This window comes from Bufo gargarizans, chromosome 4, assembly GCF_014858855.1.
Source record: "Bufo gargarizans isolate SCDJY-AF-19 chromosome 4, ASM1485885v1, whole genome shotgun sequence".
Taxonomy (NCBI): domain Eukaryota; kingdom Metazoa; phylum Chordata; class Amphibia; order Anura; family Bufonidae; genus Bufo; species Bufo gargarizans.
This window is the reverse complement of record NC_058083.1, coordinates 3,013,282-3,085,370: the sequence shown is the minus strand read 5'-3', so window position 1 is coordinate 3,085,370 and position 72,089 is coordinate 3,013,282. Positions and strand designations below refer to the sequence as shown.

Sequence of the window (72,089 nt, the reverse complement as noted above, 5' to 3'; positions counted from 1 at the left end):
ACAGGGCAGTCACTGGGTGTTAATTATACAGTATGGTAAGGACTCTATATTCTTATGGGTTATCACCGACTTTTGAAATGTACCGTGTTTTTCGCCCTATAAGATTCACCGGCCCATAAGACACACTTAGGTTTTAGAGGGTGGAAATAGGAAAAAAATATTTTTAACAAAAGGTGTGTCAAAACTTTTAATAAAATAACAGACCAATATTTTTACACTGTAAACATTAACAGTAGTAACCAGCAGCATTAATAACCATCACTATTGACCTAAATGTCCAGGTACAGTACTCCTCTATTCATCAGGGAACCCAAAAAACTCCTCATCACTACTGTCCAGGTTAATTACACTCTGTGGCTCAGTATCACTAGAATCGCTGCCTTCATATTCGTCGTACAGCATATTGTCCTCAGTGCCATCCAAGGCATTGCTAATGCCACACTTTTCAAAGGATCTGACGACAATTTCATCGTTGACTGCCTGCCATGATGTTTTCACCCACTCACAGACTTGGGTGATGGTGGGCCTCTTCATCCGTCCAGTGGGAGTCAGGTCATGGTTCCCAGCTGCCATCCACTTGTTCCATTCCTCCCTCATGAACACTTTAAATGGCTTATTAATGGAAACGTCTAGAGGTTGTAGCTGACTGGTAATCCCCCCAGGAATTACCGCTAGATGGGTGTTCACTTCCTTAAATCTTGTTTTTGTGGTTTCGCTGATATGTGCCCTAAACTGGTCAAGCACTAGTAGGGCAGGATTCTTCAGAAGTCCTCCAGTGCCTTTGGACCACACCTTTTCGATCCATACTTTCATGCCATTTTCGTCTATCCACCCTTTGTTGTGAACATGGACAATCACTCCTCGTGGGATCACCTCTTTTGGCATGGTCTTCCTTTTAAAAATCAGCATTAGTGGCAGCTTGGTGCCATCTGCGCAGCAGGACAAGACAACCGTGTAATGCGTTTTTTCATGTCCTGAGGTCTTCACAGTTGCGGTTTTTGCGCCTCTCACATAGACGGTCCTATTCGATGGAACATTGAAGGTTAACAGGACTTCATCCATGTTCCCAATCTGGCCTATTTCATAGCCATGTTTCTTTCTTGAATCCAGCACAAATTTATGAAAAGAAAGAATCTTGGACTTTTTTGTGCAATTCTTGTTTTGGTGCGCATAGCAAGGCCACATCTTCTCATGAATCTGTAGCACCATGATGCCGATCCAGTGAAGTCGTCAATGCCTTTCTCTGCAGCAAGATGTTCCCGCGAAGAGTGTGTTTACTTTTCTCCACTTTCCCCAACCGATCCTCTTGTTTCCCCCATGCACGAATCATCTTTTCAGTTGGAGGCGGCCCAAAATGTCTCTCCGCTGCCCTGTTTCCATGCTCTTTGGCGTATTTTATCACCTCTAGTGTAAAGGGAATTTTATACGAAAGCCTTTTCTGCTTTGACATCATTCAGAAATGTACAGTATGCAGCAGGAGATTACGGTAATTTTCTGCAATAGAATACAGTAATGGAAGAACTGTTAGCACTACAACTATGGGGGTACTGTAGCTAAGAACATCAGTGGGTGACAATGTTATGGGGGGATCTGCTGCTGACACAAGTTTATGTGGGGGGGATATGCTGCTAACATATGGAACTTATTGGGAAAGGGGGGAATCCAGCGACACTTTAAGGCATCATGCGGACATCCATGGAGCATGGTCCGTGAAATCCCGTCCTGCTGAGTGCACAAAGGGCACGGCGTCATAGCAACCAATGTGCACTCAGGAATTCAGGCTGGGATATCGGCTCCTGTCTGGATGACGCCTTAATAAGGGGGTCACTTTATATGGGGGGGTCACTTTATTAGGAGTGGGGTCACTTTATTAGGAGGGGGGGCACTTTATTAGGAGGGGGGCTGTCAAGATCGGTGTTTAGCACATTTCCTTCCCCCCACTTCACATTTAAAATGCTACTGGCTGCATGCAGAGCTGTGCCCTGCCAGAAAGACATCCCTAAGGACCCCACTGCTATTGTGCTAAAATGAAACAAATAGTATACATATTAGGTATTACCATGGTTTTATAGAACCTGCTCTATAAAAATATCACATGACCTAACCCCTCAGGTGAACACCATAAAAAAAATCAATAAAACTGTGGCAAAAAAGCCATTTTTTTGTCACCTTACATCACAAAAAGTGTAATACCAAGCGATCAAAAAGTCATATGCATCCTAAAATAGTACCAATCAAACCTTCCTCTCATACCAAAAGAAATGAGCCCCTACATAAGACAGTCACCCAAAAAATCAAAATAAAACTATGGCTTTCAAAATAAGAAGAAACAAAAAAAAATGTTTTAATGCTTTATTATGTAAAACTGAAACAAACAACCAAAAAATGTCATATTTGGTATTGTCGCATCCGTAACAACCTGCCCTATAAAAATAGCACATGATCTAACCTGTCAGATGAACATTGTAAATAACAAAAAATAAAAACGGTGCCAAAACAGTTATTTTTTGTTACCTTGCCTCACAAAAAGTGTAATATAGAGCAACCAAAAATCATAAGTACCCTAAAATAGTACCAGCAAAACTGCCACCAGACTCCTGGTTCAGGCGCCGGCATGAGCGGACACACGGTGTAGAGCTCCACGATTCCTAGCTCTAATTACCAATCGCTCCCCGACATACCGGCCTTGTTACAGTGCAGGGTCTGGGCACACCGACGATCACTTCAAACCCCGTACTTTATAGACCGGTTTCTGGTCAGTATGGGCAGCAAAACGAAGCAGAAGGGGCAGCAAAAGACAACGAAGGCTACCGCTGAGACACGCAGCATGGCGGATCCCGCTCCCCTGTTCGCACCAGTCAAGTCTCCTCATTCACCACCAGAGGATGGATCGATGAATGGTGAGGATATGAATTCAGAGACCACAGTAGACTACAAAAGGTTGCCACTGGAAGTGGCAGACAGAATATTACCAGATCTACAAGAGTCACTGTCATCCACAGTATCTGAATCGCTGTCACAGCTTTAACGGGAGCTTACAGAACATGGCCGAAGAATAACCACATCACAAGGTAGGATAAGTTCCCTAGAAGATAGCTATCTACAACTCCAGACTACACATGCAAAGCTATTACAGGATAACAAGAGACTGGGGGAAAAGAATCGATGACTTGGAGAATCGTTCCAGGCGCAACAACCTGGTATCGGATGCTTTGATTTGAGGATTTCTCTGCAGAAGTGACCAGAAGAAGAAGATAATTTTCCTTTATCTGCTCAGAGCTATATCGCTCACAAACCAAATTCCCATTGCTATATCCTGCAACCCTGAAAGTTTTTGACAATGCCGGCTCATCTACTCTATTTCATGATCTGCAAAAGGCAAAGCAAGCTCTACAAGATGGCGTAATCTGCTGCTCAAGCGTTACGGATACAGATCATAAGAGACGTAGACTCCAACAAGAAAAGGAACAACAGACCGAATCGGCTGGTGATGGAGATCGACAGGATCAGATAGAACAGAAGAAAAAATCTGCATCTCAAGCAAATACTTAAACTTTCATTGCGCTAAACCTGGTCTAGTATAAGGGGGTACAGAATATTGCCTGGTGGGATAGGTACTAAAAGGGAGGTCAAAGAGAGAAAATTGGGGGGATTATAGGAAGAAAACAGCAAAATGGGGGAAAAGATAAAATAAAAAAAAAAGGGGTCGGAGAAGTCTAAATAACAATAAGCTCAAAAGTATAACTTTTGAAATGCCTTTTTGACAAGTACAAAAGAGAGCGGGTTAGTCAGGAGCACTGTAGATATGTGTGTTCTTGGGAAAGGATAGGAACTCATGTCGGAAAAAAGTGATGTCCGAATCATATATCCTTTACAAATGTTTAGGATGTTAATCAAATTTTTAGTTCAATGCATTTTGTTGAAATGTTATAAGGGGGAGTTATATATATCTCGGTTTAAACATATGCTTTAAATCGGTAGAAAAGCTTGTAGGTCAGCCACTATGCATCACAACATGGTACCATGACAAGGATCATTTCATGGAATGTCAAGGGACTAAAGTCCCCACATAAGAGATTAATGATGCTGAAACACCTCAAACGCCTGAAAGCAGACATAGCCTTGCCCCAAGAAACACACCTACCTGAGTCAGATTTTTTTTCGAATGCAGAAATTGTGGGTGGGTGGGTGAAATTCAGGGCTCATCTTCTGTGGGTTCCAAAGGAGGGGTGTTGATACTATTACATAAGAAATTAATACACAAGGTGAAATCAATCACACAGGACCAGCAGGGGAGGCTGATACATTTGAAAACATTTGAGTTTTCTGTCAATCTCTCATAACCGAGATACATAAATGCAGCAAATTCAAAATTCCAATGGATCCGGAGATCTTACTCTTTCATATGAATAGATCCACTGATACAGGCAAGATCCCGGAAGCATTTCATGTCATGATCTTGGCAGCAAAAAGATGCCTCCTAACTTATTGGCTTCAGACGGATCTGCCTACGATCATGAATGTTATACAGCAAACATCCAAATGTATGAAAATGGAATGTCTTGAAGCAGAAAAAGCAAAGTTTTGGGGGAAATGGAAAACATATATGTTGGCCTTTTTTAATGTAGTGGAAATATCGGAAACCATTAGACCATTCATATATACTAAATGGTACAATAAACTATATATATCAGACCCATGGTATAAAATACATACAAAATATTAACACGTTGTCACGGATGGTGTTGAAGAAAGCTGGAACTTATAAATAAACATCCAACTGGCTTGATCCCAAACTAAGGAGCATATGAGTGAGCCCTATAAAGACCCCTAGAGCTCTCCCTGACTGCTATGCCCATGCAAAGGTCTTTATGGTAGACGATTGCATGCCCACGTACCTAATACTGTGACACCTGAAAACCCTATAATAGTGAGGGGACACGACCATCGGCTCCCTGCACCTAATACGGACGGAGTCAGGGCCACCTAGAATAAAGCCAGAAAGGGAACACAAATAAAGGAAAAAGACTTATCTGAGGAATCGGCAGTAGCAGCCTCCAGCAGTGAACAACTCATCCAGGAAGAAGTATAAACCGCAAAGTGAGGCAGTATGGGGTCAAAAGTAAAAGTACTGGGCACTCTCACTCTATGTGAAACCATATGATTTATTGACATAAAAACAGTAACATATACTAATATATTTGTATTAAGACGTACTATAATCAAAAACTGGAGATATTTAAAATAATAAAAACACTAAAAAATCTATCTTAATACATAATTACTATATTCCCAATATCACATATAAAAACATAAATATTCTGAGGTATAGTAAAATAAGGTTCCGTGTAAAATAATGTACCATCCGTTTGAGTGCTACTTGTAACTAATTAGTGTCCTCTGTGGATCCTATACATCTCAGTGTTCGCGTCTCCTCTGAAATACAGTGGTAATACAGTCTTGTATAATGAGTCCCAGTAAATGTTTAAGCGGCGTCCCGCTATACTCACTGTTCAGCGGCGTCCCGCTATACTCACTGTTCAGCGGCGTCCCGCTATACTCACTGTTCAGCGGCGTCCCGCTATACTCACTGTTCAGCGACGTCCCGCTGAGTTCTTTCTATCGACAGCCTTCCTCTGTTGGTGTTGCGGTTCAATGTACTGCTGTAGCAAAAACTTTGGTAGATGCCTCTGCCGTCACCCTCGGTCGCTCTAGATGCCGCTCCGTTATCACTAGGAACTGGTGTTTACAGGAAAATGGGCCACAGCACTCTATTCGTAAAATGGCAAGGGTGGGTGCATGTCCAGGTTGTGTTCTAAAGCTCCACCTCCACAAATATTAGGACAGCACTCCTTAGGTAGTGAAAGATAATGATTTTATTTCATGTTATTTCAGCCGGAATAGGTGGCATGTCAGCCGGAACTGACATACCACCTATTCCGGCTGAAATAACATGAAATAAAATCATTATCTTTCACTACCTAAGGAGTGCTGTCCTAATATTTGTGAGATCACTAGGAACTGGTGTCTTACGAGCCTCTATTCACCTTCTCCCACGCCAGTGTAAGTTTGCACGTGTAAGATCTCTTGTATCCTCGTGCTGTGCTTTTGGTAATCAGCATGTCAGGTCTTCGATTTTTGGGGTTTAAATCGGCATCAAATACTTTCAGCAGATATTCATACCGTCCATCCAGGGGGTCTTCAGACAAACGTGTTTCGGCGCTTACTGTCGCCCCTTCCTCAGTGGTAATCAATCCCCCAAAGATCTCCCTTTATATAGCAGTTACAAATTTGAATTCTTACATCCGGTGTGGGTTCTCATCCTTTCCCACAAAAGCTGGTGCAGATTTCCTAAATATCTGGTACGGATTTTCAAACGGAGTAGTCCCTTATAGGGACTAAGGCCTGTCTCACAGTTAGGGATATACCTTACTGAAAAGACAGCTAACAGCAGGCACTCTGTTCATGGCTTACCAGTCTCTGCCATGGCTTTTTAATCTTTACCTTTAGTGTCCCGTTCAGTTCCTTTTTTTAAAAAATTTTAATTTCTCTACCGCTGCTTTGTGGATGGTACGAAGCATGTAAGGCCTGTTCTATACCTAAAATCTTCATTATCTTCTGCATCACTTCACCTGTGAAGTGAACACCTGTGTCACTTTCAATGGTCTCAGGTACCCCATTCCTGCATACAACTTCGGCCATAATCTACTTTGCTGTGGTCTTAGCTACTGGGTATGCTTCTGGCCTCCTGAAAACAAGTCATCACACACCAATACATACTCATACATGCCCACCTTGGGTAGTTGAGGGTAGTCTGCAAGTGTTGAAACAGATACAAAGGGCAAGACGTGTGTTTCTGGGGTACTTTAACCACCTTGTCTCACATTGTTCTGGCCAAAAACCATACATCCTTGGTATATCTGACTGCTACAGTGCTAAACCCTGGGGCGTACCATGCGCTATGTACTAAATCACACACAGCAGCTTCTGATTGGTGCGTAACCCCATCGGTTGCGTGTGCCATCGTGGATTAGAGGGACCTGGGGAGGCAGAGTTTCCCTTGGAACTGTATTAGGCCTTCCTCATTCTCAGTCCCCCCTTTTTACATCCACTGGTCCCTTTCCTTCTTCCCCACCTGGTTCTGTAAGGTCTTAAGAACTTCCAGCGAGATAGGAGGAGTTATTTCAGGGACCTCAGCTGTGGCCACTTAAGGCAGGGGTCTGCCTAGGGAATTTGGCAGCCGTTTTTGCCGCCTGATCTGCCTTGGCTTTTCCCTTTGCCTCCTCAGAGTCTGTTTTACAGTAACCTTTGTTTTTATCACCGCCACTCAAGTTGGCGACACGAGGGCTTCTATAAGAGACCTCACTGCTTCCCCATTTTGATGGGTTTAACTGAAGCGGTCAGGAAGTCTCTGGCTTTCCAAATGGGCCCATAGTCATGGGCTGTACCTGGAATCGGCATAAATATTGGCTGCTTTTCCATCTGCATATCTGTAAGCCATCTCCAGAGCCCTTAGCTCTGCTTCTTGGGCAGATGTGTGGTGGTAAGGACTCCGCTTTTTAGTGTCATATTTAATCCCCACTGCCCAACCTGTGTAGTACCTGCCATCCTGGCCATACCTCGATCCATCCACAAAGAGCACATGATCTGGATTATCTAATAGCTGATTTACCAAATCCCACTGTCCCTTGTGACATTTATCTGCAAACAGTCATGAGCCTCTTCTTCTGGATCTGGAAGTCTGGAAGAAAAGTTTAAGTGCCCTAACTCTTCCCTCCCCCCTTGCTCAAGAGGCATCAGGGTGGCTGGATCCAAAATATTACAACTTTGAACATTTCAGATGTCATATGAATACCCTTTGCCAACGAAAACACATTACATTAATCAAATAAAGTGGATGATCAGATGTCAACACAACAATATCCCTGATAAGCACAATATTTTGATGAATAGATTGATGGAAAAAGTTACAATAGCTGGAATTCTGTGATAGAGAAACAATTCTATAAAGATAATATTATCTAGAGTGGTCCCATATATTAGTAATTAGGACAAATAGTCAACACGATGAATCCATGATAGCACATAAAACACTTGCTCTATAAGCTTCAGGAAATAAGTCTGTGATACGTCATGATCATCTGTAACAGTGTCAATTGTGAGAAGCCAAGAAAAGTAATACAATCTAGAATGAAGGTCCATGACATGATCCTGTGTTAGTAGTAGGTTAAGAAATCGACACAATAAACATATGGTCGGGATCAGTTATTAACTGTTAATTTAGTAACTTTTTGGTGTACTAAAATAAATATACAGTTGCAAGAAAAAATATGTGAACCCTTTGGAATGATATGGATTTCTGCACAAATTGGTCATAAAATATGATCTGATCTTCATCTAAGTCACAGCAATAGACAATCACAGTCTGCTGAAAATAATAACACACAAAGAATTCATAGTGCAGGTGGAAAAAGTATGTGAACCCCTAGTCTAATGACATCTCCAAGAGCTAATTGGAGTGAGGTGTCAGCCAATTGGAGTCCAATCAATGAGATGAGATTGGAGGTGTTGGTTACAGCTGCCCTGCCCTATAAAAAACACACACCAGTTCTGGGTTTGCTTTCCACAAGAAGCATTGCCTGATGTGAATGATGCCTCGCACAAAAGAGCTCTCAGAAGACCTACGATTAAGAATTGTTGACTTGCATAAAGCTGGAAAGGGTTATAAAAGTATCTCCAAAAGCCTTGCTGTTCATCAGTCCACGGTAAGACAAATTGTCTATAAATGGAGAAAGTTCAGCAGTGCTGCTACTCTCCCTAGGAGTGGCCGTCCTGTAAAGATGACTGCAAGAGCACAGCGCAGACTGCTCAATGAGGTGAAGAAGAATCCTAGAGTGTCAGCTAAAGACTTACAAAACTCTCTGGCATATGCTACATCCCTGTTAGCGAATCTACGATACGTAAAACACTAAACAAGAATGGATTTCATGGGAGGATACCACAGAGGAAGCCACTGCTGTCCAAAAAAAACATTGCTGCACGTTTACAGTTTGCACAAGAGCACCTGGATGTTGCACAGCAGTACTGGCAAAATATTCTGTGGACAGATGAAACCAAAGTTGAGTTGTTTGGAAAAAACACACAACACCATGTGTGGAGAAAAAGAGGCACAGCACACCAACATCAAAACCTCATCCCAACTGTGAAGTATGGTGGTGGGGGCGTCATGGTTTGGGGCTGCTTTGCTGCGTCAGGGCCTGGACGGATTGCTATTATCAAGACATTTTGCAGGAGAACTTAAGGCCATCTGTCCACCAGCTGAAGCTCAACAGAAGATGGGTGTTGCAACAGGACAAAGACCTAAAGCATAGAAGTAAATCAACAACAGAATGGCTTAAACAGAAGAAAATCCGCCTTCTGGAGTGGCCCAGTCAGAGTCCTGACCTCAACCCGATTGAGATGCTGTGGCAGGACCTCAAGAAAGCGATTCACACCAGACATCCCAAGAATATTGCTGAACTGAAACGGTTCTGTAAAGAGGAATGGCCAAGAATTACTCCTGACCGTTGTGCACGTCTGATCTGCAACTACAGGAAACGTTTGGTTGAAGTTATTGCTGCCAAAGGAGGTTCAACTAGTTACTAAATCCAAGGGTTCACATACTTTTTTCCACCTGCACTGTGAATGTTTACATGGTGTGTTCAATAAAAACATGGTAACATTTAACTCTTTGTGTGTTATTAGTTAAGCAGACTGTGATTGTCTATTGTTGTGACTTAGATGAAGATCAGATCACATTTTATGACCAATTTGTGCAGAAATCCATATCATTCCAAAGGGTTCACATACTTTTTCTTGCCACTGTATATACCGGTGAGAAGCATACATTTGTGTACTAGTCGTTGTATTTTCCCTTTGCCTCACTGCGGCTTTATTGACAGCACATAGTTCACGTACCATCTGGTATCGGGTTGGTTTGCCCTTCTCACTTTTCTTTTCACAGGGTACAAAAGAGTGTTAGAAGGGGATACAATCTCCTTGATAACCCCTTTTTCAAAAAGTCTCAGACTGTTTGAGATTTGGCATCTGACTGTGCCATACTCAAGAGATACTGCATCTTTCTGGGAAGTGGGGCACCAGGTTTCATCACCACTTTCACAGGACGAACTGGGAGCTTGCCAACATATATGGGTCCAATAGCCCACAGATGGCCCCAAATTGCCACAAGCAGGGCTTCCTTCTTATCTTCCAGGAGAACTGACAAAAAGATGGATCAGGGAGTTTTATCAATAAAGGCTAATAAACAGAGTTCCTGGACATTAAGGACACCTGTGAGCTTCAAAGTGCCATCCTCATGGTATGAGATTTTGGCATGCACTTTTGCAAGCAAGTCTGTACCCAGGAGACAACAGGGGGCGTTATTACTGACCAGCAATCGGGCAAGCACTTCTTGGGTAAGGGCAAATCTAACACAGATGGGTTCTGTTAAAAAGGGGAGTGTACTACTTTCCCATCCACTTCTACCAAAGGACTGGTGTTCTTGGAGATTAAGTCAGGGGAGGCCATATTTGCTGTGCACAATTGTCTTGGCTGCTCCAGTATCAATCAAAAATGAGACTACTTCTTCATCACCCAGAGTGAGGGATATCATTGGGACCGGACTTGAATCTTCTAAATGTTCAAAAGAACAGCCGCTACTGGAGGTACTGCATTGTCTGTTTCCTAATCTTGGTCTAACTTTCCCCCCTCACCTGTGTCCTCCTAATGACAAAAACATGGGTGTCTGTGGGGATGGACAGTGATCCAGGCAACACAGAATACGATCCTCTCGTGTGGTGTGAACGAAGAGTGCCACACACTGCAAAACTCTCTCTCTCGTCTGGGTTCTGGGTCCCGCAGACTCTGCAGGTCCATTTCCCAAGATCATTCTAGGGTGGCAGACTTACTGTTTCCTTTCTCTGTTGAGGAGGTGGTTTATCATTATCCTGATAACATTCACAACTAGAGTTGAGCGAACACCTGGATGTTCGGGATCGAGAAGTTCGGCCGAACTTCCCGGAAATGTTCGGGTTCGGGATCCGAACTCAACCCGAACTTCGCCCCAAACCCGAACCCCATTGAAGTCAATGGGGACCCGAACAATTCGGCACTAAAAAGGCTGTAAAACAGCCCAGGAAAGGGCTAGAGGGCTGCAAAAGGCAACAAAATGTAGGTAAATCCCCTGCAAACAAATGTGGATATGGAAATGAATCGAAATAAAAATAAATAAAAATTAACCAATATCAATTGGAGAGAGGTCCCATAGCAGAGAATCAGGCTTCATGTCACCCACCACTGGAACAGGCCACTGTCAGATATTTAGGCCCCAGCACCCAGACAGAGGAGAGAGGTCCCATTGCAGAGAATCAGGCTTCATGTCATAGCAGAGAATCAGGCTTCACGTCACCCACCACTTGAACAGGCCATTGTCAGATATTTAGGCCCCGGCACCCAGACAGAGGAGAGAGGTCCCATTGCAGAGAATCAGGCTTCATGTCATAGCAGAGAATCAGGCTTCACGTCACCCACCACTGGAACAGGCCATTGTCAGATATTTAGGCCCCGGCACCCAGACAGAAGAGAGAGGTCCCATAGCAGAGACTCAGGCTTCATGTCATAGCAGAGAATCAGGCTTCACGTCACCCACCACTGGAACAGGCCATTATCAGATATTTAGGCCCCGGCACCCAGACAGAGGAGAGAGGTCCCATTGCAGAGAATCAGGCTTTATGTCATAGCAGAGAATCAGGCTTCACGTCACCCACTATTGGAACAGGCCATTGTCAGATATTTAGGCCCCGGCACCCAGACAGAAGAGAGAGGTCCCATAGCAGAGAATCAGGCTTCATGTCATAGCAGAGAATCAGGCTTCATGTCACCCACCACTGCAACAGGCCATTGTCAGATATTTTTAGGCCCCGACACCCAGACAGAGGAGAGAGGTCCCATAGCATAATGACCACGCCTCTGGTCTCAGGTGCAGCATAAGTGGTCATTACCATTTCCCTATTTAGTCTAGTTACTACTATCCCTCCCTGCGGTGGATAGATTCATTTGTGGTGGAAAAGCTGGTGTGTTGTCTTCTCCGGTGTTCCTGCTCGCCCATCTACTTCAAGAGTTAAGTGTCTTGTTACTTTTTATTTGTATTGTGTAATTTCCCCTTTTTTTTGTTTCAGGCCTAAGGTAGACTCCTGTTCCTTCAGCTGGGAAGGAACGGGTCGTCTTTGGCCCAGTCGCTATCCCCAGGGCCTTACAGGGTAAGTCCGGCTTTAGGTTCCAGTGAATGAACATTCCTACCACTGAGGTCTGTTCATTCGGTTAGCAGTCAAGGCTAGGGTTAGGATTTCATTAGGTGGTGACCTTTTCTTCTCCCTAGTTTCCAGACCTGATATCTTCCCCCTTCCTTGTGTTTGGTGTGCAGTTTCCTCCCATACCACGCCATGACAGCAGTGGAGGAGGCTTGTATGCTTCCTAATAGTGAGATCACAGACGTCCATGTGAGCACGTGCGACGCATATAACACAAGTCTGGAATAGGGACCCGAAAAATGGTGAAGCCTCAACTTCAATCTCATCATAAAAAGTGTTGGATCAAGTTTGGAAAAAAGTACAAACAGTGGACAGTAGAATATTGGAAACGGGTGATTTGGAGCAATGAGATGAAAGTCAATAGACTGGGCTCTGATGGGTGCAAATGGGTCTGGAAGAAACAAGGAAAACGGGGCTAACGGATCGTTAAATTGAAGGAACTGTCAGGTTGGGTGGAGGAAGCCTGATGCTACGGGGTTGTTTCACAGCCAAAGGCGTTGAGTACTTGACCAGGATTGATGGTGGTGTCAATGCTGTGCTATACCTGAGCATCCTACATGACGAGTTACTTCGTACACTCGAGTACTATGGGTATGAAAAGGACGACATAGTGTTCCAGTAGGACAACGATCCGAAGCATACGTTGAGATTGGAAAATAAATGGTTCACTGACAATGAAGTAGAGGTGCTGGATTAGCCCCCACAGTCCCCAGACCTTAACCCAATCAAAAAATTGTGGGTAAAGATGAAGATAAAGCTGTATTCGTATCCAAGTAAGTCGACCAGTATGCACCAACATTGGAAACATGTAAAAGAGACCTGGGAACAGATTTCGGTCAAGACCTGCGAGAATTTGATGGAGAGCATGCCCAGAAGGATTCAGGTGGGTTTACTAAATGTTAAAATAATAAAAATAAAAATTTGGAATTTTAGGAGCAGAACAGTAACAATGCAGTCACATGAGAAGAGTCTGCAGAACTAATCATGTGCTAAATAGCTGCAAGTCCAATGTTTGTATGAGATGCCAAGATAATTGTCTATAAAACGATGGGAGTCTCACATCTGAAGCGGTAGTGCAGTGATGGCGAACCTATGGCACGGGTGCCAGAGGCGGCACTCGGAGCCCTCTCTGTGGGCACCCACACCCTGGAAAAAGTCTGAGTGTACCAATATGCCTTAGACCTTTCCTGCCATTCATCAGCGCAGGACGCACCATGAACAGCACAGGCAGCGCACTGAATGTAGACAGGCTATTATAGCTACTACATGATAAAGTACATGAAAGATATACTATATTGGACTGTAGGATTCAGGTTAACTTGCCGCGTTGGCACTTTGCGATAAATAAGGGGGTTTTGGGGTTGCGGTTTGGGCACTCGGTCTCTAAAAGGTTCGCCATCACTGCTGTAGTGGATGGTGAGTTATGGAGCCTGAAAGTCAAAAGTTCAAAATATTGTTACCCTTTTACTCTTCAGTGTATAGTGACATTGAAAATGTAAAAAAAATAAACGTTCACCAAAAATTCTTTAATATGTGTTAGACATAAAACATAACTTAAAGGGAACCTGTCATGTGGATATTTCATTATAATCTAACTAATTATATACAATCATTAACTACTAAAAAGTGCCTTAGATGTATTCACTTACTGGTGTGACAGATAGTTACCTCATAATATACACACAAATATGCTGAATGCTAATGAGTCCAGTGTATATTTAATTCAGAGCTATAGCCACTCCCCTGCCCACCTGCTGCTGATTCATATGGAAAATAACTGTCACTCAGCAGCAGCTATGCGGGGAGAGTCAGGAGCTATATTATCAGCTGGATCTTTTCAATACAAGATGTTGGCAGATTGACTGGGCCAATTAAAGAAAGTGACCCGGCATTTTGCTAAGAGAATCAGTCACTTATTTATGTTGCCCTTAGTTAGGACACCATAAAACTGGAGACAGGTTCCCGTTAAATAATAGGTCATTTTCTGACCTAAACCCATGGACATGCACACTAGAATCTGAAATCTCATCACGTAGCCAAGTCTCTGATGATCACCTACGTTCTCTATACACTCCCTGGCCCCTCACAAGAGCTTGCAGTTCAGTTCATACCCTGGCTCATTTTGGTACGGCACAGGTTGCAAACTACTATTCTTTTGTCGGCCGCACTTTCCTAAAAAAAGCGTGATACTGCGGAACACCTACCCCTTGGCAAGGGAGATTTCCGCAAGGGGGTGCTCCATGGAAGAGTTGCACCAGTTTGGTGTGGCCTGACTTCTCCCTTTTGCCACCCCACTGCCTCTTCCAGCCTGTTGCGGACTGCAGATCCCTCCCCCTCTGTACTGCTGTCCTCGCTCAGCTTTCCACCATCCCAGGTTGGGTCAGTGACTTCATTGTGCACCACCTCCTCTTCCACTTCCTCACTCTGCTCATCATCCTGACTTGTTGACCTAACCACAACCTCAATGATTGACAACTGTGTCTCATCCTACCGACGTCAAGGATTGCGGGCCCATTGTCGATCAGGGTTTCCCCCAACACCTACGTTAGTGGCTCCAACTCCCACTTCTCCTCCTCCGCCTTCTCCTCTACTTCCACCTCCGAATTATCCTCTTGCAGCACCAGTCAGCCATCAGTCGGTAGCTGGAAGCAGTGCAGCACTGCAGTGGGGAAGAGTCAACAGGCCGCGCTGAAACTGATATGTTTAGGGGACAAACAGCACACCGCCGCAGAGCAGGTGGCAGGGGATAAGAGGCCAGACCGAGCTGTGGCCCTCGCCACTCAACCTACAACCAGGCATGGTTGTGTTGGATAATGGCCGTAACTTGGTGGCGGCTTTGGAGCTCGGCCGGAGAAGAGACCCAACGACTGCAGAGAGAGGAGCGGACCTCCACTAATGGCCGGGCTATGAGAGCGGAGAAGAGTACTGCCCCCAACAGAGAGATGGAGGAGGAGACCACCGACTGCAGAGAGAGGAGTGGACCTCCACTAATGGCCGAGCTATAAGAGCGGAGAAGAGCACTGTCCCCAACAGAGAGATGGAGAAGGAGACCACCGACTGCAGAGAGAGGAGTGGATCTCTACTAATGGCCGAGCTGTGAGAGCGGAGAAGAGCACTGCCCCCAACAAAGAGATGGAGGAGGAGACCCACCGACTGCAGAGAGAGGAGCGGACCTCCACTAATGGCCGAGCTGTGAGAGCGGAGAAGAGCACTGCCCCCAACAGAGAGATGGAGGAGGAGACCACCGACTGCAGAGAGAGGAGCGGCCCTCCAATAATGGCCGAACTATGAGAGCGGAGAAGAGCACTGCCACCAACAGAGAGATGGAGGAGGAGACCCACCGACTGCAGAGAGAGGAGCGGACCTCCACTAATGGCCGAGCTGTGAGAGCGGAGAAGAGCACTGCCCCCAACAGAGAGATGTAGGAGGAGACCACCGACTGCAGAGAGAGGAGCGGCCCTCCACTAATGGCCGAGCTAAGAGAGCGGAGAAGAGCACTGCCACCAACAGAGAGATGGAGGAGGAGACCCACCGACTGCAGAGAGGAGCGGACCTCCACTAATGGCCGAGCTGTGAGAGCGGAGAAGAGCACTGCCCCTAACAGAGAGATGGAGGAGGAGACCCACCAACTGCAGAGAGAGGAGCGGACCTCCACTAATGGCCGAGCTGTGAGAGCGGAGAAGAGCACTGCCCCCAACAGAGAGATGGAGGAGTGGACCTCCACTAATGGCCGAGCTGTGAGAGCGGAGAAGAGCACTGCCCCCAACAGAGAGATGGAGGAGGAGACCACCGACTGCAGAGAGGAGCAGACCTCCACTAATGTCTGAGCTGCGAGAGCGGAGAAGAGCACTGCCCCCAACAGAGAGATGAAGGAGGGGACCACCGACTGTAGAGAAAGGAGCGGACCTCCACTAATGGCCGAGCTGTGAGAGCGGAGAAGAGCACTGCCCCCAACAGAGAGATGGAGGAGGAGACCACCGACTGCAGAGAGAGGAGCGGACCTCCACTAATGGCCGAGCTGTGAGAGCGGAGAAGAGCACTGCCCCCAACAGAGAGATGGAGCAGGAGACCACCGACTGCAGAGAGGAGCGGACCTCCACTAATGGCCGAGCTGTGAGAGCGGAGAAGAGCACTGCCCCCAACAAAGAGATGGAGGAGGAGACCCACCGACTGCAGAGAGAGGAGCGGACCTCCACTAATGGCCGAGCTGTGAGAGCGGAGAAGAGCACTGCCCCAACAAAGAGATGGAGGAGGAGACCCACCGACTGCAGAGAGAGGAGTGGACCTCCACTAATGGCCGAGCTATGAGAGCGGAGAAGAGCACTGCCCCCAACAGAGAGATGGAGGAGGAGACCACCGACTGCAGAGAGAGGAGCGGACCTCCACTAATGGCCGAGCTGTGAGAGCGGAGAAGAGGACTGCCCCCAACAGAGAGATGGAGGAGGAGACCACCGACTGCAGAGAGAGGAGCGGACCCCCACTAATGGCCGAGCTATAAGAGCAGAGAAGAGCACTGCCCCCAACAGAGAGATGGAGGAGGAGACCCACCGACTGCGGAAAGAGGAGCGGACGTCCACTAATGGCCGAGCTGTGAGAGTGGAGAAGAGCACTGCCCCCAACAAAGAGATGGAGGAGGAGACCCACCGACTGCAGAGAGAGGAGCGGACCTCCACTAATGCCCGAGCTGTGAGAGCGGAGAAGAGCACTGCCCCCAACAAAGAGATGGAGGAGGAGACCCACCGACTGCAGAGAGAGGAGCGGACCTCCACTAATGGCCGAGCTATGAGAGCGGAGAAGAGCACTGCCCCCAACAGAGAGATGGAGGAGGAGACCCACCGACTGCAGAGAGAGGAGTGGACCTCCACTAATGGCCGAGCTGTGAGAGTGGAGAAGAGGACTGCCCCCAACAGAGAGATGGAGGAGGAGACCACCGACTGCAGAGAGAGGAGCGGACGTCCACTAATGGCCGAGCTGTGAGAGTGTGTCCAGCCTGTTATTATGTGACATCAGAGGACATTACAGGAGGAGGTAGAAGAGGAGAGGACTACAACTCCCAGCATGTCCAGCCTGTTATGTGATATTAGAGGACATTACAGGAGGAAATATAAAATAAAGAGACCTACAACTCCCAGTCTGCTATGTGATATTAGAGGATCTTAGCTCTCATTCCTAGCTCCGCCCCTTCAGGTCTCAACTGCTGGGATCACATGACAGTGACGTCACGGCAGGCCTTGTAGCTCCAAATGTCTGCACCGCTGAGCTCCTCCCCTTCCTGCTCTGGTCACATGACAGTGACGTCAACGCAGGTCCTGTTGCAAAGTGCTGTGTGGTCCAGGCTAAGGGATGTTAGTTGAGGAAATTTGTGGGCGGGGCCAGAGGAGAATCTGCCCCCGGTCGCCATGATGGCGTCTCCCCTCACGTGACTTGACGTTAGCACGTGTTATTGACTACATCCCCTGTGCAAACCTGAGCTCCGCCCCTCTGGCACTGATCACATGATGACGTCACCGCAGGTTCTTCCGCTCTCTGTCCCCATGGAGAAGCTGCCCCCGGCCGCCATGATGGAGGCTCCCCTCCCAGGTAACAGGAGCTGTGGACGGGTCTGGTCCGGGCTGACACTGCTGGATGTGCGGGGAGATTCCTGGCGGCTCCTCCCCCTCACGTGACTTGACGTTATCACAGGTCATTGACTACTTCCCCTGTGCAAAGCTGAACTCCGCCCTGCTCTGGTCACATGACAATGACGTCACCGCAGGTCCTGTACTACACCTGTCTGTGCTGCTGAGCTCCGTCCCCTTCTCTGGTCACATGACAGTGACACCACCTGTCTGCTCTGCTGAGCCACGCCTCTTCCAGCTCTGGTCACATGACAGTGACGTCACCGCAGGTCCTTCCGCTCTCTGTTCCCATAGAGAAACTGCCCCCGGCCGCCATGATGGAGGCTCCCCTCCCAGGTAACAGGACGGGTCCGGGCGGACATTCCCGGCGGCTCCCTCTCGGCCATGTTGGTTCCGGGCACATCTCGGGCAGACCCCCCGGGTTATGCCTGGCACATATCAGTCCTCCCAGACTGCGGCAGACATGGCTCCCTGGGAGATGTGAGGGGGAGGCCGGGCGGCCATCATGGAGACAGAGCGCGGGGCCGGCAGACCTTAGAGGCTCCTGTGCGGCCCCGGCCTCCGTCCATGTCTGGAGCAGGTCAGCTGCGGCCTCCATCCAGGGGAGTAATGCGGCCTCTGTGGCCTCCTGGTCTGTCAGGGCGGTCACCACAGCCGGAGGGGCTGCTCTCCAATATGGCCGCCGTCCAGCCCCCCGGCATTGTATATAGGCTTCCCTACAGAGCTCAGGAGGGCGACATCAGGGTCTACACCAAACACAGCCCTGGAGTCGTATAGATGTCCACCTCCTTGTCCTCCCCCAGATTACACCCTGCAGGGATGGAGATGTCCTCACCCAGATTACACCCTGCAGGGATGGAGATGTCCTCCCCCAGATTACACCCTGCAGGGATGGAGATGTCCTCCCCCAGATTACACCCTGCAGGGATGGAGATGTCCTCCCCCAGATTACACCCTGCAGGGATGGAGATGTCCTCCCCCAGATTACACCCTGCAGGGATGGAGATGTCCTCACCCAGATTACACCCTGCAGGGATGGAGATGTCCTCACCCAGATTACACCCTGCAGGGATGGAGATGTCCTCCCCCAGATTACACCCTGCAGGGATGGAGATGTCCTCCCCCAGATTACACCCTGCAGGGATGGAGATGTCCTCACCCAGATTACACCCTGCAGGGATGGAGATGTCCTCACCCAGATTACACCCTGCAGGGATGGAGATGTCCTCCCCCAGATTACACCCTGCAGGGATGGAGATATCCTCACCCAGATTAAACCCTGCAGGGATGGAGATGTCCTCACCCAGATTACACCCTGCAGGGATGGAGATGTCCTCCCCCAGATTACACCCTGCAGGGATGTAGATGTCCTCACCCAGATTACACCCTGCACTGATGTAGATGTCCTCACCCAGATTACATCCTGCAGGGATGTAGATGTCCTCACCCAGATTACACCCTGCAGGGATGTAGATGTCCTCCCCCAGATTACACCCTGCAGGGATGTAGATGTCCTCCCCCAGATTACACCCTGCAGGGATGTAGATGTCCTCCCCCAGATTACACCCTGCAGCGATGTAGATGTCCTCACCCAGATTACACCCTGCAGCGATGTAGATGTCCTCACCCAGATTACACACTGCAGCGATGTAGATGTCCTCACCCAGATTACACCCTGCAGCGATGTAGATGTCCTCCCCCAGATTACACCCTGCACGGATGTAGATGTCCTCACCCAGATTACACCCTGCAGGGATGGAGATGTCCTCACCCAGATTACACCCTGCAGGGATGGAGATACACCTGATACAAGTTCAGGGAAAGATTCTTCAAGGTGCAGGGAAAGGACAGGGAGGGATCATTCCGCAGCGTTTCTGTAGAACAGGGTTCAGTCGGGGAGGTTACAGCCTGGGGAACAGGAACAATCCTATTACACCTCGCTGCACGGACTGCGGAGCCAGATTGCAGTTATTCTGCTGCTTTCCGGTTTGCGCTGTATGATACAGCAGTGATTTGCCTGTGATCGGGGTGCAGGCGCTGTGATACCGCCACTTACCGGGTGCATTAATATGGACTATACCTACCTCCTATTGGCCGTCCTGCGGGGATTTTACATTATTTTACTTTTCTGGGGTTTATTAATAGAGGGGAAAAAGAAAGTATATGTGATAATTGCCGTTCAGCTGTGAAGTTACGTTGTACTACAGCTATTTACCGGGTGTATTAACCCTTTCGGTACTGGGCCACTTTTTACCTTAAAGAGGACCTTTCATGGGGCCAGACATTATGAAATAAGTAGCGGGTTATGTAGGGCATAGAGCAGGGATCTACGAGCGCTTCTGGGCGCCGCTCCGTTCACCCGCTGTGCCCCCCTGCAGCACCCCTGCCTGGTATGCTAATGAGTACCATCGGAACAGGAGGAGGGGACGGCAGGGTTTCTCATTGGGCGTCTCCTTCTCCCTGGCTGTGACGCTCTGCGCTGTGATTGGACCCCGGCACACAGCGCTCCGGTGTGAGCGCGAGCTGGAAACTTTACACTTGAGCCGCGCTACCGGCCGGGGCGAGGTGATAAAACATGGATAGGGCTTCTCTCCTCATCAGACATGTGCAAGCGCCAAGGGAGGACAGAGACGTCCAGGACAGGGAAATACATATACACGGTCTCGGACAGCACTGCCCGCGCACATTGCTTTTCTCCGTTTATTTTGTCCGTTGTGTTTCCGTTCCGTACTTCTGCTAAAAATCTCCGTTTGGTTTCCGTCTGCGATCCGTGTTTTGTGGATCGGAAACAGGAACTTATTCATCATATTTGGACACCAAACACATGCGCAAAATAGTCTGGGCCTAGCATTTCTACAGTATGGATCCGAAAAATACGGCAGACGTAAGTGTCTTCTATATGCATTCCGTATTTTTTGCAGACGCATTGACTTGGAGACACGGAACGCTATTGGCGGACAATAATAGGACAAGTTCTATCTTTTAGCGGAATGGAAAGGGAACAACGGAAATAAAATGCGTTTGTGTGCATGAGGCCTAAGACAGATAGTGATGCTTCATAAAATAGTTATCAGTCGCCATTCCCCGGATTCTAAATAAATCCCAGCAGGCGGATCGACTTTCCTTCAATGCTTTATTGATCCGTACACAGGACGCGGAAGGCTGGACGGCCGAAACACGTCCTGTGTATGGATCAATAAAGCTTTGAAGAAAAATGTATCCGGCTGCTGGGATTTATGTTGATTTCATAGTGGGAGCGACTTCACAAGGCGGTGAGCGGTCTGCCTTCTCCATCGAGTCGCTCCCCGGACGTCGGCTTCATGTTTGGATCATTTTGTAAACGTCATTTTATTTTTTAGGACATTAGAAGTTTAGAAGCAATTTTTCACATTTTCTACAAAATTTCTATTTTTTCAAGCTCCAGTTCAGTTACAAAGTGATTTTGAGGCGCTAACGTAAACACAAACGCAGTTAACCACAAGAATTTAAGGGAAATGGATGTGAAATTTAAAAAAAATCACATTTTTGGTAGATTTTTTATGTTAATCAATTTTTTTCTTGTAACACAGCAAGGGTTAACAGCAAAGTAAACCTCAATATACGTTACTCTGATTCTGCAGTTTACAGAAATACCCCGTATGTGGCGGTAACCTGCTCTATGGGCCCGTGGCCGTGGTCTGAAGGGAAGGAGCGCCGTATGGGTTTGGAGGCAGATTTCGCTAGAAGAGATCCTGACGTTCCCTACAGGGGAAACCACCAACAAGTGACCCCATTTAGTAAATTACACCCCTTAAAGAATATATTATGGGTGGGTTCACATCTGCTCATTTTTTGCGGGATGCGGTGACGGTTTGATTGGTACCATTTTAGGTTACATAAGACTTTTTGATCACTTGGTATTAAACTTTTTGTGAGGCAGGGTGACCAGAAAATGGCTTTTTGACACTGTTTTTATTTACATTTTTTTACGACGTTCGCCTGACGGGGTGGGTCATGTGATAGCCGGTCGATATGGACGCAGCAACAACTAATATGTCTACTTTTCTTTTTTCCCCTATTTTTAAAAATTATAGGAAACAGGTTTTTTAATTTATTTTTTTACTTTTTATCCCACTCTGGGTTTCTAAACTTTTGGGGTCTGATCCCCTGTAGAATACTTCTGTATTGTAATGCATTGGCTGTAAGTGTATTACTGGATCTAATAATAACGGATGGCATCGGGCTGCCGTCCAAGCCATCGGGTCCCTATCACAGCAGCACGGGGACCCGATGGCCACCCCGTGCCTGGCAGTATGCCGCATGTGCCGCAGTCAGCGCAGACCGCGGCAGTGCAAGAATTAATGTTTTCACCGATGCCGGCGCATATTGCAGGGGGCCAGTTATCTGTGAGTGCCGGACCCCTGCAGCTTATTGGGCGGGCACAGCTCCTGCGCCCACTGATCAGAGCGCCTGATACCGGCACCGTACATGTTCGACGCTGCTATCCTACGGGTTGAAAGGAAATATATGTACGTCCCAATAACCGTTCTGCGGTGAATTGTGATTGTTATATTTCTTTTTTGGGATGTAGTTATAGGAAAAAGAATGCGTCCTAATTGCCGTTCAGCGGTGAATTGTGATACATTTTTTATGGGGGGTTTTATTAATCAGAAAAAATATATATATGTCTTAATAGTTGTTCAGCGGTGAAGTAACATTGTACTACAGCCTTTCAGTATGTCAGACAGACAGGTGACAGGCCCTTCACAGGGAAGGGGCAGTGGCCAAAATGTTTGTCGCAGGAAGCAGAAGGGGGGGGGGGGTGGCAGCAGGAGTCGCAGCGAGAGGCCTGAGCTCCCGCTGTCATCTAGCGGTCGTGTCTTGACCAGCAACCCAGCGGTGCTTGAATGATTGATCTGGAGGAGACATCCGCCGCGTCCTCCGGTAGGCGGGCAAGCAGTGTTGATGAGAGCGGCGTGGGAGCTGATGTTGTGAGCGACCAGGCTCCTGGCCCTGAGACCGCTGAGGGGGACATCAGTGACGTGCAGACTGTAGCAGATGATGATGATGAAGCCAATTGCACTTAGGAGCCGGGTAAGGAAGGGGCTTCATCATTATCAGGAGAAGAGGGTGGCAGCTTGCGGGAGCGAGCGGCTGAGCCAGCAGCGTAGCAGGGTGCCCGGGGTAGACCACCTGCTTCACAGGAGCCTACCGGCCTGGAAAGTAGCGGTGCAGGGGTTCATTGAGGTGGCAGGCAGTCAGTGCAGAGTGTTGGGGGGAAGGGGGGGAAATGCCATACTCGGTGGTGTGGCAATTTTTGTTAGGCCGCTGGAGAAGGTGAACATGGCCATTTACCAAATTTGTGGGCAGAAGGTGAAGTGTGGCCAGTGTGCCAATGTTGGCTCCACAGCCCTGCATCAACACATGCAGCATCACCATAAAGTGACCTGGGAGAAATGGCCGGATGCATGCTCACTTGCTTGCGTAGTGACAGCTGAATTGTCACCATTCGGCAGAGGATGACTTCTGGCTCTCCACCGTGTTAGACCCTCGCTTCTGGTCGAAATTGGGGGCCTTTTTTAGAGGCGCTGAGAGGGAGAACAAATTGAACTACTATAGAGACATCCTATGTAGTCAGTAGGCTGCTGCCTATCTGCGCCATCGCCCATCCTCATGCAGGTCTCCCCTGACCTTTGTGAAGATGAATCAGGCGTGGATCAGCCAAGATTTTTAAACACCAGTGCCTGATGCATCAGACTAGATCATCCATGGTGCCAGACCAACACTTTGACAAGAGACCTGTTTCTTCTAGCTACCTTCAACTACTATTCTGATGCTGCCACCTGCCTGATGCCACACCTGCTGCCAGGTGCTCCTACTGCCAGCCACCATCTTCATCTGGTATTGCCCCCCACCTCCCAACTATGTCAATGGACCACTCTGTGGTCTCCTCATGCTGCTGCCACCTCACCACTCTGTGGTCTCCTCATGCTGCTGCCACCTCACCACTATGTCATAAGGTCACTCTGTGGACTTCTCCTGCTGTTCCCACCCTCCCCACTTCATGACTGGGCCACTATTTTGCCTTTCGGCCTGGCTGACATCATTTATTTGACACTTCTTCTGATCTGTCAGAAAATCGGAAAAATGAGACGCACAACGGATCCTGTCTGTGTAGCAGCTGTAAGGCCTGTTTGGTCCCATCAGAATTGGCTCATGATTTGGTAGCCAAAAGCAGGAGTGGGTACAAAACACAGAAGACGTGCAAATATCCCATTCACGTGTCATCTCTGTTTTGGATCCACTGCTGTTTTTTTTTGGCTTTAGCAATACTGATGGATTACTGACCAAATGCTGACCGAGTGAAGGCGGATGCTCCACAGACAGGATCCGTTTTTAGGGGTTATTGTTCTGACGGATCAGAGGAAGGGCAAAATAATCAGTGATGTCACCACAACCTTACTGCTGACCCCCTTTCCACTCTGTCGGGGGCTCTACTTGTATAAGGGGTTAATAGAACAGGTTTTGTAGACATCTATGTGGAATCAGCTGTTCACACTTGAGTTATTTGCTCAGTTTTGGCCCCGTGACTGCCCTAATAAGTGACGTGTGCAGTGATTGTAAGAGCGACGCCTGTCATCTGCATGTCATACGGACTCACAGTATTATTTCACTACCACAGCAGACTCCCTATGTGTGTTACTGCAAGGCACAGTGTTCTACACCGCTATACAGGCACAGTGTTCTACACCGCTATACAGGCACAGTGCTCTACACCGCTATACAGGCACAGTGCTCTACACCGCTATACAGGCACAGTGTTCTACACCGCTATACAGGCACAGTGCTCCACACCGCTATACAGGCACAGTGTTCTACACCGCTATACAGGCACAGTGTTCTACACCGCTATACAGGCACAGTGTTCTACACCGCTATACAGGCACAGTGTTCTACACCGCTATACAGGCACAGCGTTCTACACCGCTATACAGGCGCAGCGTTCTACACCGCTATACAGGCGCAGCGTTCTACACCGCTATACAGGCGCAGCGTTCTACACCGCTATACAGGCGCAGTGTTCTACTCCGCTATACAGGCGCAGCGTTCTACACCGCTATACAGGCGCAGCGTTCTACACCGCTATACAGGCGCAGCGTTCTACACCGCTATACAGGCGCAGCGTTCTACACCGCTATACAGGCGCAGCGTTCTACACCGCTACACAGGCACAGTGTTCTACACCGCTGTACAGGCACAGTGTTCTACACCACTATACAGGCGCAGTGTTCTACACCGCTATACAGGCGCAGTGTTCTACACCGCTATACAGGCGCAGTGTTCTACACCGCTATACAGGCGCAGTGTTCTACACCGCTATACAGGCGCAGTGTTCTACACCGCTATACAGGCGCAGTGTTCTACACCGCTATACAGGCGCAGTGTTCTACACCGCTATACAGGCGCAGTGTTCTACACCGCTATACAGGCGCAGTGTTCTACACCGCTATACAGGCGCAGTGTTCTACACCGCTATACAGGCGCAGTGTTCTACACCGCTATACAGGCGCAGTGTTCTACACCGCTATACAGGCGCAGTGTTCTACACCGCTATACAGGCACAGTGTTCTACACCGCTGTACAGGCACAGTGTTCTACACCGCTATACAGGCACAGTGTTCTACACCGCTATACAGGCACAGTGTTCTACACCGCTATACAGGCACAGTGTTCTACACCGCTATACAGGCACAGTGTTCTACACCGCTATACAGGCACAGTGTTCTACACCGCTGTACAGGCACAGTGTTCTACACCGCTATACAGGCGCAGTGTTTTACACCGCTATACAGGCACAGTGTTCTACACCACTATACAGGCACAGTGCTCTACACCGCTATACAGGCACAGTGTTCTACACCGCTGTACAGGCACAGTGTTCTACACCGCTATACAGGCGCAGTGTTCTACACCGCTATACAGGCACAGTGTTCTACACCGCTGTACAGGCTCTCTGCAGACAGGAAATAGCTGTTTATTATCACAATTCGCCACAAATAAATTTGGATCGAATCAAATCTTTTCTGAAAATTCGGCGAACCGACCAAATCAAATTATTGAGAAATTCGCTCATCTCTAAAAGGGACCATTGTACCAGAGGAATTACGTATCCAGAGGGGACAATACTGTACGAGGCCTAAAAAGGCATATAATGACTTTGGCAGCGACACTTTGGCTATGGCAGGGCTGGTCAACCTGCGGCTCGCCAGCTATTGTAAAACTACAATTCCCATCATGCCCTGCTGTAGGCTGATAGTTGTAGACAGTCTGGGCATGCTGGGAGTTGTAGTTTTACAGCAGGTGGAGAGTCGCAGTTTGGCAATCCCTGGGTTATGGCATCAAGTCTACTAGGGCTGAGATCTTTAATGCCCAGAGACAAACCGTGACCTAAAATGGAGACTGTCATTTACAAAGCTGCAGTTTCTCCTTTGAAGCCTTACACCCATTTGAACTAAAAAAAGTGACTTTGACTTATAGAGGACCTTTCAGGGATCCTGACTTTGTAAACTCACTGCTCTTACAGTATAGAGTCCACAGTCTCACTCATCTTACAGTAAAGAGTCCAGTCTCACTGCTCTTACAGTAAAGAGTCCATAGTCTCACTGCTCTTACAGTAAAGAGTCCATAGTCTCACCGCTCTTACAGTAAAGAGTCCATAGTCTCACTGCTCTTACAGTATAGAGTCCATAGTCTCACTGCTCTTACAGTATAGAGTCCATAGTCTCACTGCTCTTACAGTATAGAGTCCATAGTCTCACTGCTCTTACAGTAAAGAGTCCATAGTCTCACTGCTCTTACAGTATAGAGTCCATAGTCTCACTGCTCTTACAGTATAGAGTCCATAGTCTCACTGCTCTTACAGTACAGAGTCCACAGTCTCACTGCTCTTACAGTAGAGTCCATAGTCTCACTGCTCTTACAGTATAGAGTCCATACTCTCACTGCTCTTACAGTATAGAGTCCATAGTCTCACTGCTCTTACAGTAAAGAGTCCACAGTCTCACTCATCTTACAGTAAAGAGTCCAGTCTCACTGCTCTTACAGTAAAGAGTCCACAGTCTCACTGCTCTTACAGTAAAGAGTCCATAGTCTCACTGCTCTTACAGTATAGAGTCCATAGTCTCACTGCTCTTACAGTATAGAGTCCATAGTCTCACTGCTCTTACAGTAAGAGTCCACAGTCTCACTGCTCTTACAGTAAGAGTCACAGTCTCACTGCTCTTACAGTAAGAGTCCATAGTCTCACTGCTCTTACAGTAAGAGTCCATAGTCTCACTGCTCTTACAGTATAGAGTCCATAGTCTCACTGCTCTTACAGTATAGAGTCCACTAGTCTCACTGCTCTTACAGTAAAGAGTCCACAGTCTCACTGCTCTTACAGTATAGAGTCCATAGTCTCACTGCTCTTACAGTATAGAGTCCATAGTCTCACTGCTCTTACAGTAAGAGTCCATAGTCTCACTGCTCTTACAGTAATGAGTCCATAGTCTCACTGCTTTATCCACAGTCTTACAGTAAGAGTCCACAGTCTCACTGCTCCTTACAGTAAAGAGTCCCAGTCTCACTGCTCTTACAGTAAGAGTCCACTAGTCTCACTGCTCTACAGTAAGAGTCCATAGTCTCACTGCTCTTACAGTAAGAGTGCATAGTCTCACTGCTCTTACAGTAAAGAGTCCATAGTCTCACCGCTCTTACAGTAAAGAGTCCATAGTCTCACCGCTCTTACAGTATAGAGTACACAGTCTCACTGCTCTTACAGTATAGAGTCCATAGTCTCACTGCTCTTACAGTAAAGAGTCCATAGTCTCACTGCTCTTACAGTAAAGAGTCCATAGTCTCACTGCTCTTACAGTAAAGAGTCCATAGTCTCACTGCTCTTACAGTAAAGAGTCCATAGTCTCACTGCTCTTACAGTACAGAGTCCATAGTCTCACTGCTCTTACAGTAAAGAGTCCATAGTCTCACTGCTCTTACAGTAAAGAGTCCATAGTCTCACTGCTCTTACAGTAAAGAGTCCATAGTCTCACTGCTCTTACAGTAAGAGTCCATAGTCTCACTGCTCTTACAGTAAGAGTCCATAGTCTCACCGCTCTTACAGTATAGAGTCCATAGTCTCACCTGCTCTTACAGTATAGAGTCCATAGTCTCACTGCTCTTACAGTCAAGAGTCCATAGTCTCACTGCTCTTACAGTACAGAGTCCATAATCTCGCTGCTCTTACAGTACAGAGTCCATAGTCTCGCTGCTCTTACAGTAAAGAGTCCATAGTCTCGCTGCTCTTACAGTAAAGAGTCCATAGTCTCGCTGCTCTTACAGTAAATAGTCCATAGTCTCGCTGCTCTTACAGTAAAGAGTCCATAGTCTCGCTGCTCTTACAGTAAAGAGTCCATAGTCTCGCTGCTCTTACAGTAAAGAGTCCATAGTCTCACTGCTCTTACAGTAAAGAGTCCATAGTCTCACTGCTCTTACAGTAAAGAGTCCATAGTCTCACTGCTCTTACAGTAGAGTCCATAGTCTCACTGCTCTTACAGTAAAGAGTCCATAGTCTCACTGCTCTTACAGTAAAGAGTCCATAGTGTCACTGCTCTTACTGTATAGAGTCCATAGTGTCACTGCTCTTACAGTAAAGAGTCCATAGTCTCACTGCTCTTACAGTAGAGTCCATAGTCTCACTGCTCTTACAGTAAAGAGTCCACAGTCTCACTGCTCTTACAGTATAGAGTCCATAGTGTCACTGCTCTTACAGTATAGAGTCCATAGTGTCACTGCTCTTACAGTAAAGAGTCCACTGTCTCACTGCTCTTACAGTAAAGAGTCCACAGTCTCGGTGCTCTCGCGGTGGAGAGCCCAGAGTCTCGGTGCTCTCGCGGTGGAGAGCCCACGGTGTCGTTACTCTCGCGGTGGAGATCCCACGGTGTCGGTGCTCTCGCGGTGGAGATCCCACGGTGTCGGTGCTCTCGCGGTGGAGATCCCACGGTGTCGGTGCTCTCGCGGTGGAGATCCCACGGTGTCGGTGCTCTCGCGGTGGAGATCCCACGGTGTCGGTGCTCTCGCGGTGGAGAGCCCACGGTGTCGTTACTCTCGCGGTGGAGATCCCACGGTGTCGGTGCTCTCGCGGTGTCGGAGTGTCACGTAACACAAAGGGTTTCCCACTGTGGTTGTTCTGGTCTTCCCCAGTGTGAACCATCCTAGTGACACAGTTTATGAACTCTAAATTACTCTACAGTAAAAGAGATGACAGAGGGATGTGCGAGACGTACGGGAAATGCAGAAGTCATCTTTATCAGGGATGTCAGTCCTGATATCGGGGGTGCTCTCGTCCCTCTATGGGGGTTCTGCTCTGATATCAGGGGGGGAGTCGGTGCACTTGTCCCTTTATGTGGGTTTAAACCCGATAATTCGGAGGGGGTGCTCTTGTCCCTTTATGGAGGTTCAGCCCTGATAATTCGGAGAGGGTGCTCTTGTAAATCTGTGGAGTTTCTGTCTGGATATCGGGGTGCGCTATCGTTCCTCTATGGGGTGATACTTTGGCAGGATTTTTAGGTCTCTTTTCCATTACTATGGGGGTTCAGCCCTGATATCGGAGGGCGCTCTCTTCCCTTTATAGGGGTTCAGTCCTGATATCAGGGTTGCTCTCGACCCTCTGTGGGGGTTCAGTCCTGATGTCAGTTTGCGCTCTTATCCCTCTATGGGCGTACAGTCCTGATTATCGAGGGGTGCTCCCATCCCTCTATAGGGGTTCAGTCCCGATGTCAGTTTGCGCTCTTACCCCTCTATGGGGGTTTAATACTGATTATCGGGGGGCGCTCTCATCCTTCTATGGGGGTCACACTTACTGAGGATTTTTCTTTTCCATTCGAAGCAGAAAACTGAAGGGTCAGAAATTCTCCTGGAAACTATAAAATGTCTGGTGAATCTGCGGCTCATAAACTGCTGCCGGCTGCCCATAGACTTCCAGGCTGCTGACTGCCACATCCCAATCATCCAGACGCTCAGAGGGCAGCAGGGTGAACTCCACCCGCAGGTTTCTGCTTTCCTCTGCCGCATTTCAGGATCCACAAGAGGATTTGCAAAGATGGCGGCTGACAGCAGAGTTCCTCCTCCTGTTTGTGGCGCTCAGTATTGTATTAAGTCTGTGTGTTATCTCCTATAGGTTCTGACTCCAGGAGGAGAAGTCCCCCCGAGAGATGTCCCTGTCCTCTGTATTCCCAGGACGGTCCAGAGGAGAAGCTCCCAGAGAACCATCAGGTAGATGGAGCTGAAGTCTCCCCAGAATCTGACCAGAAAGGGACTGAACCAAAGACCATTTTACATTTCTCTTCTTCAGGATGAAAATCTGATGGATGTTAAGGCTGAGGTTAAAGATGAAGCAGAAGAGGAGACGGATTTATGGGGCGATCAGCAGGGTAAGGAGGGGGGGCTGTCATGGGTCACCCGGATACTACTCCCATCATCTCATCATCACATGTAATAATCTCTTCTGTCCCTGTGTGTTTCCTACAGATGGACTCATAGAAGGAAATCCCCCCGAGAGATGTCCCCGTCCTCTGTATTCCCAGGACTGTCCAGAGGAGAAGCTCCCAGAGAACCATCAGGTAGATGGAGCTGAGCCCTATACACATCTATATAGGGGGGTCCTGCAGTCATAGAGGGGTCATAGATGGTGGGGGTCTCTTATGTGGATCTGTTAGATTTCCCACCTGTCTGCTGTATTGTACTGAATTGTTACAGATGACAAATCAGGGGGAAGATGTGACTGATATTAAAGGGGAGGATGAAGAAGAGCGGATGATGGGCGATCCCCCGTGTAAGAGTGAGGTGGAGGAGGACATTCCAGTCCATGTGACCACAGGTATGGAGTAATGAATGGAGGAAGTGAATTTGGAGGTTTCTTCAGGTGAGGCTCCACCTTAGAGCTGCAGTAAAGGAGCCCTCCGGGCAGTGACCCAGCTTTCAGTCTTTAAATAGCAGTCTAATGGTTTTATACTAGTAAAGGCACCGGAGACATGTAGTAATGGCTGTTATACCTCAGGTAGGTGTCATCAGATACCGGGTGTTATAGATGACATTACTTCTACAGTATAAAGGCTGGAGACATGTAATAATGGCTGTTATACCTCAGGTAGGTGTCATCAGATGCCGGGTGTTATAGGTGACATAACTTCTACACTATAAAGGCTGGAGACATGTAGTAATGGCTGTTATACCTCAGGTAGGTCTCATCAGATGCCGGGTGTTATAGATGACATTACTTCTACACTATAAAGGCTGGAGACATGTAGTAATGGCTGTTATACCTCAGGTAGGTGTCATCAGATGCCGGGTGTTATAGATGACATTACTACTACACTATAAAGGCTGCAGACATGTAGTAATGGCTGTTATACCTCAGGTAGGTGTCATCAGATGTCGGGTGTTATAGATGACATTACTACTACACTATAAAGGCTGGAGACATGTAGTAATGGCTGTTATACCTCAGGTAGGTGACATCAGATGCCGGGTGTTATAGATGACATTACTACTACACTATAAAGGCTGGAGACATGTAGTAATGGCTGTTATACCTCAGGTAGGTGACATCAGATGCCGGGTGTTATAGATGACATTACTACTACACTATAAAGGCTGGAGACATGTAGTAATGGCTGTTATACCTCAGGTAGGTGACATCAGATGCCGGGTGTTATAGATGACATTGTACTTATTTTGAGCTAAAAATCTTTTTTTCAGTATTAAAAATATGGAGTCCTTTTCTCTGTACAGAGCTGAGATGCTCTACTGGCAGGATATGAGTTTTCTCTCTGCTCCGTCAGGCAGGGAGGTGACTGACTCCTTATCTCTGACATTATAGACCCTCATTATAGATCAGTTCTTATCTTACTGATGGCCTCTAAGGCCTGTATTACACCAACAGATTATCTGACAGATTTTCTGACCATTCATTGGTCAGATGGCCTATTACACACACAGATATTTTGTTATACACACCAACTATTGGCCTCATTGGACAGATATTGGTCAGATAATCTGTTGGTGTAATACAGGCCTTAGTAATTTAGAGATCAGGATTATTAGATGACCAGCACAAGTACCAGTCACACAGCTAGAAGAACTTTAATTGTATTTTATTGGGATATTATGTGATCGACCAACACAAAGTACAAGTCTGTGTGAGGTTTCTCTGCAGAAGCGTCTGTGAACAGCAATTTTCAAATCTTGTCGCAGACAAGACTGAACCCTTCCATTGTAGCTCTGGCTGGATGTTTAGGGTTATTGTCCTGCTGGAATGTGAACCCCGCACCAGTCTGAAGTCTTCTGCAGCCTCTTCCAGGTTTTCTTCCAGGATTTCCCTGTATTCAGCTCCTTCCATCTTCTCATAAACTCTGACCAGCTTTCCTGTCCCTGCTGAAGAGAAGCCCCCCCACAGCATGATGCTGCCACCATGTTTCACGGTGGGTATAGTGGGTTCAGGGCAGTGGTAGTTTTTGTCACACATAGCATTTTGCATTTGTGCCAAAAAGTTTCACTTTGGTCTCCTCTGACCAGAGCACCTTCTTCCAAGTGTTTGCTGTGTCCCCTACATGGATTGTGGCAAACTGGAAACAAGATTTCTTATGGCTTTCTTCTTGCCACTCTTTCATAAAGAGCAGATTGGTGGAGTACACAACTAATAGGTGTCCTGTGGACAGATTCTCCCACCTGAGCTGTGGATTTCTGCAGTGTGACCATGGTCCTCCTGGCTGCTTCTCTAATTAGTGCTCTACTTGCCTCGGCTGTCAGTTAAGGTGAACGGTCATGTATTGCTAGATTTGCAGTTGTGCCATACTCATTTCTCATACTAAGTTTGTGAGTGTAACGTGAAAAAATGTGGAAAAGTTCAAGGGGTACGAATAAGTTTTATGGCACTGTACAAGACCTACATTCAGAATACTGCGCCTTCTTTATGAAAGACCCCAGCCAGCCTACATCGCTTCATGGAATGTTCACTACGCCTTGCCTCCAGGATGTATGAGGAGGGGGCTGAGCGAGCTGAAGTTTAAAGGGGAGTTATACCCTGTGGTTTATATACTTCATGGGTTACCTGAAATGCTTTTATTTTGTTGTAGAGCTAAGACCAAGAGGATAGAGTGTTCCTCATGAAACCTGCCCCCGCATGGCTTACACCATTGTATAAGCAATGAGTGGATAAGGTTATGGAGGAAGAATCCCCATCTCTCAGTCAGAACATTAGACGTGATTAGGATGGAAGTATCTACTTCTTTTAAAGCTTTTGAGAATGTTCCACATTATCTGGGAAGTTAGCATCTTCTATTACTGTATCCGACTCTGCCTCCTCTGATGAGGAACTCCACTTCTTCTTCTGACTATGAACTATTCTTCAGAAGACGAGGGCGGAGTGGGAACTTAAAGTGGCCCCGTAAAAAAAAACTAAGTGGCCCCATGTTGTAGGCAGGTCCAAATTAACATAAGACGGGGCAACATGAGTAGACGGGATCAACAATACCATAGTGCAAAATACCATCCCAGCAGAACCAAATAACACAATGTAGCACAATATACTGCCCCAAAAGCTGTCCCTCTGTGGTGGCCATCAATAGCTATCTGTCCTCCTCCTCGAGTCATCTATGGAGCAGGGGGCTTAGGAGGTGAGGTGCGGGCCATGTGCGGTCGCTGGCTGGGTACCAGAGTACCTGATTCTCAAAGCATTAGTTACTGTTGACACCTCATTAGGTACCCGGTCAGCAGCAGAGAGGAGAACTTGAGTGGCCCCCTGGGGCATCCGCCCTCCGGGAAATTTCCCTGTAGGGTCTATGGCTAATCTGCCCCTGGACAGGGATACTCTGATGATAAATGAGGGATTTCTTTGTAAGAGCCAGTCAAACTTAAAAAAACAATAAAAGTTTAATTAACAAAGAAGCAGGATCACTGGGCCTGAGAAAAAGGCAATTCAGTTTTGTTGTCCTTTATCGGGCATACTCAGGGAGCGTGGCTTGAGATTCTTCGTCTTTCAGGCTCCTCAGCGTTGGGGGGGGAGCCATCTTTCCCTCCGCGACAGCGTCCCTCCCCTCTTCTTCTCGGCTCTCCTCCGAGTTGGTGTGACACAGGACCTGGGTTACGAGCATTCTGATAGGAACATCGCTACCCCCTCCAGCCTAGAGTATCCTTGGCACTCATGTGTGACCCGGCCAATAACTTCCCTCAGGCACCCTCTAGGGCCAACTACTATGCCTGCACTTTGTGCAGGGTAAAATTCCTTTGTGGACATGCAACATCTCTGTGTTCTGCATGCCATGCGCCTGCACAGAACCATACCTCCCCTCCACAGCCCACAGAAGTACAGGACCATCCTGGCTGTGTAGAACCTGACTGGGCACGGGCCCTGTCCCGGGCAGTGGAAGACCTTTCTAAAATCTCCCACTCCACCCTTTCTTTATTGGGTCGTGCAGTCTACACTGTCTCAGGGTCGTGCAACCCAGGAGCAGGCTATCCAGCAAGCGTCCCAGAGCAGGTTGCCATTCCACCTCTGACTACTCAACATCCCCACTTCCTCCCGGTTCCCATTCACAGGCGTCCTCCCTTGGTGACGCGCTGTTGGAGGGGGAGATTGTGGATTCGGATGCGGAAAAGGATCCGGAGCAAACTTTCCAGATTGCATCCATGGTGGATAGTCTAGTATCTGCTATCCGGGATACTTTTCAGGTACAAGAGGACCTTCCCTCCACTAGCCACCAGGGGGTGTCTTTTTTGCGTGCAAGATAGGCCTCTAAATCTTTTCCCTTGCACGACGATGTTTCTGTGGTTGTAGCAAAAGCTTGGGAACAGCCAGGTCTGCGCTTGCTGATTTCTAAAGCGGCTGGACCTGCTCTATCCTTTTCCAGCTGATTGATTTATGAAATGGTCCTCTCCTCCGAAGATTGATCCACCGGTCGCTTGCCTACGAAGAACATGGCCATTCCGGTGGCAAATGGCTCCTCTCTTCAAGATACGGTGGACCGTCGCATTACACCAAGACCTGGCGGCAGATCTCCCTAATGCAGAGCTCCAATCCTTGGCAATCCAAATGCCTCAGGCAGGAAAGTACCTCTGCGAGGCGGCTTTGGATGCTGGTACTATGATCGCGCGCTCTTCCGCTCTCGCAGTCTCTATTCGCCGGGAGCTCTGGCTTAAAGTTTGAGCGGCAGATTCCTCCTCTAAGTGCTCGCTTTCGAACCCTTTCGTCCTAGAGCTTCGTCCTCCTGTTATTAGTCCTTTCGGAGGTTCTCTGGCACCCATCCGGCAGCTACCTCAGCGGCCAGACTGCCCACACAGGACCAGCGAAAAAAGCCATCATTTAAGCCCCAGCTGGCCTAGCGTCCACAAGCTCGGCCACCACGTTCCTCTTCAGGAAAACAATCTTCTGCATGAAGGTGCGCTTCCCCCTTGCTGGTGGGGGGGTGGTCTCCTCCTCTTTCAGGAGACCTGGCGAGCTCACATCTCGGACGCATGGACACTCGAGGTTATCACCGCGGGTTACAAAATCGAATTCAAGTCCATACCTCCTAACTGTTTTTTCCTCTCACAACCCCCCAGGGATCCAGTTCGGGCGGCATTCTTTCAGGCAGTTCAATCCCTTCTCACGCGGGGGGTGATAATTCCCCTAGAGGAAAGATTTACGAGTTTCTATTTAAACTTGTTTGTGGTTCCCAAAAAAGAAGGCGAGGTCCGCCTGGTGCTGGACCTCAAGGTGGTAAATCACTACCTCCGCATTCAACGGTTCAGCATGGAGTCCCTTCACTCCGTGGTTGCTTTGTTGGTCCAAGGGGAATTCATGGCATCCTTAGACATTCAGGACCCATTGCAGCTGTTCACCAACATTTTCTTCGTTTTGCTGTTCAGTTGTGCTATTACCAATTCGTTGCCCTTCCATTCGGTCTGGCAACAGCTCCTCGGGTGTTTACGAAGGTACTCTCTTCCCTCCTGGGCTTTTTGCGGTCCAGGGGCATTACTCTTCTCCCGTATCTGGATGACATTCTGATCAAGGCTCCAACTGTAATGACCGGCGTCACGCAAAGGGAGGGAAAAGGGAAGGCCCTGCCCAAGGGAGAGGGAAAGGTGGTGACCCCTGACTCGCCTTGCGGCTGGCACCTGACTGCCCTGACGTCCCTAAACGGGTTCCTCACCCGTACGCCGATCACGTGCCTAAACCCTGGCTTTCCCTAAGATGAGCCCTATGTAGTGAACGGGGCGGTGGGATCACTAGTCCGCACCAATGACACTAAGAGGAAAACACCAAGGAGAGGACAGACAATACAGACAAACATATAATCCCAGGTGGGCGACAACAGCAGACCACAAAGGCCCAACAGGGATCCGGAGGGTAACTTTCTGGAACAACAACCAGGGAACGCAGCAACACAGCTCCAGTGGGTCAGTATAGAAGTCCAGGCAGGAAGCTCTATATCTGGCAACCAGAGAAGTGGGAGAGGGGAATATAAGGTGGTTGGGAGTGCTGGACAAGGAACAGCTGAGGAGAAGGAGCTACGGATCCCTGAGTGAGCCAAAAAGGGTTGCAAAGCAAACCCAGAAAGCTACCATAAAGATAGGTTGGTTAGTGAATCTGCGAAAGTCCTCCCTCAGTTTTTCCACCCAGATCAGATTCCTCAGCATGACGCTGGACTCGGGCGCGGCATTGGTACGCCTTCCGCAGGACAAGAGATTAGACATCCAGCGGTCAGTGCGTCTGCTACTTGGGCGCCACAGTACGTCAATCTGCAATTGTATCCGTGTACTGGGGGTCGATCGTGGCCTCCTTCGAGGCAGTCCCATTGGCTGAGTTTCACACCAGGTTTTTTCAGCGTGCCATTTTGTCTTCCTGGGACAAATTTCCGGATTCGCTGGATCGAGAGATTCACCTGTCTCGGCAGATACAGTCAGCACTCGGTTGGTGCATCACTCCTGCGCACCTGACGATGGGGAAATCCTTTCTCCCAGTCTCATGAACGGTTGTTAAAACAGACGGCAGTTTTCACGGTTGGGGGGGCGTTTTAGCCGGTCCAGGGCGTTTTGTCTCAATCAAGTCCAAACTGTCCCTTTGAACATCTTGGAGCTCCGAGCAATTTATCTATCCCTTCTCCATTGGACTCCCCTACTGCAGGGCCGTCTGATCCGAGTGCAATCAGACAATGCCACCTTCGGTGGCTTATATCAACCACCAAGGGGGGACCCTGGCGGTGATGAAAGAATCCGTGAAGATTCTGCAGTGGGCGGAAGACCACGTTCCAGTGATATCTGCGGTCTACATTCTGGGAGTGGACAATTGGACTGCGGATTTTCTCAGCTGGACAACGGTGGACCCGGGGGAGTGGTCTCTCCATCAGGAGGTGTTCAAGGCTCTCTATCTCCGGTGGGGACGTCCAGTTGTGGACTTGATGGTGTCCAGGCTCAATCACAAGCTCCCTTGCTTCTTCTCTCGCGCAAGGGATTCCGAGGCACATGGCGTGGATGCTCTTGTGGTGCCATGGGACGACTTCTCGTTCCTTTACGTCTTTCCACCCTTACCTCTCCTGCCCCGGATTCTGCGCAGAATCAGGATGGAGAACATCCAGGCGATCCTGATTGCTCCAGAGTGGCCTCGTCGAGCCTGGTATTCAGAGCTCATTCTTCTTCTAGGGGATGCGTCGTGGCCCCTTCCACTCAGGGCCGACCTTCTTTCACAAGGTCCATTCTTCCACCAGGGTTTGGATACGCTACGTTTAATGGCGTGGCTATTGAAACCTTCATTTTGCGACAAAAGGGTTTCTCTGATGCAGTCATCAGGACTATGATTAGAGCCAGGAAACCCTCATCATCCAAGATTTATTACAGGACTTGGAGGTCCTTCCTGCGCTTCTCTGAGGAGCACGATCTCCCTCCCAGACGTTTTTTCCTTCCTAATATACTGGCAGCGTTTCTGCAGTCCAGATTGGAGCTGGGTCTGGCACATAGTTTGTTGAAAGGGCAGGTCTCTGCCTTGTCCATTTTTTTTTCCAAAGGCCCCTGGCCGGGTTAGCTCCGATCAAGGCGTTTATGCAGGGGGTGGCTCACACAGTGCCCCCTTATCGTCCCCCCTTACATGCTTGGTACCTGAACTTGGTTCTGGGTTCTCTCCAGGCCATTCCATTTGAACCTCTGAGGGAAGTCTCTCTTCGCTTGCTCTCCTGGAAAGTAGCCTTTTTGGTGGCCATCATCACATCTATCCGGAGAGTTTCAGAACTGGCAACTCTTTCTTGCAAGGAGCCCTTCTTTGTGTTCTATCAGTGGTGCTTCGCCCCTTGCCATCTTTTCTACGTAAGGTAGTATCAGCTTTTCATGTTAATGTGGACATTGTTCTGCCCTCGTTTTGTCCGCAGCCTTCTTATCCGAGTGAGATCTTGCTTCATCGTCTGGATATGGTGCGGGCTTTGAAGACGTACCTATCAGTCGTGGCCCCCTTTTGGGGTACGGATGCTTTTGTTTGTCGTCCCAGAGGGTCCTCATAAGGGGTTGGCGGCCTCCAAGGTGACGATTGCCGGGTGGATTCGGTCGGCGATTGCTGAGGCCTATCGCTCCAGGGACAAGGCGCCTCCTCCTGGGTTCATGGCTCACTCTACCAGAGCGGTCAGAGCTTCTTGGGCTCACCTACACCACGTTTCTGCGTCCCAATCTTGCAGGCCGCAGTGTAGTGACTTCCATGAGGGAGTTGTTTTCTTGGAGGTGTTGTTTCCCTCCCCGGGGACTGCTTTAGGTCGTCCCACAGTCCTGTTTCCCCCAATGATATGAGCAAAAAAACAAGATTTTTGTGAAATCGCCTGTAAAATCTCTTTTTCGCTTTATTCATTGGGGGACACAGCACCCACCCATTGTTCTTAGTGCGGCAGGTGGGGTTCATGGGTTGCCAGTTGGGACCTTGTTTTGCTTTGGTCTTATGGCAGTGTGCAGTTCTTGTTTGGTTTTCAGTTTACTTCTGCTTCTCCTACTACTGGAGCACAACCTGATATGCTCTCTCCAGACTGGAGGAGGTATAGCTAACAGTTTTCAGCCTAGTGTCGCCTCCTAGTGGCTGCAGCAAGCTATACCTACGGTCCTGTGTCCTCCAATAAATAAAGCGAGAAAGAGATTTTACAGGTGAGTTCACAATCTAATTTTTTTCCCCAGGCTTGTGAATACATTTTGGCAAGCTGTTAGATGAAAAGCATAGTAAAGGAGGGTTACCACCTTCAGTCCTGGCCCCAGAAAAATACAAAATCTCAGATTTACATGCAAATTCAGAAAGAGCTTTGGCAGTAAACAAGGAGAAACCTCAGGGAGATAAATCCATACCTGGCATGTAAGGAAATTCAGGATGGAGTTTTAAGGACATTATAATCAATTTCTTTTCTTACGCGTTTCGATCATAACGTCTTAGTCACAGCCGGGGTTACACTAATAAATGCCATCTTTACATAATGTCCAGTCTGAGACTCCCAGCATGCACCTCTCACTATGGGGGGAGCGCCGGCCCCTGTGGTTACCAAACCTTAGTGAAAACAGATGGAATTGGAAACCTGAGCATGGTGGAGAGTCACTCCTGAAGTGTTAGTAGGTGAGCGATGGTGGGATGTTATGTCCGTCAGTACGCCTCTCCTTCCTCATCTGAAACCATCTGGATTGTTCTTGTGATGTTGTGTGAAATGTTTGGAGGCCAAAGAAGGGTTAATTGCACTTTTGCTGGTGACAAATGCTTCCGCAGGGCAGGTTGTGCCGCCACGTACTGGACACTGCAACACGTGCGAGTTATTCCCTACGTATGTAGTGGAGCAGTAGATGTAGGACTGGATCTGCGGTGCAAGATGGAAACAGATGCCGCACTTCTAAAAACCTGCAAGCTTTGCAGATATTGTGTCCACACTTATGGGAACCATTTACACTAAGCCAAGTAGCCGCAAACAAACTGGGTGACCCGGAGCTGATAAAGCGTCTCATATCTAATGCTTTACATCTACAATTTACTGCACATTTTCATTCTTTTTTAATCAGTTTTTTGGATGTAAATATTTACAGTGGTCTTGTCTGAGGTAAAGTCCGTCCGTCCACGTAGCGTAAACCCGTCTCGTGTCATCCAATACACCGTAAAAAAGCCGCCCCTATGAGTGAACTTTTATAGGGCAAAGAGAAACTGCTTCACTGAAGGTGGGACTACATGTACCAGACTAACTGAGCGAGGCTATCCCGGGTGGACTGTCCATCGGGCAGCGCAGAATTAACATGATCAGCGGTGATGGTAAATCCAAAGCACAGAGCGAGACGCAGTCAAATACCGTGAACAATTCCAGGAAATACAGAGGATATTTGATCATTTCTCCCCATTCTGAGACAAGGCCACGTGCCGGATAAAACTGCCGCAGAAGGAGCGCAGATTGTGCCTAAGAAGCCCCAACATTGGGACCGCAAAAAACTGCGGATACTTGGCAGGTTTTTGGAAGTGGTGCATCTTTTTTAGGGCTCATGCACACGAACATGCCATGTTTTACTGTCTGCAAATTGCGGATCCTCAAAATACGGATGCCGCCCATGTGCCATCTGCAGTTTACGGAACAGGCGGCCCATTATAGAAATGCCTATTCTTATCCGTAAAGCGGACAAGAATAGGACATGGTTATAAATTTTTGCGGAGCCACGGAACGGATTCGGACAGCGCACAGAGTGCGGCCTACTGTAGTGAATGGGTCTACACCTGAGCCGCAAAAAATGTGTCTTGGGTGCGGAACCAAACCACGTTCATGTGAATGCGCCCTAAGGCTACTTTCACATCTGCGTTTTTGCAGGATCCGGCAGGGTTCAGCAAAAACACTTCCGTTAGGATATTACAACCGTCTGTATCTGTAATAAACGGATCCGGTTCTATTATCTTCAAAATGACCAAGATGCATCCGGCGCCAAAACCATTGTAAGTCAATGGTGCCGGATCCGTTTTCTCAGACACATTATCCCATGACCACTGCATGCAGCGTTTTCTGTCCGGCCAAATGGGACGGAATGTAATCTGGTGACTCCGTTCCGTTTTGTCCCCATTGACAGCGAAGGGACAGAACTGAAGCGTTTTCCTCCGGTATTGAGATCCTACGACATATCTCAGTCCGGAGAATCCTGCAGCACAGAGGACACTACATTCCTAGTCCAATAACTTGTACTTCCTGCAGTGTCCAGTACGTGGCTGCACAGCCTGCCCTTTAACCCTTTCTACCTCTGCCTTCCCAGAGCCATAACTTGTTTGTCTGTTCACATCGCCAGATCTGGGCTTGGTTTTTTCAGGACAAGTTGTACTTTCCAACCCACCATTAAATATTGTGTATGATGTAGAGGGAAGCCGGAAGTAAATTCAGAAAAGGGTCAAATGTAAAAAAATTGGTGTTTTATTTACAACGCTCGATGTGCGATAAAACTGACCAGTTAATATTATTCTACAGGTCAGTACGAATCCGGCGATACCTTATATGTATAGTTTTTCTTGTGTTTTGATGGTGATAAAATAATTTAAAATAAAGTGGGATAAAATCACTTATTTTCTCGTCTCTATATTTTGACCCCTATAACGTTTTTGTAATTATGTGTACGGAGCTGTATGGGGGCTCATGTTTTGCGAGGCGAACTGAACTTTTAATTGATGCCTTTCTGGGGGGTGTATGACTTTTTGATCACTTTTTATTAAATTTTTTTATAGAAAATAAAGCGACCAGAAATGGCGAATCAGCCATTTTGGCGTTTTTTTCTGTTTTGCTGTTTGCCACATGGGGAAGATATTTTTATACTATGGGGGGTTTCGCACATCGCGACACCCATGATGTGTAATTTTTTAAATTTGTTTAGTTTTTATTTTAGGAAAAGGGTGTTTTGGTTTTTTTTTTCCGCATGTTTTTATAGTTCCCATAGGGAACTATAACCAGCAGTCATTAGATTGCTGTTCTCATAGACCGCAGTGCACTAGCCTTGGAGTCTATGAGAAAATTGCTTGTTTCCTATGGAGCCCTATAACAGGTTAGAGCTCCACAGGAAAGACTGCAGCCGCCTCCTGTCATTCACAAAGACGGGGGCTGCTGAACGCATGCTCAGCTTCTCCGATCGCTGCCGGGGGGAGCAGGAGCAGCACTGGCAGACGCGTGCTTCCAGTATTTTACACGCTCAGATGCTGTGGTCAGGATTGACCACGGCATCTGAGGGGTTAAATGCCGGAAGCGGGTATTAGCCGCGGGTGTCTGCTATAAAAAAACAGGCGGCCACCCGCAGCTATGGCGCCCGCTCCTCTCATTAGCGGGCATCATCTTTAAAGACCCGCCCCATGCCGTACTATTATGGCGCTGGTCGGAAAAGGGTTAAAGGGCTCGTGCACAAAGCATACTTTTGGTCTGCATATGTTCAGCAGTTTTTGTGGGTTGGATGCGGATCCATTCACTTCAGTGGGGCTGTACAAGATGCGGACGGCACGTGTTCGTTCCGTGGTCCTGCAAAAATATATAACACGTCCTACAACACATAAAACTTTGGCGGAATTTTTATTTTATTTTTATAAATCCACCCCAATTGGAAATTTTTCCCCGCTTCCCACTACATTTTATGCAACCATAAATGGTGCCAGTAAAAAGTACAACTTGTCCCACAACAAAAAATCTCGCATACGGCCATGTGAATGGAAAAATAAAAAAGTTATGGCTTTGGGAAAGCTGGGAGTGAAAAACTAAAATGGAAAATTGCCAGAACATTAAAGGATTAATGTCCCAGGGGTGGGGGGGTCACTGAGGGCAGACCAGAATCTGGGTCGTCACTGAAACATGTTGGCTTATGTTCTGATTAGCTTCTTTGCGCCCTGACTTCGGAACGTATTCTGTGTCCTATTGTCTCTGAACACGTACTGGTGATATCAATACCAGGAGGACTGTTGCAATGTGGGTTAAGTAACATTTCAATGAACAATATTGTTTGTAATCAGATCCGGGTTGGGTCATTTATACCTGGCCAGCATTCACACTGATAGGTAAATCTATATATCACTTGTGATTGGTGACCTAAAAGTTCGTCTGGTCACTGATCCGGGTTGCGTTATTTGTACCTGGACAACACTCACACTGATAGGTAAATCTATATGTTAGTTGTGATTGATGACCAAAAAACTTTCCGGTCACTTGAACGAGGGGGAAACTTGGCCGTATGTTTCTGGAATTGACCATCCATATGGCTGAAGCCTACATAGAGACCTGTTTGCGATCTCACCATCAGAGGATTACTGTGTAGCCACCTGTAATCAAGACTGACTACGGTGCATAATCCGGGATGGTTGATATCAGGTTCTCTGTGTATTCCCCACTTTAGTAAGTGACCTTACATCAAGGGGTCACTTAGATATGATTTTGTCCTCTGAGGAATCAGAAACGATTGAAGAAACGCGTCGGGGCTCTGTGTTTATCTGATATCTATAAAGGTAATATTTATGTACGAGTGTTGATCGTACTAGGTGCCGCAGGCTATCACACTAGATAGGGGGGAGGAGAGGTAGAGATAGGGACACCTAGGGTAATTGACCCAGCACTGTGTCTCTCTGTCTTGGCGCCTTGTTTCCTCTCATCCTATCTGTGTTTTACTTTGCTATCCCTGTTTTGGTCCTCTCCCATCTCCTAGTAAACATTGCTTTCGTAGGAGATTACCCATTAGTTGTGAATATATATTGTATTCTGTGTCATACTCCAGGCTGAATCGATCATCTAGTAGATGATTTATCCGCACACTGTAGCAAGACAAAAGTGACCTCCTTCCTCCTGTCACAATTTCCTTGCGCAAATTCGCTCCATTGATTTAGGCTAAATCCTCAATATGCAAACTGCAGAAACTCAGGAGACGTTCGAGAGTCGGCCTTAAAGAGGACCTTTCATTATGATAAAAAATCTAAACTAAGTATACAGACATGGAGAGCGGCGTCCAGGGATCTCCTTGCACTTACTATCATCCCTGGGCGCCGCTCCGTTCTCCCAGTATAGGTTCCTGTATCTTCAGATTTTCGGCTCAACCGGGAGGAGCCAGCTCTTGTTCTCCTGGGTGTCTCCTTCTCCCAGGCTGTAGCGCTGGCCAATCACAGCGCTCAGCTCATAGCCTGAGAGGTTTTTTTTTCTCCCAGGCTATGAGCTGAGCGCTGCAATTGGCCAGCACTCCAGCCTGGGAGAAGGAGACGCCCAGGAGAACAAGAGCAGGCTCCTCCCAGTTGAGCCGAAAATCTGAAGATACCGGAGCCTATACTGGGAGAACGGAGCGGCGCCCAGGGATGATAGTAAGTGCAGGGAGATGCCTGGGCGCCGCTCTCCATGTCAGCATACTTAGTTTAGATTTTTTATTGTAATGAAAGGTCCTCTTTAAGTTTCTACAGCAAATACATAGCAGAGAAAGGAAAAGGTGTATTCTTCACATTCCTGATGGATCCACTTCTCACTGGCACAAAAATTTTTATTTTATATTGTATGTGTCTCTCCAGCCTAAGGCCAGATTCACATGAGGTTTATTAGAGGTTAATACGGACATATTATCCATCTGTATTATGCAAATGTGTCCCGACCACAGGTTCAGCTGACATCAACTCACAGCATCATAGATACATGTGCACGTAACATAGATGGATATGTCTGTTATACAGTTGCAAGAAAAAGTATGCAAACCCTTTGGAATGATATGGATTTCTGCACAAATTGGTCATAAAATGTGATTTGATCTTCATCTAAGTCACAACAATAGATAGTCACAGTCTGCTTAACCTAATAACACACAAAGAGTTAAATGTTACCATGTTTTTAATGAACACACCATGTAAACATTCACAGTGCAGGTGGAAAAGTATGTGAACCCCTAGACTAATTACATCTCCAAGAGCTAATTGGAGTGAGGTGTCAGCCAACTGGAGTCCAATCAATGGGATGAGATTGGAGGTGTTGGTTACAGCTGCCCTGCCCTATATAAAACACACACCAGTTCTGGGTTTGCTTTTCACAAGAAGCATTGCCTGATGTGAATGATGCCTTGCACAAAAGAGCTCTCAGAAGACCGACGATTGAGAATTGTTGACTTGCATAAAGCTGGAAAGGGATATAAAAGTATCTCCAAAAGCCTTGCTGTTCATCAGTCCATGGTAAGACAAATTGTCTATAAATGGAAAAAGTTCAGCACTGCTGCTACTCTCCCTAGGAGTGGCCATCCTGTAAAGATGACTCCAAGAGCACAGCCCAGACTGCTCAATGAGGTAAAGAATCCTGGAGTGTCAACTAAAGACTTACAAATGTCTCTGGCATATGCTAATATCCCTGTTAGCGAATCTACGATACGTAAAACACTAAACAAGAATGGATTTCATGGGAGGATACCACAGAGGAAGCCACTGCTGTCCAAAAAAATAATATTGCTGCACGTTTACAGTTTGTACAAGAGCACCTGGATGTTCCACAGCAGTACTAGCAAAAGATTCTGTGGACAGATGAAACCAAAGTTGAGTTGTTTGGAAGAAACACACAACATCATGTGTGGAGATAAAGAGGCACAGCACACCAACATCAAAACCTCATCCCAACTGTGAAGTATGGAGGTGGGGGCGTCATGGTTTGGGGCTCCTTTGCTGCGTCAGAGCCTGGATGGATTGCTATCATAGAAGGAAAAATGAATTCCCCAGTTTATGAAGACATTTTGCATGTAAACTTAAGGCCATCTGTCTACTAGCTGAAGCTCAACAGAAGATAGGTGTTGCAACAGGACAAAGACCTTAAGCATAGAAGTAAAACAACAGAATGGCTTAAACAGAAGAAAATAGGCCTTCTGAAGTGGCCCAGTCAGAGTACTGACCTCAACCCGATTGAGATGCTGTGGCATGACCTCAAGAAAGTGATTCACACCAGACATCCCAAGAATTACTCCTGACCGTTGTGTACGTCTGATCTGCAACTATAGGTAACATTTGGTTGAAGTTATTGCTGCCAAAGGAGGTTCAACCATTTTTTTTAAATCCAAGGGTTCACATGCTTTTTCCACCTACACTGTGAATGTTTACATGGTGTGTTCAATAAAAACATGGTAACATTTAATTCTTTGTGTTATTAGTTTAAGCAGACTGTGATTGTCTATTGTTGTGACTTAGATGAAGATCAGATCACATTTTATGACCAATTTGTGCAGAAATCCATATCATTCCAAAGGGTTCACATACTTTTTCTTGCACCTGTATGTGAATTCGGCCTCATTGGAATGTGATACATTTATCAAATTGTTTTAACCAAAAAATAATAATCTATTATTAATCTTAACAGAAAATCCCTGTGAGAAGCCTGACGGAAACATCATGTTATCTCTAGATTGTAAAGAAGATGAAGATACCATGCAGCGCTCTTCAGGAGAAAACTTAATTACCTGTAATGTACATCCAGAACTTCACAATGCATCAAATAATTCCCCCAAGAATGAGGAACTTTCTAATGACCAGTCACAGATTATTAACCCAAGTCCAAATCTATCATATAATCATCCTAAACATGAGGAATCTTCTCCTGACCAATCACAGATTATTACCCCAAATATAGGGCAGAAACGGGGTAAAAGGTTTCATTGTGGGGAACGTGAAAAACATTTCAGAAATAAGTCAAAGCCTTCTGTAAACAAAAGTAGTCATACAGGAGAGAAGCCGCATTCATGTTCAGAATGTGGGAAATGCTTTAACCGGAAAGCATTACTTGTACAACATCAAAGAATTCACACAGGAGAAAAGCCATATGCATGTTCAGAATGTGAGAAATGCTTTACTCGGAAACAAAGCCTTGATCTACATAAGAGAATTCACACAGGAGAGAAGCCATATTCATGTTCAGAATGTGGGAAATGCTTTTTCCAGAAAGCAAGCCTTGATCTACATAAGAAAATTCACACAGGAGAGAAGCCATATTCATGTTCAGAATGTGGGAAATGCTTTAAGACTAAATCAAAACTTGATGAACATAAAAGAATTCACACAGGAGAGAAGCCATATTCATGTTCAGAGTGTGGTAAATGCTTTATCCAGAAATCAAGCCTTGATTCACATAAAAGAATTCACACAGGAGAGAAGCCATATTCATGTTCAGAATGTGGGAAATGCTTTATCCAGAAAGCAAGCCTTGATCTACATAAGATAATTCACATAGGAGAGAAGCCATATTCATGTTCAGAATGTGGGAAATGCTTTAAGATTAATTCAAAACTTGATCAACATAAAAGAATTCACACAGGGGAGAAGCCATATTCATGTTCAGAGTGTGGTAAATGCTTTATCCAGAAAGCACACCTTGATGAACATAAAAGAATTCACACAGGAGAGAAGCCATATTCATGTTCAGAATGTGGGAAATGCTTTACCCGGAAAGCACACTTTGATGGACATAAAAAAATTCACACAGGAGAGAAGGCATATTCATGTTCAGAGTGTGGTAAATGTTTTACATATAAGTCATATCTGGTTGGACATCAGAGAATTCACACAGGAGAGAAGCCATATTCATGTTCAGAATGTGGGAAATGCTTTAACCAGAAATCAAGCCTTGATGTACATAAAAGAATTCACACAGGAGAGAAGCCATATTCATGTTCAGAGTGTGGTAAATGTTTTATAGATAAATTCCGTCTGGTTCGACATCAGAGAATTCACACAGGAGAGAAGCCATATTCACGTTCATAATACGGGAAATGCTTTGCTACAAAATCAAATTTTAATCAACATAAGAGAATCCACACATTAGAGAAGACATGTTGATGTTTTGTTAAAGAATAATGTTTTATAAAGAAATTAGTATTTCAAACTTGCAGACTTTTTACCTCATTGTGCCAATATTGTATGCGAATGAGCAACAGAAGTCCTACTCACAAGTCGCTGGTACAAAACCTTTTGTTTGTTTTTTTTTTTTTTTTACTTCAGTCCAATATAAAATAGTGGTACATCATGAGGGACGCTGAGACAGACATCGTTCACACCTCCTCCCATCCACGCACCGTTTTGGGAGAACACGCCTCCTTACTCGTGCGTGCAGGTGGAGGTGGGATTTTTATAGCACCAACAGCTGATAAATATATACAAACCATATGGTTTGAGACAAAATGCATAGCCATAAATAACCCTAACACATGAAAGTGATCAATCATATAAATGCACTAAAGCTACAAATTTTATTTAACCCTTTAGGTATTAAAGACTAGAGTTTTACTATCCAAAATGTGTCCCTTTGTAACAATCTCCTACTGTTATCCTCCTCATGGACTCCACTTTTTACCACCTCCAGAACCTGCCACCTGAGATCTGACATCTGATGGGCCCGATCATAAAAATGTCGAGCGACCGTAGTTTTACCTTGTTTTTTCACCTCCACTGTTTCCATCTTACTCTGCCTTATGAGTTCCTTCCTAATGCTGGACGTATGGTCATTGATTCTGATCCTTATAGACCGAGATGTTTGCCCAACATATATCTTACCACATGGGCATTTCAAGCAGTATGCTAATAATGTATGCCGATGATATTTTCTTATTTTTGAATCAGGCATCACTGCACCTGGACAGCCAACAGATATCCGCAAGGCAATTTCAACCCAATTTTGAGACTGACTCGGCTGTCAGGGAGTACGCATCGCTTCTCCATACATCGGGAAAACAGAGAAGTGATAGTGGATTAGCCATAGACAGAGATGAATTTATGAACGGATACACATTTTTTGCATTTGATTTGTCACCAGATCAAGAACCAGGCGGACATTTCTTGCTCATTAAAACTGGGAATCCTAGAGCGGAGGTGCGCTTTGCACAGTAATTATGATAGTTTACTCTATAAATACAAATATAGTGGAAATTAATAATAGAAGGGGGATAGTTTGCGACTTTTAACTAAGCCGCCTTGCAAGTTTGAGAAATGAATAATCACCGCCCTGCGAGCTTGAGAAATGAATCTACAACTTACAATTCTGGCTAAATCTGATCCGTATATGAGGTTCCTATTTGCAGGAGTATTTCCGAGCGACTTTCGGAAACCTAGGTTTTAGAGGGTGAAAATAGGAAAAATATATATTTTTGACAAAAGGTGTGTCAAAACTTTTAATAAAATAACAGACCAATATTTTAACACTGTAAACATTAACAGTAGTAACCAGCAGCATTAATAACCATCATTATTGACCTAAATGTCCAGGTACAGTACTCCTCTATTCATCAGAGAACCCAAAAAACTCCTCATCACTACTGTCCAGGTTAATTACGCTCTGTGGCTCAGTATCACTAGAATCGCTGCCTTCAGATTCGTCGTACAGCATATTGTCCTCAGTGCCATCCAAGGCATTGCTAATGCCACACTTTTCAAAGGATCTGACGACAATTTCATCGTTGACTGCCTGCCATGATGTTTTTACCCACTCACAGACTTGGGTGATGGTGGGCCTCTTCATCCGTTCAGTGGGAGTCAGGTCATGGTTCCCAGCTGCCATCCACTTGTTCCATTCCTCCCTCATGAACACTTTAAATGGCTTATTAATGGTAACGTCTAGAGCTTGTAGCTGGCTGGTAATCCCCCCAGGAATTACAGCTAGATGGGTGTCGCACTTCCTTAAATCTTGTTTTTGTGGTTTCGCTGATATGTGCCCTAAACTGGTCAAGCACTAGTAGGGCAGGATTCTTCAGAAGTCCTCCAGTGCCTTTGGACCACACCTTTTCGATCCATACTTTCATGCCATTTTTGTCTATCCACCCTTTGTTGTGAACATGGACAATCACTCCTCGTGGGATCACCTCCTTTGGCATGGTCTTCCTTTTAAAAATCAGCATTGGTGGCAGCTTGGTGCCATCTGCGCAGCAGGACAAGACAACCGTGTAATGCGTTTTCTCGTGTCCTAAGGTCTTCACAGTTGCGTTTTTTGCGCCTCTCACATCGACGGTCCTATTCGATGGAACATTGAAGGTTAACGGGACTTCATCCATGTTCCCAATCTGGCCTATTTCATAGCCATGTTTCTTTCTTGAAGACAGCACAAAATTATGAAAAGAAAGAATCTTGGACTCATATTCTTTGGGCATTTTTTGTGCAATTCTTGTTTTGGTGCGCATAGCAAGGCCACATCTTCTCATGAATCTGTATCACCATGATGCCGATCCAGTGAAGTCGTCAATGCCTTTCTCTGCAGCAAGACGTTCTTGTGACATGTGATCCACTCTTTCATGTCCATGTCTAGCTGTGGCCACTTTGCAGCACACCCACGAAGAGTGTGTTTACTTTTCTCCACTTTCTCCAACCGATCCTCTTGTTTCCTCCATGCACGAATCATCTTTTGAGTTGGAGGCGGACCAAAATATCTCTCCGCTGCCCTGTTTCCATGCTCTTTGCCGTATTTTATCACCTCTAGTTTAAAAGGAATTTTATACGAAAGCCTTTTCTGCTTTGACATCGTTCAGAAATGTACAGTATGCAGCAGATTACGGTAATTTTCTGCAATAGAATACAGTAATGGAAGAACTGTTAGCACTACAATTATGGGGGTACTGTAGCTAAGAACATCAGTGGATGACAATGTTATGGGGGGATCTGCTGCTGACCCAAGTTTATGTGGGGGGATATGCTGCTAACATACGGTACTTATTGGGAAAGGGGGGAATCTAGCGACACTTTAAGGCATCATGCAGACATCCATGGAGCATGGTCCGTGAAATCCCGTCCTGCTGAGTGCACGAAGGGCACGGCGTCATAGCAACCAATGTGCACTCAGGAATTCAGGCTGGGATATCGGCTCCTGTCTGCATGACGCCTTAATAAGGGGGTCACTTTATATGGGGGGGTCACTTTATTAGGAGTGGGGTCACGTTATTAGGATGGGGGCTGTCAAGATCGGTGTTTAGCACATTTCCTTTCCCCCCACTTCACATTTAAAATGCTACTGGCTGCATGCAGAGCTGTGCCCTGCCAGAAAGACATCCCTAAAGACCCCACTGCTATTGTGCTAAAATGAAACAAATAAACAAATAGTATACAGGGAGTGCAGAATTATTAGGCAAATGAGTATTTTGACCACATCATCCTCTTTATGCATGTTGTCTTACTCCAAGCTGTATAGGCTCGAAAGCCTACTACCAATTAAGCATATTAGGTGATGTGCATGTCTGTAATGAGAAGGGGTGTGGTCTAATGACATCAACACCCTATATCAGGTGTGCAGAATTATTAGGCAACTTCCTTTCCTTTGGCAAAATGGGTCAAAAGAAGGACTTGACAGGCTCAGAAAAGGCAAAAATTGTGAGATATCTTGCAGAGGGATGCAGCACTCTTAAAATTGCAAAGCTTCTGAAGCGTGATCATCGAACAATCAAGCGTTTCATTCAAAATAGTCAACAGGGTCGCAAGAAGCGTGTGGAAAAACCAAGGCGCAAAATAACTGCCCATGAACTGAGAAAAGTCAAGCGTGCAGCTGCCAAGATGCCACTTGCCACCAGTTTGGCCATATTTCAGAGCTGCAACATCACTGGAGTGCCCAAAAGCACAAGGTGTGCAATACTCAGAGACATGGCCAAGGTAAGAAAGGCTGAAAGACGACCACCACTGAACAAGACACACAAGCTGAAACGTCAAGACTGGGCCAAGAAATATCTCAAGACTGATTTTTCAAAGGTTTTATGGACTGATGAAATGAGAGTGAGTCTTGATGGGCCAGATGGATGGGCCCGTGGCTGGATTGGTAAAGGGCAGAGAGCTCCAGTCCGACTCAGACGCCAGCAAGGTGGAGGTGGAGTAGTGGTTTGGGCTGGTATCATCAAAGATGAGCTTGTGGGGCCTTTTCGGGTTGAGGATGGAGTCAAGCTCAACTCCCAGTCCTACTGCCAGTTTCTGGAAGACACCTTCTTCAAGCAGTGGTACAGGAAGAAGTCTGCATCCTTCAAGAAAAACATGATTTTCATGCAGGACAATGCTCCATCACACGCGTCCAAGTACTCCACAGCGTGGCTGGCAAGAAAGGGTATAAAAGAAGAAAATCTAATGACATGGCCTCCTTGTTCACCTGATCTGAACCCCATTGAGAACCTGTGGTCCATCATCAAATGTGAGATTTACAAGGAGGGAAAACAGTACACCTCTCTGAACAGTGTCTGGGAGGCTGTGGTTGCTGCTGCACGCAATGTTGATGGTGAACAGATCAAAACACTGACAGAATCCATGGATGGCAGGCTTTTGAGTGTCCTTGCAAAGAAAGGTGGCTATATTGGTCACTGATTTGTTTTTGTTTTGTTTTTGAATGTCAGAAATGTATATTTGTGAATGTTGAGATGTTATATTGGTTTCACTGGTAAAAATAAATAATTGAAATGGGTATATATTTGTTTTTTGTTAAGTTGCCTAATAATTATGCACAGTAATAGTCACCTGCACACACAGATATCCCCCTAAAATAGCTAAAACTAAAAACAAACTAAAAACTACTTCCAAAAATATTCAGCTTTGATATTAATGAGTTTTTTAGGTTCATTGAGAACATGGTTGTTGTTCAATAATAAAATTAATCCTCAAAAATACAACTTGCCTAATAATTCTGCACTCCCTGTACATATTAGGTATTGCCACGGTTTTATAGAACCTGCTCTATAAAAATATCACATGACCTAACCCCTCAGATGAACACCATAAAAAAAATCAAAAAAACTGTGGCAAAAAAGCCATTTTTTTGTCACCTTACATCACAAAAAGTGTAATACCAAGCGATCAAAAAGTCATACGCACCCTAAAATAGTACCAATCAAACCGTCCTCTTATACCAAAAGAAATGAGCCCCTACATAAGTCACCCAAAAAATCCAAATAAAACTATGGCTTTCAATATAATAAGAAAAAAAAATGTTTTAATGCTTTATTATGTAAAACTGAAAAAAACAACCAAAAAATTTCATATTTGGTATTGTCGCATCTGTAACAACCTGCCCTATAAAAATAGCACATGATCTAACCTGTCAGATGAACATTGTAAATAACAAAAAATAAAAACGGTGCCAAAACAGTTATTTTTTTGTTACCTTGCCTCACAAAAAGTGTAATATAGAGCAACCAAAAATTATAAGTACCCTAAAATAGTACCAGCAAAACTGCCACCAGACTTCCGGTTCAGGCGCCGGCATGAGCGGACACACGGTGTAGAGCTCCGCTATTCCTAGCTCTAATTACCAATCGCTCCCCGACATACCGGACTTGTTACAGTGCAGGGTCTGGGCACACCGACGATCACTTCCAACCCTGTACTTTATGGACCGTTTTCTGGTCAGTATGGGCAGCAAAACAAAGCAGAAGGGGCAGCAAAAGACAAAGAAGGCTACCGCTGAGACACGCAGCATGGCGGATCCCGCTCCCCTGTTCGCACCAGTCAAGTCTCCTCATTCACCACCAGAGGATGGATCGATGAATGGTGAGGATATGAATTCAGAGACCACAGTAGACTACAAAAGGTTGCCACTGTAAGTGGCAGCCAGAATATTACCAGATCTACAAGAGTCACTGTCATCCACAGTATCTGAATCGCTGTCACAGCTTTAACGGGAGCTTACAGAACATGGCCGAAGAATAACCACATCAGAAGGTAGGATAAGTTCCCTAGAAGATAGCTATCTACAACTCCAGACTACACATGCAAAGCTATTACAGGATAACAAGAGACTGGGGGAAAAAAATCGATGACTTGGAGAATCGTTCCAGGCGCAACAACCTGCGCCCGGTCGGAGTCCCTGAATTCATACCCATGCAAGATCTACTGACCATATGTGAAAAATAGCTACCAGCGGCACTCAATATACCCACAGTTTGCAAAGTGGAAAGAGCCCACAGAATAATCCCGCCACAAATAACCCCACAACAAGATGTAAAGGCATCTGCACTTCATCCTGCACTGCATCAGAGACCAAGGCAAGTCATTATGGGAAACTTCCATTCTTAGAGCCTACAAACGGCGCAAGTCCCCTCTGGAGATCAGAGGGTATCGGATGCTTTTATTTGAGGATTTCTCTGCAGAGGTGACCAGAAGAAGAAGATAATTTTCCTCTATCTGCTCAGAGCTATATCGCTCATAAACCAAATTCCCATTGCTATATCCTGCAACCCTGAAAGTTTTTGACGATGCCGGCTCATCTACTCTATTCCCTGATCTGCAAAAGGCAAAGCAAGCTCTACAAGATGGCGTAATCTGCTGCTCAAGCGTTACGGATACAGATCATAAGAGACGTAGACTCCAACAAGAAAAGGAACAACAGACCAAATCGGCTGGTGATAGAGAACAACAGGATCAGATAGAACAGAAGAAAAAATCTGCATCTCAAGCAAATACTTAAACTTTCATTGCGCTAAACCTGGTGTAGTATAAGGGGGTACAGAATATTGCCTGGTGGGATAGGTACTAAAAGGGAGGTCAAAGAGAAAAAAAATTGGGGGGATTATAGGAAGAAAACAGCAAAATGGGGGAAAAGATCAAATTAAAAAAAAGGGGGGGGGGGAGAAGTCTAAATAACAATAAGCTCAAAAGTATAACTTTTGAAATGCCTTTTTGCCAAGTACAAAAGAGAGCGGGTTAGTCAGGAGCACTGTAGATATGTGTGTTCTTGGGAAAGGATAGGAACTCATGTCGGAAAAAAAAGTGATGTCCGAATCATATATCCTTTACAAATGTTTAGGATGAATTTTTAGTTCAATGTATTTTGTTGAAATGTTATAAGGGGGAGTTATATATATCTCGGTTTAAACATATGCTTAAAATCGGTAGAAAAGCTTGTAGGTCAGCCACTATGCATCACAACATAGTACCATGACAAGGATCATTTCATGGAATGTCAAGGGACTAAAGTCCCCACATAAGAGATTAATGGTGCTGAAACACCTCAAACGCCTGAAAGCAGACATAGCCTTGCCCCAAGAAACACACCTACCTGAGTCAGATTTTTTTCGAATGCAGAAATTGTGGGTGGGTGAAATTCAGGGCTCATCTTCTGTGGGTTCCAAAGGAGGGGTGTTGATACTATTACATAAGAAATTAATACACAACGTGAAATCAATCACACAGGACCAGCAGGGGAGGCTGATACATTTGATCCTCGAATCTCCATCAGAGACTCTGAGCATTTATAATGTATATGGGCCAAACTACACTAACACTGGCTTCTTTGGAGACCTGAGAGATAGGATACACACAGACTCAGTTTCATTGCAAATAATAGCGGGAGATATGAATGCAGTGATGTCCCATGAAGAAGATAGGTGTAGAAACACAAGCAGACAAATATTACCTAGATCCAGAGATAAAGTATTAATGAATTTGTCGGTAGAAACAGGCTTACGAGATGTATGGCGTAGCTTCATCCTTAGCCAGAATACTAGCGCCCTTGGTTGGAAACACACAACATCACATACAGAACTCTCGGGATTTCACCACCAAAATCCAGAACTTGGTATTGGGCACAGAAGAAACAATGGTCTCCTATGATGTTACATCCCTCTTCACCTGCATACCCACTACAGAGGCAATTGAAACAGTCAGGAAACAGTTTCTACTAGACAACACCTTAGACTGCAGAACAGAACTTAGCCCAGACCAAGAGTGCACCTTACTAGACCTTTGTCTGAGTACCACCTACTTCAAGAATAAGGACAAGTTCTACAAGCAAAAACATGGCTGTGCTATGGGATCGCCAGTCTCATCTATTGTAGCGAACCTGTATATGGAGGAAGTAGAAAGGAAAGCCCTGACCACTTTCAAGGGAATTATACAGAGTCATTGGTTCAGATATGTGGATAACACTTGGGTTCAAACTCAACAAGAGTTACAGGCTTTCACCGACCACATCAACTCAGTGGATCATAACATCAATTTCACGTGGGAACATATGCAGAACAACAAACTGGCATTTCTGGACTGTCTTATAACAGTGGAGGAGGGAAGGAAGCTGAGAATAGAGGTCTATCGAAAACCAACACACACAGACCAGTACCTGCTATTTGATTCCCACCATCCTCTAGATCACAAACTGCGAGTCATCCAGACTCTACACCACTGGGCAGAGAAAATCCCCACCAGCACAGAGGCCAAGGCGAAGGAATTCAAACACCTCAGAGGGGCACTTAAAACTTGTGGGTATCCAGTATGGGCCTTTGTCAAAACAGAAGGAAGGAGAAGAAAGAGCACCAAGACTACCAGTGAGGGCGAGAAGCATGACAGACGCAAGAATATGGTTATCCCACATGTAGCTGGGGTGTCTGAGAAACTGAAAAGGATTTTTAATAAACATCACATTCCTGTTTACTTTAAACCCAGCAACACACTGAGGCAACAACTGGTTCACCCAAAAGACCCAATGCCTAAACACAAGATGGACAACATTGTGTATGCAGTCCAGTGCAATGAAGAATGCTCAGAACTGTATATCGGCGAAACAAAACAACAACTACATCAGCGTATGGCTCAGCATAGAAGAGCCAAGATTCAGCCGTGTACTTGCATCTAAAAGGAACAGGTCACACCTTTGAAGACAGTCAAGTACGTGTTTTGGATAAGGAGGCCGATTGGTACAAACGAGGTGTGAAGGAGGCCATCTACGTAAAAATGGAGAAGCCAAGCTTGAATAGAGGCGGGGGGGTTAGACATCTATTGTCTGCCACATACAATGCTGTCTTGACATCTTTTTCTGGGAGGTCATTATCACCTACTGACTCCAATTAGGATAATGGAATCAACACCTTTGACCCCATGCTGGGTATAATGACCTCTGACCCCATGCTGGGTATAATTACCAGATGTTGATTCAGTTACATATTTAATCCCAGAGAATTATTGTACAGTCAGTCAGAATTGAGAAAGCTCGTTGGAAGAACGAGTGAAACGCTTTCAAGAAATCTACAGTAAGTCCAGTTGCCTTGATTTATTATTTATGGTTTCACCTGGAAGGTCGAGAATTCACTAATTTATCGGTAGCACACAATTCATGGTCATGACTTGATTACTTTTTAGTAAATGAGAAAGTTCTTCAGAGAACTATAGGTATAAACATAGTTATCCTGGAAATCGCTAATAGTATTCCGAAAGGGTCAGATTTCCTGTGGAGATTCCGATCAACTCTAGCTATAAATGAAAAATTTGCAGAAATGTTAAACCATTGGTGGTTGGAATATGGGGAGACAAATGACCAGAGTAATGACCCTCAGTTGTTTTGGATAGCAGGGAAGGCTGTGTTGAGAGGGAAAATACTAGCATACACAAGAAACCTAAGAAAAAAGACTCTCACAAAACTAACAGCTTTAACTAATACTCTCAGAGACGCCTATACATACTTTACACTTCATCCCTCACCACATACTAAACAAAAATGGATAGATTCAAAAACAGAATATGATGAATGGATCAGACGGAAAGAGGAGATAGATGGAACAAAAAGGGAAGCTAAATTATTCAAATTTGGAAATGTCAGGCAGACTTCTAGCTAACCTAGCAAAAGGGTCCAAACCACCTTCGCTGATATCATCACTCAAAAACACAGGGAAATACATGCCATCAACCAGTAGAAATAATGGAGATTTTGAGAGACTTTTATGAACACTTATACAAATCATCTCCAGGAGGCTTTACCCCAGGGAAAACCTGGCTGAAAAACATCCCCTTATCAAAAATAACACCTGAAGACTTAGAATTACTAAATCAACCTATTACTCCTGGAGAAATTCCAAAAACAATAAGTCAATCAAAAAATAGGAAAGCCCCCAGGTCCAGATGGATATACTAACAAATTCTATAAGGTCCTTGCACTTAAGATTACGAAATCACTCACAGAGGTGTACAATATGATATTGAAGGGTCAACCCATACCACCGGACATGAACACAGCATACATTAAAGTCCTCCCTAAAGCAGGTAGAGATAATACCCTGGCATCCTCCTATCGCCCGATCTCTTTGATAGATAACGACATGAAATATCTCTCAAAGATAATGGCAGACAGATTATCTTTCTACCCAAATTGATATCAAGTCATCAAACGGGATTCATACAAGGTAGATCAGCTGACAATACTAGATAAGATAAACATAAACCCACGTCTGCGCCCTAGTCCTGCACTCCCTGATGCTGAAAAAGCATTTGATAACGTAAGCTGGTTATGGATCAATGAAGTACTAGATGTCATGGGATTTCAGGGCCAATTCTGAAAATATATCAACTCCCTTTACAGCTCCTCAATGGCAAGAATTTCCTGGTTTCATTTCCCGTCCTTTGAGTCTACAAAAGGGCACCAGACAGTAGTCAGAAGATCGCCAAGAGGAGGCGACTTTGATAGGCGTTTATTACAAAAAGAGACACAGTGGATTTATCGCCTGTATGCGCTCCAGCCCCAGGGATTAAATGAGTATAATTCCTTTGCGTGTTTTCTCTAGATCCCTGAATCTGGAGCGCAGCGGGGGAATTTAGGAGTGATGACACACCGCCCGCGATCCCTGTGTCCCAGCAGGATGACCACTAGTGTCTCTATGTTATTGGTCAGCATAAATGTGATCACCCAGGCCACTGATAGGGCCATTAGATAGCAGGGGTATGTAAGTGTAACCAATGGTTGTAGACTGTTCACAGCATATTATACCAAACACTGCCCCTGTTACTTATAAAGGGATCACTATGTATATCCACCATGTATATCCGCCCAACCAGAGTGTTATCATACCGATTGGTGTCCTCAATATAATATAATTCAATGTATACCACTTTATGATCCTTGTCCCGATCGGTGCTGTACCTATGCCGCCGGATCAGTAAGTCGCCGTATATATCAACTCAAATTCTAATGCAGGAATGTTGTGACATTCCTCTGGGCCGGTCTCACAGAGGGGGCGGCACAATAGGGGCGGGATGGATGATGCGGCGATGCCGCGCCTCCTGTATCCTCATTGGCCGCTCTGTAGGCGTGGCTCAGCAGAGGGGAGGAGGACTCTCCTCATATTTCGTGCACCTGAGCGGCCGCGTTCGGCCACCTCGTACTTACAGCTGCAGTCTCTGTAACGGAGGCTTAGCAGCCTGGATTAATTGTCCCGATACCCACACCATCACGCTCCTGACGAGCCTATTATGGCGAAACGCGTCGAGTGTGGTGTGGGGATGAATTAATGTGTATATGTGTCTGCATTGCGCTCACACTGCAGTTGAGGTCTGCGGTTCTCAGCCCTCTGCAGATTGATGAGCAATTGCAATTCAGCTTTTCTGATCCACCCAGCTCAGCTTAGATCCATTGATTCGTGCTTGCAGGGCCGATTCTCAGACATCTGATTCACCCTGAACGGACTGATTCAATTGAGATCGGCTTCTGCAGGCAGATGTTTATCACTGGATTAGTCCATGATTAATTTTAGTCCAGGGATCTACCAGCTGGTAGTGGTTAAGAGCACCGTGACCGCGCAATAGTGCCTACTCCTGTGGAATTGAAATAGCACGGCCCCACGGCCTTATGCTCCAATCAGCAGTACAGCACTAGCTTGCGGTATTTCTAGTGACCCCATCCACAGCTGCATTTACCGCAATCTGCGGTTTTTTAGGTCCTATTCATCGACCTTATACTGAATGGATGGCGTCCTAGAATTTTAATATAGGTTAGTTCCCTTTCCCCTTCCTTTTCTGATTAATAAAGCAACAGTTTTAACAGTCTTATAGCGTTCCCAACGACAGTGATTTAATTTTGATTGGTGGAACGTATACCCTATACCATTTATACCAGTGAAATTTCCAATTCTGAAAATATATCAACTCCCTTTACAGCTCCTCAATGGCAAGAATTTCCTGGTTTCATTTCCCGTCCTTTGAGTCTACAAAAGGGCACCAGACAGGGCTGCCCCCTCTGACCTTTATTATTTAATATAGCCCTAGAACCTCTCCCTCAAACAGGCCTTTTTTGCAGATGATTTACTACTTTTTGTAGCAAAACCACAGGACGATTTACAGGCGGTTTTTTATCTTCTTTCTCAGTTTGGGGAAATGTCTGGTTTTAAAGTCAACACGACAGAATGTGAACTATTAGATCTGTCACCTCTACATTCCTTACACAAACGCCAGCTTCAAGACACGCAGGTCACCATAGCTCCAAAGTATATCAAATACTTAGCGATAAAAATAGGGAAAACACCAGAATCACTATATACCTTAAATTATCCCCCATTATTTGCGAAAATTATAGCTGAACTCAAATCTTGGTCAAACTTACCTGTCTCATTCATGGGTAGATGTCACCTAGTGAAAATGATGAGCTTTGGCAAAATATTATATCCCATGCAAACCCTCCCTATATTACTGAAGCATAAAGATGTAAAAACACTTACAGGGGCATTCTGCTCTTTTATATGGAGATCCAAGAGAAGCAGAATTGCTCTACATACATTAACCAGACATAAAAATGAAGGTGGTTTCGGGTTCCCAGATATCAGACAATATAATGTGGCAAGTCTGGTAAGACATTGCCTAGACTGGATAAATAGGTCTTCATACTTTTCAGTGACACCAATTGAAGCTTAAATGCTGTTCTGCACACTAAGTACTCGCACCTACCTCATACAATTAAACACAGTGTACTATTCGAGATATGATTGCTACTTGGAAGGTATTTAGGAAGAAGTTCGATCTTCCTTTCATGATATCCCAAAAAAATGACATTATGGAATCACCCAGAATTTCTCCACTGGCCAGAGAGAGGTATAACGGAGGTTAGCCATATGTGGAACTCAATAGAAAAAAGATAGTATACATTTCAGGAACTACAACAAGTATATCAGATTCTGACATTTTCTGGCCTATCACCAGACTAGGGCTAGATCTATCCAGGAAATTCTCAAAGGGCCCTTTCGACAATTATGTAAAACCGACAAGTGTTAAACACAACTTAGCGTCTATATACATCAGGCATCCTCAAACTGCGGCCCTCCAGCTGTTGCAAAACTACAACTCCCAGCATGCCCGAACAGCCTACAGGTATCAGCCTACAGCAGTGCATTGTGGGAGTTGTAGTTTTACAACAGCTGGAGGGCCGCAGTTTGAGGATGCTTGATATACATGGACATGAGGGATATAGATACCAGAAAAGGAGATGGATCTCTATTCAAAACATGGCTTAGGGATTTCCCTGATTTAGATCTTCCAGAACAACTATTAAAGGGGTGGAATATAGTGCAGAAAAGTGTGAGAGGTGAAATATGGAGAGAGTCACAATTTAAGATAATCCATAGGGCCATATATGGTTTCCGACTTACCCCAAAACAGGCAGACATTAAGGGAGATAGAATCACACAGTGTCCCAAATGCAAAACGCCAAACACCGATATCACCCACGGCCTTTGGTCTTGTCAGAGGGTAGACATTTTCTGGCAATCTCTCATAACCGAGATAGATAAATGCAGCAAATTCAAAATTCCAATGGATCCGGAGATCTCACTCTTTCATATGAATAGATCCACTGATACAGGCAAGATCCCGGAAGCATTTCATGTCATGATCTTGGCAGCAAAAAGATGCCTCCTAACTTATTGGCTTCAGACGGATCTGCCTGCGATCATGAATGTTATACAGCAAACATCCAAATCTATGAAAATGGAACGTCTTGGGGGGGCATGGCTTGGCTGCTGAACTGGATGGCCGCATGAGAAACACACATCCACTTCTATACCTTTGTCCACCTCTACCGTCCTGGACCCAGAAAAAGATGCGATTCTCAGTGAATGCGACTGGTATAGTGACCTGGAATTATTGAGGTACTCAGCTGTGTCTAATTCTCAACCATGGCTATCACCTTAACATCAATTAATGTGAGGGGTTTGAACTCCCCTTTTAAACGACATCAATTATGGAGGGAGGCTTTGGACAGGGATTGTGACATACTGTATGCCCAGGAGACTCATATTGCTAAAAATAATACCCCCCAAATCCGACATAGAAGGTTCCCAAAAATAGTCTATACTACCTACATAAAGAAAAAGAGAGGAGTCTTGATAGCATTTAGAGACACTATATCAGTTGATGTACAAGAGCAATATATTGATCCTGCAGGAAGATATATCATACTAGTAGCTCTAATCGACGATAAACCATACACTCTAATGTATATGCCCCCAATTCTAGCCAGACTAAATTTTTGAAAAAATTGCTTAAAAAAATTTATAAGGAAAATGGAACGTCTTGTAGCAGAAAAAGCACAGTTCTAAATTAACAGCAAAGTTTTTGGGGTAATGGAAAACATATATGTTGGCTTTTTTTAATGAGGTGGAAACATCGGAAACCATTAGACCCTTCATATATACTAAATGGTACAATAAACTAGATATATCAGACCCATGGTATAAAATACATACAAAATATTAACACGTTGTCACGGATAGTGTTGAAGAAAGCTGGAACTTATAAATAAACATCCGACTGGCTTGATCCCAAACTAAGGAGCATATGGGTGAGCCCTATAAAACCCCTAGAGCTCTCCCTGACTGCTATGCCCATGCAAAGGTCTTTATGGTAGACGATTGCATGCCCACGTACCTAATACTGTGTGACACCTGAAAACCCTATAATAGTAAGGGGACACGACCATCGGCTCTCTGCACTTAATACGGACAGAGTCAGGGTCACCTAGAATAAAGCCAGCAAGGGAACACAAATAAAGGAAAAAGACTTATCTGAGGAATCAGCAGTAGCAGCCTCCAGCAGTGAACAACTCATCCAGGAAGAAGTATAAACCGCAAAGTGAGGCAGTATGGGAGGGAATATAAAGGGAGACAATTAGGGTAAATAGTCAAAAGTAAAAGTACTGGGCACTCTCACTGTATGTGAAACCATATGATTTATTGACATAAAAACAGTAACATATACTAATATATTTGTATTAAGACGTACTATAATCAAAAACTGGAGATATTTAAAATAATAAAAACACAAAAAAAATCTATCTTAATACATAATTAATATATTCCCAATATCACATATAACAATATAAATATTCTGAGGTATAGTAAAATAAGGTTCCGTGTAAACTAATGTACCATCCGTTTGAGTGCTACTTGTAACTAATTAGTGTCCTCTGTGGATCCTATACATCTCAGTGTTCGCGTCTCCTCTGAAATACAGTGGTAATACAGTCTTGTATAATGAGTCCCAGTAAATGTTTAAGCGGCGTCCCGCTATACTCACTGTCCAGCAACGTCCCGCTATACTCACTGTTCAGCGGCGTCCCGCTATACTCACTGTTCAGCGGCGTCCCGCTATACTCACTGTTCAGCGGCATCCCGCTATACTCACTGTTCAGCGGCATCCCGCTATACTCACTGTTCAGCGGCGTCCCGCTATACTCACTGTTCAGCGGCGTCCCGCTATACTCACTGTTCAGCGGCGTCCCGCTATACTCACTGTTCAGCGGCGTCCCGCTATACTCACTGTTCAGCGGCGTCCCGCTATACTCACTGTTCAGCGACGTCCCGCTATACTCACTGTTCAGCGGCGTCCCGCTATACTCACTGTCCAGCAACGTCCCGCTATACTCACTGTTCAGCGGCGTCCCGCTATACTCACTGTTCAGCGGCGTCCCGCTATACTCACTGTTCAGCGGCGTCCCGCTGAGTTCTTTCTATCGACAGCTTTACTCTGTTGGTGTTGCGGTTCAATGTACTGCTGTAGCAAAAACTTTGGTAGATGCCTCTGCCGTCACCCTCGGTCGCTCTAGATGCCGCTCCATTATCACTAGGAACTGGTGTCTTACGAGCCTCTATTGACCTTCTCCCACGCCAGTGTAAGTTTGCACGTGTAAGATCTCTTGTATTCTCGTGCTGTGCTTTTGGTAATCAGCATGTCTGGTCTTCGATTTTTGGGGTTTAAATCGGCATCAAATACTTTCAGCAGATATTCATACAGTCCATCCAGGGGGTCTTCAGACAAACGCGTTTCGGGGCTTACTGTCGCCCCTTCCTCAGTGGTAATCAATCCCCCAAAGATCTCCCTTTATATAGCAGTTACAAATTTGAATTCTTAGATCCGGTGTGGGTTCTCATCCTTTCCCACAAAAGCTGGGGCGGATTTCCTAAATATCTGGTATGGATTTTCAAACGGAGTAGTCCCTTATAGGGACTAAGGCCTGTCTCACAGTTAGGGATATACCTTACTGTAAAGACAGCTACCAGCAGGCACTCTGTTCATGGCTTACCAGTCTCTGCCATGGCTTTTTTAATCTTTAGTGTCCCGTTCAGTTCTTTTTTTTTAATGTTTTTAATTTCTCTACCGCTGCTTTGTGGATGGCACGAAGCATGTAAGGCCTGTTCTATACCTAAAACCTTCATTATCTTCTGCATCACTTCACCTGTGTCACTTTCAATGGTCTCAGGTACCCCATTCCTGCATACAACTTCGGCCATAATCTTCTTTGCTGTGGTCTTAGCTACCAGGTATGCTTCTGGCCATCCTGAAAACAAGTCATCACACACCAATACATACTCATACATGCCCACCTTGGGTAGTTGATGGTAGTCTGCAAGTGTTGAAACAGATACAAAGGGCAAGACGTGTGTTTCTGGGGTACCTTAACCACCTTGTCTCACATTGTTCTGGGCAAAAACCATACATCCTTGGTATATCTGACTTGCTACAGTGCTAAACCCTGGGGCGTATCATGCTCTATGTACTAAATCACACACAGCAGCTTCTGACTGGTGCGTAACCCCATCGGTTGCCTGTGCCAATGTTGATTAGAGGGACCTGGGGAGGCAGAGTTTCCCTTGGAACTGTATTAGGCCTTCCTCATTCGCAGTCTCCCCTTTTTACATCCACTGGTCCCTTTCCTCCTTCCCCACCTGGTTCTGTAAGGTCTTAAGAACTTCCAGCGAGATAGGAGGAGTTATTTCAGGGACCTCAGCTGTGGCCACTTAAGGCAGGGGTCTGCCTAGGCAATTTGGCAGCCATTTTTGCCACCTGATCTGCCTTGGCTTTTCCCTTTGCCTCCTCAGAGTCTGTTTTACAGTAACCTTTGTTTTTATCACCGCCACTCAAGTTAGCGACATGAGGGCTTCTATAAGAGACATATAGAAACATAGAATGTGTCGGCAGATAAGAACCATGTGGCCCATCTAGTCTGCCCAATATACTAAATACTATGGATAGCCCCTGGCCCTATCTTATATGAAGGATGGCCTTATGCCTATCCCATGCATGCTTTAACTCCTCCACTGTATTTGCAGCTGCCACTTCTGCAGGAAGGCTATTCCATGCATCCACTACTCTCTCAGTAAAGTAATACTTCCTGATATTACTGTTAAACCTTTGTCCCTCTAATTTAATACTATATCCTCTTGTAGCAGTTTTTCTCCTTGTAAATCTTCTCTCCTCTTTTACCTTGTTGATTCCCTTTATGTATTTAGCAGTTTCTCTCATCTCCCCTCGTCTTTCTTCCAAGCTCTACATGTTAAGTTCCTTTAACCTTTCCTGGTAAGTTTTATCCTGCAATCCATGGACCAGTTTAGTAGCTCTTCTCTGAACTCTCTCCAAAGTATCAATATCCTTCTGGAGATATAGTCTCCAGTACTGCGCACAATACTCCAGATGAGGTCTCACTAGTGCTCTGTAGAGCGGCATGAGCATCTCCCTCTTTCTACTGGTAATGCCTCTCCCTATACACCCCAGCATTCTGCTAGCATCTCCTGCTGCTCTATGACATGGTCTGCCTACCTTTAAGTCTTCTGAAATAATGATTCCTAAATCCCTTTCCTCAGATACTGAGGTTAGGACTGTATCACTGATTGTATATTCTGTTCTTGGGTTTTTACGTCCCAGGTGCATTATCTTGCACTTATCAACATTACATTTTAGTTGCCAGATTTTTGACTGTTCCTCTAGTTTTCCTAAGTCCTTTTCCATTTGGTGTATCCCTCCAGGAACATTAACCCTGTTACAAATCTTTGTATCATCCGCAAAAAGACACACCTTACCATTGAGGCCTTCTGCAATTTCGCTGATAAAGATATTAAACAATATGGGTCCCAGAACAGATCCCTGAGGTACCCCACTGGTAACAAGACCCTGGTCTGAATATACTCCATTGACTACAACCCTCTGTTGTCTGTCCCTCAGCCACTGCCTAATCCATTCAACAATATGGGAGTCCAAGCCCAATGACTGCACTTTATTGATAAGCCTTCTATGTGGGACAGTATCAAAAGCCTTACTAAAGTCCAAATAAGCGATGTCTACTGCACCTCCGCCATTTATTATTCTAGTCACCCAATCAAAAAAATCAATAAGATTAGTTTGACATGATCTCCCTGAAGTAAACCCATGCTGTTTTTCATCTTTCAATCCATGGGATTTTAGATGGTCCACAATCCTCTCCTTGAGTATGGTTTCCATTAATTTCCCCACTATTGATGTCAGGCTTACTGGCCTATAGTTGCCTGATTCCTCCTTACTACCTTTTTTGTGAATGGGCACAACATTTGCTAATTTCCAATCTTCTGGGACGACTCCTGTTGCCAGTGATTGGTTAAATAAATCTGTTAAATAAATCACTGCTTCCCCATTTTTATGGGTTTAACTGAAGCGGTCAGGAAGTCTCTGGCTTTCCAAATGGGCCCATAGTCATGGGCTGTACCTGGAATCGGCATAAATATTGGCTGCTTTTCCATCTGCATATCTGTAAGCCATCTCCAGAGCCCTTAGCTCTGCTTCTTGGGCAGATGTGTGGTGGTAAGGACTCCGCTTTTTAGTGTCATATTTAATCACCACTGCCCAACCTGTGTAGTACCTGCCATCCTGGCCATACCTCGATCCATCCACAAAGAGCACATGATCTGGATGATCTAATAGCTGATTTACCAAATCCCACTTTCCCTTGTGACATTTATCGGCAAACAGTCATGAGCCTCTTCTTCTGGATCTGGAAGTCTGGAAGAAAAGTTTAAGTGCCCTAACTCTTCCCTCCCCCCCCCTGCTCCAGAGGCAACAGGGTGGCTGGATCCAAAATATTACAACTTTGAACATTTCAGATGTCATATGAATACCCTTTGCCAACGAAAACATATTACATTAATCAAATAAAGTGGATGATCAGACATCAACACAACAATATCCCTGATAAGCACAATATTTTGATGAATAGATTGATGGAAAAAGTTACAATAGCTGGAGTTCTGTGATAGAGAAACAATTCTATAAAGATAATATTATCTAGAGTGGTCCCATATATTAGTAATTAGGACAAATAGTCAACACAATGAATCCATGATGGCACATAAAACACTTGATCTATAAGCTTCAGGAAATAAGTCTGTGATACGTCATGATCATCTGTAACAGTGTCAATTGTGAGAAGCCAAGTAAAGTAATACAATCTAGAATGAAGGTCCATGACATGATCCTGTGTTAGTAGTAGGTTAAGAAATCGACACAATAAACATATGGTCGGGATCAGTTATTAACCGTTAATTAATTAACTTTTTGGTGTACTAAAATAAATACAGTTGCAAGAAAAAAATATGTGAACCATTTGGAATGATATCGATTTCTGCCCCAATTGGTCATAAAATGTGATCTGATCGTCATCTAAGTCACAACAATAGACAATCACAGTCTGCCTAAACTAATAACACACAAATAATTAAATGTTACCATGTTTGTATTGAACACACCATGTAAACATTCACAGTGCAGGTGGAAAAAGTATGTGAACCCCTAGACTAATGACATCTCCAAGAGCTAATTGGAGTGAGGTGTCAGCCAACTGGAGTCCAATCAATGAGATGAGATTGGAGGTGTTGGTTACAGCTGCCCTGCCCTATAAAAAACACACACCAGTTCTGGGTTTGCTTTCCACAAGAAGCATTGCCTGATGTGAATGATGCCGTGCACAAAAGAGCTCTCAGAAGCCCTACGATTAAGAATTGTTGATTTGCATAAAGCTGGAAAGGGTTATAAAAGTATCTCCAAAAGCCTTGCTGTTCATCAGTCCACGGTAAGACAAATTGTCTATAAATGGAGAAAGTTCAGCAGTTCTGCTACTCTCCCTAGGAGTGGCCGTCCTGTAAAGATGACTGCAAGAGCACAGCGCGGACTGCTCAATGAGGTGAAGAAGAATCCTAGAGTGACAGCTAAAGACTTACAAAAGTCTCTGGCATATGCTAACATCCCTGTTAGCGAATCTACGATACGTAAAACACTAAACAAGAATGGATTTCATGGGAGGATACCACAGAGGAAGCCACTGCTGCCCCAAAGAAAACATTGCTGCATGTTTACAGTTTGCACAAGAGCACCTGGATGTTCCACAGCAGTACTGGCAAAATATTCTGTGGACAGATGAAACCAAAGTTGAGTTGTTTGGAAGAAACACACAACACTATGTGTGGAGAAAAAGAGGCACAGCATGCCAACATCAAAACCTCATCCCAATTGTGAAGTATGGTGGTGGGGGCATCATGGTTTGGGGCTGCTTTGCTACGTCAGGGCCTGGATGGATTGCTATCATCGAAGACATTTAACAGGAAAACTTAAGGCCATCTGTCCACCAGCTGAAGCTCAACAGAAGATGGGTGTTGCAACAGGACAAAGACCCAAAGCATTGAAGTAAATCAACAACAGAATGGCTTAAACAGAAGAAAATACACCTTCTGGAGTGGCCCAGTCAGAGTACCAACCTCAACCCGATTGAAATGTTGTGGCATAACCTCAAGAAAGTGATTCACACCAGACATCCCAAGAATATTGCTGAACGGAAACAGTTCTGTAAAGAGGAATGGTCAAGAATGTCATGACGTCACTCCCCGTTTCAGCTGCGGCCCCGTCTCTCCCGCTATATTCACCGGGCAACAGAGACACACACGGTGCGGGCCACACATGCACACAAGACACAATGCTTCCCATACTTACTTCCACGCACTCAGTTCTCTATTTAAAATCACATCCTGTAATCTTCAACTTCTTCACATCCATGATCCTTTATAACATACACACAATGTGTCTTTCTGAATCTTTGCCAGACTAGCTTCCTCTGAGCTTCCTCCATAAATCAGGGTGCCACCGTACAAGTACTCCTAGGGTTATGATTCCCATGGATTTACTCACTCACTTCACACACACAACCAAGACAGAAGCTGGCACCTTCAACTTCACGCTCCCAAGCAGAGCTCACCCCTACGCAGTATATACACTCTGGCTCCCACGTCTGGGCCGCCCGCTTGGACTAATCCACCTACCGCCTCCTAAGGGGAGATTTGTTAAGATGCCCCAGTCCAGGTCCTGCAGGTCTGCCGCCTCCTAAGGGGAGATCTGTTAAGATGCCCCAATCCAGGTACTGCAGGTCTGCTGCCTCCTAAGGGGAGATCTGTTAAGATGCCCCAGTCCAGGTCCAGCAGGTATTTACCGTAGTCCCCTTGGGCTACTCCATCTGCCACCTCCTAAGGGGAGCTCTGTTAAGATGCCCCAGTCCAGGTCCAGCAGAAATCAACTGTAGCCACCCCTGCCAGAGAAATCTCTTGCTATGCTTAACCATTAACTGTGAAGGTGCCTGACACAAACCACACAGACAAAACACAAACACAGGAGAGCAAACTCAAAATATGGATTCTAGGAACTCAGGATTTTACATCAACCGAAGTTGTTACTACATACGTAACCTCAATAGCAGAACAGATTACCACAGCACAGTGGAGCAGCAACAGGCAGGTGAGATAACCAAAATTTTCTCACCTTGTCTCTGAGGCTGCAGTCCTCTTCCTCAAGGCGTGGTCCACCGTGCTCTGGGAACCCCAAACTTTTTTCAGGAAAGACTGGGATTTTAGTTGTAGTTGATTGATTTAGTAAAATGGTGCATTTTTTAGCATTGCCAGGTCTACCCAATGCTAAAATCTTGCATAGGTGTTTGTCAACAACATCGTGAAACTACATGGTACATTCCCTCTGATGTGGTGTCTGATAGAGGGACTCAGTTTGTTTCCAAATTCTGGAAGGCGTTCTATACTTGTCTGGGGGTACAATTGTCCTTCTCTTCGGCCTTTCATCCTCAGTCGAATGGACAGACTAAACGCACTAATCAGAATCTGGAGATTACTTGAGATGTTTTGTCTCAGAGAACCAGGAGGAGTTTTCTTCGTTCTTGGCTTTGGCCGATTTTGCCATAAATAACCGTATACAGGAGTCCATTGATAAGTCACTGTTCTTGGGGAATATGGGTTCCACCCACAATTTAGCACATTTTCTGGCACTTAGACTTCTGGTGTACCAGAAGAGGAAAGATTTTCCTCTTCTTTGTCATCTATCTGGCGGAAAATTCTAAATAATCTGAAAAAGATGGGCAAGAAGTATAAACGTATAGCTGACAAGAGACGTATGAGTGGTCCGGACCTGAGAGTAGGTGATTCTGTGTGGCTGTCTGCAAGAAACATTAAGTTGAAAATACCTTCTTGGAAGTTGGGTACAAGGTTTATTGGTCCATATAAGATCTCTGCCATTATTAACCCTGTAGCCTTTCTGTCACAAATAAGGTACAGGGTGAAACACCACACCGAAAACCAGCAGGGAAGGAAAAAGTCACTAGGCCTCAATGCTAGGTAAGGAAAGGGTCACCTCTTAGAGAACCCTACCCCTGGCCCTGACTCCTATCCGTATGGCACTACTTGATGGTAGAAGTGCCCATATACTGGAACCTAAGAGTTGCTAAGGTGGCGCCCAGTGGATGCTATATGTGAGAGCAGCGGTATCGCGACAGAACCACAAAAATCTGCCGTAAAGGGGAAGGCAATGTGATATATTCAGATACTGCGCTAAAGGACATATATTATTGCAAGTTAGTGTACAGGTATTGCAGATATATGGTGACTGGCACATGAAGGTATATCAATATACAGGCGCTTAGCTGGTTTTAAACAGTGTACCTGGAATGAAGGCTTCAGTTTGTGTGCCTTTGTCCGTGTCCCCGTATGCATTATGGGGAGGAATTTAAAGGGATGCAATCAGTCCAACTACAAGACAGCTGAGAGAGGCTAACGAGATGAGGAACTGAACATCAAAACAAAGAAAGCTCAAGGAGGAGGTTCTGAAAGGCATCTGTCAGAGCTTCTCAGATGTCTGGTTGTGACAGTATGCACCAACATTGGAAACATTTAGAAGAGACCTGGGAACAGATTTCGGTCAAGACCTGCGAGAATTTGATCGAGAGCATGCCCAGAAGGATTCAGGTGGGTTTACTAAATGTTAAAATAATAAAAACGGGGCTAACGGATCGTTAAATTGAAGGAACTGTCAGGTTGGGTGGAGGAAGCCTGATGCTACGGGGTTGTTTCACAGCCAAAGGCGTTGACTACTTGACCAGGATTGATGGTGGTGTCAATGCTGTGCTATACCTGAGCATCCTACATGACGAGTTACTTCGTACACTCGAGTACTATGGGTATGAAAAGGACGACATAGTGTTCCAGTAGGACAACGATCCGAAGCATACGTTGAGATTTGAAAATAAATGGTTCACTGACAATGAAGTAGAGGTGCTGGATTAGCCCCCACAGTCCCCAGACCTTAACCCAATCAAAAAATTGTGGGTAAAGATGAAGATAAAGCTGTATTCGTATCCAAGTGAGTCGACCAGTATGCACCAACATTGGAAACATGTAAAAGAGACCTGGGAACAGATTTCGGTCAAGACCTGCGAGAATTTGATGGAGAGCATGCCCAGAAGGATTCAGGCAGCGCTGAAAGCCAAAGGTGGGTTTACTAAATGTTAAAATAATAAAACTAAAAATTTTGAATTTTAGGAGCAGAACAGTAACAATGCAGTCACATGAGAAGAATCTGCAGAACTAATCATGTGCTAAATAGCTGCAAGTCCAATGTTTGTATGAGATGCCAAGATGATTGTCTATAAAACGATGGGAGTCTCACATCTGAAGCTGTAGTGGATGGTGAGTTATGGAGCCTGAAAGTCAAAAGTTCAAAATATTGTTACCCTTTTACTCTTCAGTGTATAGTGACATTGAAAATATAAAAAAAAAAAGTTCACCAAAAATTCTTTAATATGTGTTTGACATAAAACATAAT

General features: G+C 45.6%; 1 protein-coding gene across 1 annotated transcript; it reads left to right on the top strand.

Annotated features, from left to right (window-relative positions):
• The first annotated feature begins 30,799 nt into the window (after positions 1–30,799).
• LOC122936224 (zinc finger protein 501-like) lies at positions 30,800–51,129 on the top strand. The gene is made up of 2 exons (XM_044292315.1): positions 30,800–30,857; positions 46,312–51,129. The coding sequence occupies exon 2, from the start codon at positions 46,344–46,346 to the stop codon at positions 47,706–47,708; it is 1,365 nt and encodes a 454-aa protein (XP_044148250.1). The 5' UTR covers positions 30,800–30,857; positions 46,312–46,343; the 3' UTR covers positions 47,709–51,129.
• The last annotated feature ends 20,960 nt before the right edge of the window (positions 51,130–72,089 follow it).

What these genes read in the sequence shown, in the direction of transcription:
- LOC122936224 (XM_044292315.1), top strand. Translation starts at nt 46,344, where the DNA reads ATGTTATCTCTAGATTGTAAAGAAGATGAAGATACCATGCAGCGCTCT.